This window comes from Ixodes scapularis, unplaced genomic scaffold (genome assembly GCF_016920785.2).
Source record: "Ixodes scapularis isolate PalLabHiFi unplaced genomic scaffold, ASM1692078v2 PGA_scaffold0__279_contigs__length_252992795, whole genome shotgun sequence".
In the NCBI taxonomy this organism is placed as follows: domain Eukaryota; kingdom Metazoa; phylum Arthropoda; class Arachnida; order Ixodida; family Ixodidae; genus Ixodes; species Ixodes scapularis.
The window spans coordinates 219,789,148-219,861,236 of NW_024609835.1; the positions used below are offsets into that span (position 1 = coordinate 219,789,148).

The 72,089-nt window shown below is 45.9% G+C and overlaps 1 protein-coding gene across 1 annotated transcript; it reads right to left on the reverse strand.

The window, feature by feature from the left end:
* Positions 1-24,435: 24,435 nt before the first annotated feature.
* Positions 24,436-39,986, reverse strand: LOC120845306. The gene is made up of 11 exons (XM_040217147.3): positions 39,726-39,986; positions 39,525-39,650; positions 37,116-37,275; positions 36,122-36,285; positions 32,199-32,451; positions 31,615-31,697; positions 31,561-31,565; positions 31,092-31,461; positions 30,857-30,955; positions 26,819-26,898; positions 24,436-25,111 (listed from the first exon to the last, which is right to left on the reverse strand). The coding sequence occupies exons 1-11, from the start codon at positions 39,926-39,928 to the stop codon at positions 25,011-25,013; spliced, it is 1,644 nt and encodes a 547-aa protein (XP_040073081.1). The 5' UTR covers positions 39,929-39,986; the 3' UTR covers positions 24,436-25,010.
* Between the last annotated feature and the right edge of the window lie 32,103 nt (positions 39,987-72,089).

Consider the following 72,089-nt stretch of genomic DNA (forward strand, 5'->3'; position numbering starts at 1 on the left):
TTACTTTATTACGTAGTCCTCTAAACTCCCCTTTAATTATGAGATCCCGTGGTCTTGCTTCACAAATGTTTCACAACCTATCGGTTTAACGGCTTATGTCAATACTTCGCCGTTTATTCAGGCATTTTGTGAATTTCTTTGTCTTAGCTTTACTGTCTTCCAAAACGTTTCGTATATCGACCTCAAATTATTCCCAGGCATCTGGTAAGTAATAATATGATAAAAAGCAAGGAGGGAGGCCCAGTTATATTCTCGTATCATTTTGTCAATCTTATTGTTATCAAGAATGCGCCTGTATAATGTACGATCGGTTTCCTCAGGCCTTACCCCTATTATTGCCAGAGCTATAAAATAATGGTCAGCAACTTTTTGTCTAATTACACCCGAAAGCATTTTAAGATCGGCTCCTCTAACAATGATATGGTCAATGCACCACTCTGTTATGCGGAATTCCAAGTATTCCTTCCTAGTATAATCATTAAATATATATTTTAATCCAAAACCTGTAGTAAATTTAGATAATCAAACACACACTGCTAGGCAGCATTCATTACATTAATGTTCAGATCACCAGCAACAACCAACTATTTGTTGTTATTGAATTGTTCAAAGATTTTATTTAATTCATCAAGACAGCAAGGTATGTCTGCACTGGGCGATCTATATACTGCATATACTACAAATGATAACTCCCGATTAGACACACAAAATACCAAAACCTCCGCGTGGTTACAAGAAACTGCTAGTTGATCAGACATCCAGGAATGTTTTATAACGACTAATGTACCACCACCCTTTTCTCCTTCCCTGCACTTCGAAAACAATTGAAATCCGGTCAAATTGAAAGAACTCACCATCGTTGAGTTAATGTTTACTGCTGTAAAGATAATATATCCAAGCATGCTACTCTATTTGTAAATATACATTTAGTTGGCCTCAGCGCTTTTGTACACTTCTAACATTTATGTGCATCAAGTTAAGTTCCATCCTTCCACCGTCTATATCTGCCAACGTGCTCTGGGTACTAAATTCCCAGTCAACAAATGCTGAATATAAATTTGCCATGTTTATTTATTTATTTATTTATTTATTTATTTATTGTACCATCAGGACCCGAGGGCGTTAGAGTGGGGAGTGGGTTACAAAAGTAAAATCACTAAAAAACAAAATGACAACCTAAGAATAGAAACACGAACTTAAGAAATTTTAACTTAGAAAAGTGGTTAAACAACGCTTAAACATGATGGCATCTGTTACAGACACAACTGACGATGGAAGGTGGTTCCACGTGATTGTTGTTTTGGGGATGAATGAATTATAAAAAGTAGTGGTTTTACAAACAAGTAGACCGATTTTGTGTTGGTGATCGACGCGTGGCGAGGCATATGAGGAAGGAGTTAGTAATTTTTGATGCAAGGAAGAATTGTGATGATAAATTGTATGAAACAGACAAAGACGGGATAACTCACGACGTGAAGAAAGGTTAGGTAGGTTTAAAAACGTCTTCATGGATGTTACGCTTGCACTACGGTGATAGTTAGTAAGAATGAAGCGAACAGATCTATTTTGGATAGCTTCGACTGCTGTTGTAAGTAAGTCAGTACCGGGATCCCATATAGGGGAGGCGTATTCCAATTTGGAGCGGACAAGGGTTTTGTATAGTAGTAGCTTGAGAGATACAGGGACAGATGGAAAATTACGTTTGAGAAAGCCAAGCATGCGGTTAGCATTGTTAGTTATGTAGCGAATACGAGGCTTCCAAGACAGGTTCGATGAAATATGGATCCCCAAGTACTTATACGATGATACACCTTCCAACGAAACACTGTTTAGATAGTAGGAAGTAGAGTGCGAGTTAAGACGAGAAACAGTCATTACTTTACATTTGTTAGTGTTGAGCTGCATGTTCCATTTGTTACACCAATTAGAAACACAATCAAGGTCAGACTGAAGGATAGCAACATCAGAGGTGTTAGTTATTTCTCGGTAAAGAACGCAATCATCTGCAAATAAGCTAATAGAGGACGAAACGCAGGAAGGTAAGTCGTTGATAAAAATAAGAAAGAGCAGGGGACCTAACACTGAGCCTTGAGGTACGCCTGATGGCACGGGAGCTGGACTTGAAGAGGTATTATTCACAGACACAAATTGAGATGGGTTATGAAGGAAAGCACGAATCCATGAAAGTACATCCTGATCATTATTAAGTTTGCTAAGCTTATGGAGTAGTAGATTATGTGACACCTTATCGAAAGCTTTGGCGAAATCAAGGAAAATACAATCCACCTGGGAACCATGATGAAGAATAAGGTGAAGGTCATTAGTGAATGTGAGTAGCTAAGTTTCACACGAAAATGATTTACGGAAGCCATGTGGTGCAGGAGCGAAGAATGAATTGGATTTTAGGTGTTGAACAAGATGAGAAAAAATAATATGCTCAAGAATTTTACACGGAATGCTTGTTATGGAAATGGGACGGTAATTGAGAGGAGAATGATGATCACCGGTTTTATGCACGGGCACCACTTTACCCACCTTCCAATCGTCAGGTAAACAGCCTAGAGTAAGTGATTGCACAAATAATTTAGACAGTATTATAGAAGAATACACTTTTGTTCTTAGCAAAAATTTAGAATTAATTCCGTCAACTCCCGCGGAGCAAGATATTTTTAGCTGTTCAATTATCTTTATAATTCCACTTGTTTGAATTAAGATGGGATACATGGGCAGAAAAGCGCGTTGTTGAAGTTGAGGTAAAGTTGAAGAAATACAGTTTGAAAATGATTCAACAAAAGTAGAATTGAAAACATTTGCACAGTCATCGGTGGAAACAGGTTCACCTGATAAAGTAAACAGAGACAGTGTGGTGTTTTTATTGCCGTTAATCGCCTTCCAAAACTGTTTGACGTTGTTGGCTAGTAGTGATGGCAGGGTGATAGAAAAATAAACTGACTTTGCATCCGCGATTGCACTTTTATAAGCATTGGCAGCCTCATGATACTTGAGCAATTTAAACTCCGAATTTGTTAACTTTGCTGCACAAAATTTGCGCTTCTTTTTATTGGAAAGTCTTTTTAGGGTGTTATTGAACCAAGGGGAATTCGAAACAATTGGGATGTTACGTAGCGGTATATGTTTATAGGTTAGCAGCTCAACCTGCGTCTTAAACAATGTCGAATTTAATTCTAAAGAACGGTCAGAAAAGTGGTCTAAGTAATCGTTAAGAAAAAGGCCAAGGGCACCGTTAATAGAGTCATAGTCACCTCTACCATTGTCTCGTATTTTTTTAAGAGTTCGCAGTGCTGTTTTGGCTGGCACATCAAGTGAAAAATGTAGTAGCGAATGGTCGCTGAGAGCCGGCATGAAAGTAACAGAAGAAATAAGTTCAGGTGAAGTTGACAAAATGAGATCTAATACGCTTGCAGTTGTAGCAGTGATTCGAGTAGGAAGAGACACCAGCTGCGAGAAACTGAAGTCATCACATAACTTTATAAAATCTTCCGCATCTGATGAGAAAGGGTTAGAGAAAATATGCGGGTGAGACCATTTTAGTTGAGGATAATTGAAATCACCAAGGAGGAGTATAGGAGATGAAGGAAAGTGCACTATTATTCAGTTCAAAACATCATGAAGATTCGAAACAAAAGAAGGATTAGCTGATGGCGGACGATAACACACGGCTAAGATAACTTTTTGGAAGTTCAAACACAAGCAACAACAAACTATTTCTAAATCACTATTCAAACGCACACAGAAAGAATCAATGTGATCGGCAACTGCCAATAAAACGCCACCTCCATTTCGTGCACCCCTATCACAACGGTAGACACTAAAACGCTTATCACAACTAAATAATTCACAATTCCGAACATTCGAGGACAGCCACGTTTCGGTTAAAGCTACTACGTCAGCGCTACAAGAATCAATAACTGAACACAATTCATCACGATGACGTAAAATACTCCTTATATTGCTAAAAAGTGCTAACACATTTTTGGATAAAGGAATAGCACCCACGTCCCTTGCCACATGTTATGGTGAAGAAGACGTTTGATGTGTGTTACGAAGCATGTTAACGTTATCTCCTTCGCGCCTATCAGATGAGGGCGTTTGATGCAAGTTAAGGGGAGGCCTGTTGACGTTATCACCTTCACTCCTATCAGGACCAGCACCGAGATCAAACACTTCGTCAGACACTGAGTTATACATATAACACCTCTTGTTAATAAACACTTTATTGTAGCGTAGTTGAAACACATTGTTAGAGGCTTTTCCAAACTCAGTTAGTTTTTTCCTAGCCTGGCGGGTTGCTGGCGAGAAATCTTCACAGATGTAAATTTCACTACCTTTCAACTTAAAACGCGACGAAAATACATAATTCTTGACTTTATTGGAGGAGAAAATCACTATTGTTGGGCGACAGCGATTGGCACTAAAAGCACCGATGCGCTGTGAGCACTCAATGCAGTCTGGGGGCACCTGTAGCTCAAGAGAGCCAGAAGCAAGCTCGAGAACTTTTCTTTCAGTAACGGACCAAGTTTCGGACGGAGAATCCGCCAAACCATAAATAATTAGATTATTCCTACGTGATCGATCTTCAAGGTCATTTAGACTGTCATTCAAGGTGGCGTTGTCATAATTCAATTTTTCAGCGAGACATTTCACTGTGTTGAAATCTTGGTCAACCAACTCAAACGCAGATACTTTATTCTCGACAAGCGTAAGTCGATTATCGATGGCGTTAATTTTTCTTTCGATTGAACTCTGACTTTCTCTTATTTCTTTCACACTGTCTAGTAAACTGTTTCGCCCAACTTCAGATTTCAAAGATCGTTCATTCATATCCCTCACCAGCTGCATCAAATCCGCGAAGTTTAGACAAGTCATGTTCATTTTCTAAATGAATCACAACCGATCTTTCTTTTTCATGTACAAAACGTTTTCCATTACTAGCCAAAACTAACCTGAATAGCATCAGGACGCAAGATGGTAGATTTCATTTAATTTCTAATCCATCTTTGTGAATTTAGAAGTATATTTTTCTCTTGGTTTGTGTTAATATTTCAGGCAACCACCGAAGTTCCTTGCACAAAGGATGCGGCAACATCACAATGAGAAACTTCAGCTTCACCAGCTACATACCGTTCCACTATGAAGAGCGGAGGGAGAAAAAATGCCCTCCCCCTTTCACCCCGCGCGTCGTCCGCTCTGCCAAGTGGGCTGTACCTAACATCCGGCTGGCGTTTAAACTCCGGTTAATATCGCGTCATTTTGGAAATTTCAACCGAAGATTGGCAGATTTTGATATGCAAGTTATCGTGTAATGCTATGCTTGATAAAAAACAGGGAGTCGAAGCGGAACCGAACCGAACCGAAAACCGGAACCGAACCAGTATTTTTTCCGGAACTGAACCCGAACCCGAACTGTTATATTGTTATCGCGATGAACCCGAACCGGAACTGAACCGTAAAAAAAATAACGGTTACCGGCTCATGTCAAAACGGTTCGGCCACGCGCTGTTGACAGGGAATGTGCCATCAATGCCATTTGTTTTTTAAGTGCCGTCAACTGACACACACCTCGCTTATATATTTTTCTTCTCCACTCAGTCTTAGGAATATAAACGCTGCATCCATGAATCTTGACATAGGAACCAGTATTGCACTGGTCGCGGCTTGCACGGAAGAAGAAGTTTAGAAAGCTGTGAAAAAAAATCGCGTCACGGGATTTTATTTTTCTACAATCTCGTAAATCCTAAATGCTGCTGTGTGCTCATTTCATAACACGTTTCTAGAACGCGCGAGTTCTTGAAGCTTGCTTCCATCGGAATGAGAAAAGAAAAGGCTGTGGAGTTTGATAAAGTTTGAGGGAGAGAAATAAATTTTATTTACAGTTGAAATGAGCATTCATGAATTATATTTGCTCTTCGCTGCCCCAACCACCGGTCAGAGTATTTCGAGCTATGAAGTGTCAAGATGTACGTGCCGTATTTTTTCGTACCGGAAACTCGATAAATGCGGGGGGGGGGGGGGGGGGGGGGGGGTAAAAAACAGGGATACAAACCCTAGTCGCTCGCGGAGAAGCGAAGCTGCGCGCACTTTCGAATTTGACAAAGGATCTGCCGAGCTTCTGTTGCTTCCGTCGCCTGCCCAGCGTAGTCATGGGACTCAACCAACGCTCAGCAGACGCTGGAGTTAGCGCCCGTGACAGACAGCCCTGTCATCAGACAGTCGTTGTTTGCCGCTTGCATTGGCTACAGGCTTTTATAAACGTTATGCACTACTAGTTTTGACTACTTTTCATTTGTTTTCATCGGTGTCCGTATTATACATGAATAAACGCGCCAAAGCGAATCGAATTCTACGTACGTTTGCCGTGACCCGTACACATTTGGGATGTGCACCCTCCTCTTTTTTTTTTTCCTCTCACAAACACGCCGTTTGTCTGTACTTATTTCGCGCTGGCTTTACGACGATGTTTTATTTGTAATTTATTTTGATGTTGCAATTTGTCATTTATAATTTCCGAACCGGTTCGCGAACCAGTTCAGCGCCCCGAACCGGTTCGCGAACCGGTTCGCGGTTGGAATTAATCGAACGGGAACTGAACCGGAACAAAATAAATTTACCTGAACCTGAACCGTAACCGAACCCGTATTTTTTTCGGTGCGACACACTGATAAAAATACTAACCGGGTTCAATTGCGCTGTTACCTGTGTGCAATTAAAAAAAGGAAAAAGTGTGGCAGAGTTGCCGGTCTCTTCGGCGCAAAGTAAATCCGGTTGCTGTAGCTTTTCTACTATAAAAAAGTTCAAAAGTTCCTACTGGTGTAGGCCTTTAGCAACAATGAGTGGAAGTCTGGAACCATAAATAATAACGTGCTCTCTTGACGCAATAGACGGAGTGGTCGAGGGCGGTACTCTCGGCTGACTCCCCTGCTATTGAAGTAATGGAACAAAGATGCGCTATTTGATTACAATTTTAGAATAGGCATAAATATTCTAAGAACGCGAACCACTTCGCAACGGCAGCCACGAGCGAGAGTTCGATGTTCCGTACAGCCCGCTGGTACAGCCCAGAGATGGAGAACTGCAACCTCCCGGTTTGTCGTCTGCTAGCGGAATCGGGAGGGTGCCCTCTCTCTCGTTTTACTCTGCCGAACCGGCTGAACTTCCCGGATGTGTGGAGAGGGCGCTGCGGTCAGACAAAATGGTGCCGTCCAGAGAGCGCTAAATGGAATTGTCTATGTATATGTACATGCATGTGTGACACAACAGAAGCATGCATATACCTTCACAAAAGGGTATACCTTTCAGAGCTGGACTTACAAAACCTGACCCATAATACAGCGTGTGCCCTATGAATATTTACAGTTTTTCTTCAGCACAAAAATAAACTATGCATTGCCTAAGCTCAGCCCCTGCTCATATGTAGCGCAACCTGACCGGACCAGACGCCCATCTTTCAGAACTCGCGATCTTATTCGAAAGTTATAACTGATATTTGGAAAGGTTTAGTGGGAACGCGAGGCCCGTTCCTCAAAGTTGATGTCTTTCATCTTCATGAATACAAGGCAGCTATTTCTCTATATAAAAGGCCGCAGTGGGGGCAGCACATTATAGCTCCACGCTTGGCCCGACCTCTCCATCCGTGAGGCTCGAGACGGTAGATCCGGAAGAGAATTCCGAACTCGACAGGTAGGCGAGGAAGGCCTACCTCACGGGTCTCCTACCACAACAAGAAAACGACATACCAGCAGGCTACAGCCGATGGGCTGCCGCCCGGGTCTGTCGTATCAGGGACAAGACGGTGTGCACTCCAGCGAAAGTGGCAAGCTCTTGCCAGTTTCGCTGGAGCCAGCCCGTTTCGCTGGCTGGCTTTTGCACTTTGCTTCTTCTGGTTCCAGCAAGCCAAAGCTTGTCAGCCAAACTGGCAAGCTTTGGCTTGCTGGAACCAGAAGCAGCAAAAATGCAAGACCTGCACGGGGAACAATATGGCGACACTCCAACACATTCTTTGGAACTGCAAGGGTCTAGATAGACACAGACAAGAAGCCCTCGAAATCCGCCGTGAGGAAGACCGACCGAGAGAATCGCCACAACCCCGCAAAGCTCTCCTCGACTTCCTGATAGATTCATCAGAAACTCGGGGACACATAACCTCATATAACCACACCGTATTCACCTCCATACCCCCCCCCCCCCCCCAACCCAAATAACCATACCGCTCCTGCTTAAGACTTACTCGACCAAGGCACGTGATCCTCCTTTGCATATTAAAGTCATGTTTCACTCACTCACTCACTCCATATAAAAATATGACAAACTCATTCATAACGTTTGAATGAAATAACGACAACCTCAGAAACTTTGTCATTCGGTACAACCTGCTTGCGCTAAATTTGGTTACAAACTGAGAGTTCTACTATGCATAGTTATTTCTACGCTTAGAAAGCAAACCAATTGTTGAGTTACACCTTGTACATATTGGTTAGTGTGCAGCAACTTGTAAAAATAAAACATGTCATGGCATCGTTTCCAATAGAACGTTTGCCGTTTTTAACATGATGGCGCGCTTCCCGTAGCTAGCAGCGAACAACAGTTTTACCATCATACCCGTGTACGGGGAACATACATGCTAAAAATGTTGCCACAACGTATCCCGTATTAAGAAATTGTGGTACACGTTCCTTAACTCAGTCATATGGAACATGTCTGGCAAAAAGGTTTGCAGAGGTATGTCTCGTATCTTAGTGATATTTCTTCGAACAGCGTACTTCTAAACGTTTTTGTAAGTCGGTCACTTTTGTAAATATTGTAGGTGATAATAATTGTTGACTGTAGGAACCTACTCTCAAGAAGCTGGGGTGAGAGCTCTCTCAAATTTTTTGTTTTCTTTTTCCAGATTCAGTCGCCTGCTAAATGCGGCTACACCAAAACCATAATGACGTTCTTTCGCCATTAAGTTTATGCATCACTTTTTGTCCAGCCATCTCAATAATTGCACAAGCTCGGCAGAAATACTACTTGAGATGGTCAAAAACACCATATAACTAATTAATTGTTAAGAGACAGCAGACTCGTAATCTGAAGAATGAATGAATATCAGCCATCGACTATATTTGCAATTACCTCGCGTGCGACTCGGCCATTCTAAATGTATTCAGAACCAGCCCTGTACTCATTGCTCAAGGCCAACCAACGTGCAAGTGCAGAGGAAACTATACTTCTGGCATTTGTTTTTCTTGCTCGTATAACCATCATTAGAGGTTTAGTTCGTTAATGTTTCATTCAAATTGATGCATTTCAGATCTTCAGGTGCCCAGTACTCTACGACAAGCGTGCTTCTCAACAACTTCATAAAAAAGGTAGCTACCTGAATACGATCGATGTTCTCCGGATGACGAAAGGCCATCCTTTATGCATTTAGAGAAATCGGTACTTGACGACCGAACGTAATTAAAGCACCAGCCCAGCAGAAAGTATAGGGGGAACAATACAGTTTAATATGTACATCAAAATTTGTTTAGATTCAACCAGATTATTATCCCGAAAACACAGGAACTGCAAGTATCGACTAAATCTGCGAAGATCTTGTATTCTACGAGGGCTCTTTAAATCGGCAGTGAATTTTTTAGTCGTAACCAGATCCAGACCATTTTCTGCTTGCAAAGCACACTACATTTCTACCGTTTTCTTTACTTCGTTCTTATAATAGTTCTTGAAATATCATTTACAATACTTCTCCCCATATTGTGCGCTTTACTTTAGTAGGTCACTAATGCCCTCGATTTAACGTGGGCTGTAAAACATAATTAAACTCTTATTCTCCTACTATGTTTGATGTTCCCAGTGTGCCAGGCTGACAGAAATATTTTTCGAGCCCCGTGTTCGATAAGCGCTTTCTATAGATGTACACACTTAATGGCAATGGTAACCATGTTAGTACAAACGATAATGTAAACTAAAAATGGCTACATGCCTCCTGCATGCGTCTGAAAAAAATATAAATATCGCAGTTATTGACCAAGTCTGCAAAAACGTTGTGTTTGAGTTGAACTCTTTGAATCAATCGACTGTGAAGCCCCTGGTCAGGACCTAACCAGACCATTATGCCGTTGGAAGTAAAACCCTATTGCAGCCGATCTTTTCTTATTGCTCCTTTCATTGTTGGCATCTCTTTCACTGATATTTGTTCCAATAGATCGAAGGTTATTCCTGTTCGCGTCCAGTTTTCATATCTGGCTTGTTTTTTAACAGCAGTATAAGATACTGTTCACACCGTACAACTACGTTTATACTCTTTTTCATACTTAGCGTGCAACACTGTCAAAGCTACTGGCGCGAGCGCGTGGCTTCATCTATGGTTTTGCTTACACGAAAACGCGTGCAAATGATCAACGAGATCAATCCCCGCGCTAGTGCCAGTAGCTTTGACAGCGTTGCACACTATGACAGCGTTGCACATTAAGTATAAAACAGTGTATCGTGATCCACACGTGCTAATTAGCTGATTCGTGTGAGAATATTTAGCAAAATACGCATTCAAGCCTCAATATGAACTTGTTTAATAATTTAAACAAAAAAGTGTCGTCAATCCTTCTTTCTTGTACCATCTGAAATTTGTTTGTACTTGAAACAAATCAAGTTAAATAGGTCAGAATGAAGAAAACATTAGTGCCACCAAAACAAGTCAAGTTAACACTTAACACTTTACATCTTAGACGTTAAAACATGTGTTAGAATCTTGTAGGTATATAATGTTCACGTTATTCGGAAAAAGTGATCGATTTCAATTTTAGTTACTCCTGAATAAAAAGTATTCATTAAAGAATAATTGATTACTTAAGAAGAAATGTAATTCGCCGTTAATTGGAAAAATAACCGTTATTTTTCAAATTCCTTCAGGTTTTCAATACGACATATTTTCCTGTCCGTCTGGAAGCTGCTCTTTCGCACTTTTTAAGATTGGATTAAACTCTCAGTGTTATAAACTAGTTATATTCCTAATACCTGCAGTTTATTAAATCATCCCCCTTTTCGGTAATTGGTTAGAGCAGGGGTCGACAACGTTTCGCTGCAGCCGGCCAAATCGCCGCGAAGTGGACCGGAGCGAGCCCGACGGATAAATGGGGAAGGGGAGAGGGGGGGGGGGCATTTTATAGAAATGCAGAATAAAAAAAAAAAGAGAAGAAAACTGTCACATATACTACAACAGATATTCAGAGATTTCATCTAGATTCAGGCACACGTAACATACGGTTGCTTGTCTCTCTAGTATTGCGGGTGTTCATTATTTCTTGCCCAGATGGAAACATTCACATTTAAACTCTTAACCGTGAGTCGCAAAACATTTTGGAGGTGCTTATATGTCATTCGCAAGTAACTCGTTTTAATTCACATCCTTTATCTTGAAAAAAAAAAGCTATGGTTGCAGATATATTTGTGCTTTAGCGAACACTGCGATCGAGGCCGCTGTAAGATTTCGTAGATTTGAAAAGTTTAATTCAGAGTGGCCAGCGGATAACTTTGCAAAGTAGTTCAGTAAAGTTGACATTTGGGCTAGTTGGTAGTCTAACATATTCAGGTATTTAGCGCACAAGGTAGAGAGAAGAAGGTAGGTGCACCAGTCCACGGAGGATTATTTTTTTTTCTTTTCCTTTCTTGTTAGGGTGACCATATTCCTCAAGGTAGAAAACGGGACATCCCAGCCGCGGCAGCGGGAAGAGGGGAGGGGGGGGGGGGGGGGGTAGGGAGGGAGCGTATTAAAGCTTGAGTTAGGAAGAAAAATTTAATGAAATAACTTGTCGTATTTAATAACGTTAGCAAATTGCACTAAGACCTAGGAAAGAGCCACGCTCACACTTCAGTTGCTTGCACTCATTTGGAAGTTACAGCTTGGGGTCCTTTGTTGGTGTGGGCGTAATTTGCCGACGACGGAAGTTTTCTAAGCAGGACTTTATCCTGCAAGACGTGGTCGTAAAAGTCGGCACAATTCTGTAGGAAGTTCAACCGCACAAGTATAGCATTGCTCGCAATGTTGAGACAAGAAGGCGAAACTTCTCGCACGTCCACGTGGAGTTCATAATTGAAAAGACGCGCTCCACTGGAAACGTGCTTCCAGAGTAGCACAGAGCCAGTTCCACGACCCGTAAAATCTCGGCGCTGCATACATTCTGCTTTTGTCTCTTTAAAGACTTGCACCAATCTCTCAGAGACCTGAAGAGTTCCTCTTCTAGTTTCTTTTCAATGCTTTTCTTGACAAGGGTCCTCCATTGGTGAACACACACGTACGTTTCTTCGGCATTTCCGAAAAAGAGTGCAGTGTCGCCAACCGAGATTCTACATGCGTGCTATATCCAGTAACTAATATGTATGTATATATAACTATATATATTTACACACGCGTCTTCGCGAGCGAAAAAGTGTTTGTGGGCAAGAACAGTCCAACATTTTCCTCTCCGGGTAAATATTTTAAAGTACCTACGCAGGCACGTAGCCAGCGGTGAGCCCCATGGGGCCCGGGACCCCCCCCCCCCCCCCCCTCCCCGAAATCTTTCATTTTGCAAGGACCTCCTCTCGCCCCTCCCCTCATACAGCATTTTGTCATGGGCGGGCCCGCCCCCGAAACCTAAATCCTGGCTACGTGCCTGTAACCTGCGGTTATTTTTGTAATATATACTTGTAACGAGTAGGCATATTTTTGGTTTGCTTCAGCTCACTTAGTGTCAATTTTGAAACTATGCGCTTGCACGGAAACGGGACATGATTCATTATTGGGACAAAATACGGGACGGCAAAAGCGGTTCTCAAAAACGGGACTGTCCCGGCCAAAACGGGACGTCTGGTCACCCTATTTCTTGTCAGTAAAAGTAGTTGTGGGTAGCGCTCTTTTCTGTCCTGTCTTCTCTGCTTTGTGCTCTAAATACCTCAATATATAAGCAAAGTAGTTCGCTACAAATACACTCTTCGTCTTATTCCCCGCTTGGGGACGAGCTGGTTAGCGTATTCTATCCGGCAAATATCTTGAACATGTTCAGTAAACACGGGCGGTTAAACGTGTTTGCAACCATGAATACGTTTTGCAGAGGTCGGCATTTTAGAGCTCAGCTCTTAGGCGCCCGTTTCCGCGTTTCGCGGCGTGCGCGTCTCCGTCAGCGTAATCGCCTCGCTAAATTTAGTGGGAAATTGAATTGGTGTTGAGGTCACGGGACGTCAATTTTCCCGCTAAATATAGCGGAGAAAGTGAATTTGTTCATGGGTTATGTGACACAAAGTTAAAATGATGCCCCATGACTCCGTGTCACGTCGACCATGAACAAATTCAGCGGGAGTAGGAGAGGAGGAGAAGGGGAAAGAGGAGAAGATGGAGGAGGAAAAGAGGAAGAGGGGAGAGGAGGAGGAGGGGTGAAGGATGAAGAGGAAAGAGAGGGTAGGAGGAGGAGCAGACGATAAGGGGAAGGTACGGAGGAGGAGGAGGGGCATACCCTTCCCTCCTCCATCTCAAGAGCTGCGCCCTAGTTTTGCATTACAGAGATTTGTAAACATCTTTCATTTTTTGGTTGAACTCACTGACAGCTAGCTCAGTAAAAAAAAAAGAAAACCCACTCACCTCCCCCTCACGGCCGTCCTCACCTTCAAGTCCTCACTTAAGACCTAATGAACTCATTAACTCATCGAACTCATCAACTCCCGCCCCTCACCGAGCTTATGAATTTACTAAACTCACGCCCCTCACTTAGCTCATGAAGTCATCGAACACATACTCATGAACTCACCCAACTCATGAACTCACGAACTCGCGCCCCTCACCGGACTCACTGAACTCACAAACTCACAACCCTCATCAAACTCATAAACTCACTCGCCAACCGACCTTGCACACTCAGAAGTACTTTTCGCCAGTGTCGCGTAGTTCCCAAGCAGCACAGAGTTGGCCAGTCATCGGCCAAAGGCTGGCAGTGGTCCTTGGCCAAGTGGCCAGACAGTGGCCAGAGACTGGACGGTGACTGGCCTTTATCTGGCCATTGGCCAATGGCCACTGGCCATCAGCCATCGGTCAAGCATAGGATTACTGGGCCAAAATCCGTGCTGCTTGGGTTGCCACTCCGGAATTGGAATGATTCCGGAATCATTCCGCACTTTCTCGACCTCGGGATGGAATGGCGGCAGGGCTGGGGGGATGGAATGGGAATGGAATTAAATGCCTTTTGATCGGAAAGAAGTGGGAATGGAATGGGCTCGATTCTTATGCAAGTTGTGTTGATTTTCATTTAGGGCCTAAGTGCTAGTGGCGCAATTTGTTACGGCACGGTAAGTGGCTCTTAAAACAACATCATTGCACGGGAGGTGTATAACAGCTTGATTGTCTTACTGGTGTATGCTCCATCGAGGATGAAAGTGGCGCGCCCTTAGTGAAGCAATTAAAAGTGAATAGTTGTTGACGGCAAGGTGTCTTCCCTGGCGCCGTGAGACGCGACAGAGCGGCTGTTGTAATTATGCGCGATAAGCATGTAGCTGTTACCCAAGGTGTCAAAGCAAACCGGAATCCGGAAAAACGCCGTTATTTTTAGCTGAACTGAAACTGGACTTTAACCGAAATCAAATATTAGACATTGAACCCGAACCGGAATGTAACAGTAATCTTATTGGGTTGTTACCGAATCATTGGAAACGGTTCCGCGTAATGAAATGCGAGCCGTGCCTACTTACGGGTGGCGGCGAGAAGGCAAGTAAGTATTCGCGAGTGAGGCGTCAGCGGCTCAGTCTTTACTTCACAAACGGCAGTGATGACATAGAGACAGCTCAATAATAATGCAAAAAATAAGTATATTTCACGTCTATGTACAGTACGAATTGGCGTCGGGAAGTCGGTGTGGAGGCGTACACTTGTATACTGGTTTCACCTTGCGATGAACCGCAAAGGAGCCAATTTATAGCTCGGTGGGCATCACGTGTTCTGCCGGTTGGGCAGAGGTAGGCGGATAGCACGAAGTTACGAGGCAAGCTACGAACTACAGATTGGCTTGTTTAGCTCGTAGCGTCCATCGCGGTACATCATAAGGTGAGAAACGGAGTATATCTGACTACTCCGAGAGCACGGTGGCCTATAGGCTAAAGACACTTTTTGTGTCTGTGTGTCTATGTTACTTTCTTCTAAGCGATATTCCTGAAGGAAGCATGAAGCAAACATAAACGTGAAAATAAAAAAAAAATAAAAAAAACAGTTGACGGCTGTCGGCGCGTTTGTTCGCTATGGCGAAATCCGTGGGCGCGAAGATGCGAAGCCGCGACGAGCGCGACACTGCGGCGTCGTTCGCCGAGACGCCGGTAGCCCAGAGCCCTGGACGCTGCTTGAAGTAATTTTTTGCGTGTGAGTGCGCGTTTTCTTGAAACAGCAGGGGCCTTCGCTGTCTTTCTCCTCTTTAACTCAGTCGGTCGCGCAAGTCGTTTGGGCGTGCGGTATGGGTCGTTGCCGTTTCGATCTGAATGAGCTTTGTACCGGAGTGCTGTCGTGTATCAGTACTGCATGATTTTCGTCAAAACTCCACAATAGCAGTCGTACTGCACTGGATAAATTTATCATCTACAGTGGGTAACAATTTCACCATACTTTTGCAGACTAAACTACTGCTATCTAAACAACTAGGGACTAATCCTTTTTTTTGTGGGTAGTGGCGAGTATGGTGCGTGCTACCGACACGCTGTCGCTGTGCGTGATGGCTGATTGACTTCACATGTGAGTGCTGTACTTTGTTACGGTTTCCAAGCGCCTGTATAACCACGTAATATTCATTGGATGGTATTCGCGTTAAAAATTCAAGATGAAATGAAATTAGGCATGTATATATGTTTCGCTGTCCTCGTTTCCGCAGCACGTCTTCTGATGATCTAATTTTTTTTGAATGCACACTCAATAAGTCACTTTTTCTTTATTTTAATGACTAGGAGTTGGGGGCTTTTCTTTTCTACCGGTTTAAACTGGTTTGCGGTTGATGAAACCGGGAACCAAACCGTTATTTCAAACACATCAGTGAACCAGATCCGGACCGGAACAAAACTCAATGCAACTGAACCTGAACCCAACCGGTGATAATGACCAGTTCGACTCCCTGCTTTTACCCCACGTAATATGTTTACGTTTTAAGGCAGGTTTCCATAAAATGCTGCCACACTCCCTTGTGCTGCCGCCGTATATCGATTGCATTTTGTCAGCGGTGTTTTGCCCTTGCCGCGGTGCGTGCAGATTTGGGGCAGGTATAAGCGGCGTCGCTTCTAACAGCGCACTAGCGGTGCTTTTGTACAAACATTCCAAGCAGAAAGCAAGGTAGCTTCTTCTTGCGCGACGCACGAACTAGAAGACATTTTGAAGGTCTTATCAAACAAACAACACGCCAACCATGTTTCTGTTGTGGATATACGGTACGTTTGCGAAGAAAATCTGTGGCTTTAATTCTTGACCTGAGTCGCGACTCGCGAGCATTTTACGTTTGATATCGCGATCGATGTCTGCAGCGAAACCAAGTGCCAGAAAGCGCTTTGTGGGGACACCCTTCGGCTTAGTGAAATGATTGATTTGAGGAAGCTTTTGGAAACTTTTTCACTCGTCTCCGCGTTCGATGACGCCAGCAGCTTTATGCTGCTTTTTCCAGCAGCATAGTGTGGATGGCGATTGGCATTTATTTCACGTTTAGGAAGTAAAAGAATGAAAGGGTGGAGTTTAGCCATAACCAGGAGTAGGAATAGGCCCAATGTTTTCATTCTAAGGAGTTGATCGGATTGGAATTGCAACAAGCTTTAATTTCCCGGAATGGAATTGGGATACCCGTTCCGCATCACTGGATCAAGCCCTCGCCGCAGTCGCGGCGCTGGCGCTCGTATTGCGCGTGAGTTGCGCGGCTTTTGCAACCCCGCCACAGTCGCTGCCGTCTGGCGCCGCTCCGGTGCCAGCCGTCGCGTTGCCAGGTAAAGAATTTTTTTTTTTTTTATCTTTCTGCTTGTTTTGCTTCGACTCCTTCCGCGAATCGGCCGAGCGCTTGAGGAAGGAGCGCTTTGTTGGGACACAAGGGCGCATCATCGCGAGTCTCGTGAAGAAGTATTCTTTACGGTGTGTACTGTTAGTTTCAAGCAATCGAGACAACTTCATGCAAGTATAAAGTGAGCGTCCGCATCGTTGTTTATTCAGGCGGAATAATTATTGTTTAAAAATGCATCGCCGTGGGTGCGTATTTAGTTTCTGTATAAAATACTGCGAACTCATATTTAATGATGGGATGGTTTTCTCTACAATTTTTTGTTGAGTAGATCTATTTTGAAACGCTTTGTCTTTACAGTTACCGTAGTTCGTACAAATTATTTCTACTTATATAACTGCCCGGAATATATTTTGTTTTGAAGAGGGAATTTTATCAACCAAATAAAATATGTTCGGTGACTTTGGCGGAGGATCCAGGCACGGTATACATCCGAAAGCAAACTTCTGAACCATATTTTGCAAAGTGACAATCATCGTCTGTCGTCGCCAGTCACTAGAGGTGACCCGACACATGTCTGCATACCAAACTCGGCACAAGCAAAGTCGTACCGAAAAAGCAACGTGCCTTCACAATTAATAATAGTAATAGTAATAGTAATAGTAATCTTTAATAACTAATTCTTAGAGTCAGGATCAAGTTCCAGGTCTTGTCAAAGCCTCAAGGGCTTGTGGGACTAGACCCAGCTGTTGCAGCAAGCTTATTGAAAATGTTCAGATTGTCACGTACACACACTCACACACACACACGTACAAACACGAATCACACACCAATGACATATTCTGCTCCAGGCGCAAGTTCACATTTCTGTCGGTCTTGAAAAAGTGCAGGAAAACACGTAGTCTCATCAGAAAATAAACGCACACATAGGCAAATACAGTAGCCCGAGAATATAATGAAGACCATAGTCGTATAGGAAACAGGAGCGAACTGCCAAGGCTCAACTTACTTCCTCAAAAAAAAAAAAAGGACGCGCGCGTTTTTTTGCAGTATTGCTTTTCTTAATGAAAAAATAAGCTTTTTAAACTTTCCAAAACGAAAAGAATGAAATATATGCGCCAGTCACAGTTACTTTGAAAACTTACTTACACGATTACTTTCATAAAAAAAAGTTGTTCGTGTATTTTTTTCATATTTTCATCAAGAAAAAAAGAAAAAAAATCCTAGTGAGGTACCAAATATTTCTTACAATCACGTTTTTAATGATAGCTCAAAACGCGTAAACAAAAAAGTGAACTGAAAAGATTACCTTATAAAACTAAGGTAGAAAAAAAGAAAATGGATGGTCACTGTTTTCGCACATCCGAGAACATGCTTCTCAGACATTTTTTTCAACATTTTGTTTGAGTTAATGGAAAGCAGAGATTCTGGAAGACCATTAAAAATTTTCGGGACATAAAATGTGCGCAGACTTTCACCATAGTGTCACGGGTGGTGACAAATAAAACAGGAAATAAAAAGAAATAAACGTTTAATGTGGCGAACTTGTGCCAAAAATAAAAGGAAATAGAAAGATAACAACAGAGCGTCGCGGGCGTCGAAGGCGGCGAAGCAGCAAGATCGAACGCTGAGGCGAAACTGACTCGACAAGGTTGCGGGTGGCCTCTTATCTAGAATGAGGCACTATCTCGAAGATTCGGCGGAGAAGGTTCGAGCGTAGCGCGCTCGGGGCGAGAATGAACACGCACTTTCTAGAACAACGTAAGCAGGGATAAACGACAGAAGTTATGTCCGGAGCAAGAATAAACGAGAAAGTTCTAGAAGTCCCTGACCCTGCGCGCGGCATTATTCCCCCCCCCCCCCCCTTTAAAAGCGCATCGTCCCGATGCAGCACAAAACAAAAAACAAAAAAAACAACAAAAAGAATCCAAAACAAAACGACAGCAGAATCGCGAGCCATAGTTCACAGTTCAGAGTTCACAGTTCACTCGTCGACAAGAGTAAAAAGTTTTATCGTTCGTAATACGGCTTCAGCCGGACGACGTGCACCACCTCGGGTCGCGGCTGACGTCTTGCAGATGGGCGCGTTCCGTCGGGAAGGACTTCGTAGTTTAAGTCCCCGAGACGGCGAAGCACCTTGCAGGGTCCAAAGTAGCGCTTGAGAAGCTTCTCGCTGAGACCGCGGCGGCGTATTGGTGTCCACACCCATACCCGGTCTCCGGGTTGATAGTGGGCGTCACGCCGGCGAAGATTGTATCGGCCGGCGTCGACATCTTGCTGGTCTTGAATTCGTAGTCTTGCCAGTTGGCGGATCTCTTCTGCCCGTTGAGCAACCACCTGGGCGTCATCGCTTCCGTCGTCGACTGGATCGTGCGGCAACATAGAGTCTAGCATAGTCGTCACCTTCCGGCCATACACCAGCTGGAAGGGCGTCACTCTTGTGGTCTCTTGTACGGCCGTATTGTAGGCAAATGTGACGTATGGCAATACCTCGTCCCATGTCTTGTGCTCCACGTCGACGTACATGGAGATCATGTCGGCGATGGTTTTGTTGAGCCGCTCCGTCAACCCGTTTGTCTGCGGATGGTATGCAGTTGTCCGACGGTGGTCCGTCTGGCTTAAGGCACGACCACATTGGCGTTTCGGAGGCCTGCGGCGCGACGGTCGGCGTTGCCGTTTGCCGGCGGAAACCAGTTTTCGGCTTCAACGTCGCGACGTGCGGCGCCGCACACCCAACCGCTCTTTGCGCGGTTCAGAGGTCAGTGCCGCACGCCGCAGAAGAGAAGAGCCAATGGGAGGTGGCGTCGTTAGTGACGTTGCGATGCCATGGCAACGCGGAAGCCGGTTCAGCCGCTTCCACGCGCGTCGGCGCGTCTTTCACGTTGTAAATTTGGCACGTAGCGTTGTTTAGTTTTCGCTCCCTACTTCCCATTTCCCCAATGCCGTTCCCGACGGAGCGCTTCCTCGAGACTGTAGGAATGTTTCCTTTTCTGTACGACAAGACTCAACCAGACTATTTGGATAAAGACGCGAAAAACAACCGATGGGAGATTATAGGAGCAGAATTTGGCATTACAGGTGAGTTTCTCCGTGGCACTTGTTGCATGTCGCCTGTGTTGTGACGGATGTCGTGTCGATTTGGTGACAGTATTTGACTCCATGTGTGACGGAATATCTTCTGCAGGAGTCGGAGCAATGGGAAAATTCCGAAACGCACGTGATCGGTGGTTGAAAATTTTGGCGAAAGTAGACAATGCGTGCCGAAGCGGAGCAGGGGGAACGCCGGGAAAGGCCTGAAGTCGTGGCCCCTTTTCGACGTCGTAGACGGTATGCTTAGAGGCACCCCTCACTACGCCGAGAAGTAAGTTGTCGAGCTCCTACACGCTCAACTCAACTTTTTGTGAGGGATCCCAAATACTAACTGCCCGCTTGCAAGCAAATTTTATCGAGGGAGGCCTTTACACTATGTTGCCCATTGACAAACTGCCCTTCTCTTCCTTTTTAAAAGAATATATTACATGCATATATTTTTTCATGTTTCAGGATAATTACTAACATACCAGCAGACGAGCAAAGGTATGTCTTGTGCATGTGTTTATTTTCTCCCATACGCTGCTTGTTTTTCTTTCGACCTTGCAAAACTTCTGTCAACTCACAGACTATCTCTGCAGTGTTATTGCAAATGTTTTGGCTGCCGTTTTTAGAAACACACCACAACCGTCCAGCAGTGGGGGCACCACACTGACATGCAGCCCAGGGCTGCAGGAAAGGTACACTGTATTTTTTTTACATAAGTTGAGAGGAAAACTAGAGTAACAAACTTTTCCTCTGCTTTCTATAGCGGTGACCGGGGCTGCCATGGCTTAAACATCACATGTGCTCAAGATGTACTTGCTGCAATGTAAGTATGTTTCGTTGTGTTGGTTTGTGGTACCACGGTTCTATTCTACAGCGGAGCTGTTAAGGGCTAGGTTCCCCAGGATCCTGTCCGTGTATGTCGACACAAACCTGCCTGGACAGCTACCGCCATCTATAAGCGACGGCGGCAAGCACACAACCAGTACGGTTTCTGCCGTCGCTCGTAGGTGGCGCCGACCTTTCCAGCTATGATAGAAGAATGGATAGTTTTGCGGCGCGTTGGTGGGAATTCATCGTAGGAAACAGCGCGAAAAACAGACGACGACGACGAAGAAGCACACAGTATATCGAGTACAGCTCCGCTGGTCTTCCTTCTTCAAGAGAGCGGAAAGCCTGAACATTTTTGGTAAGCTGTCCACCGCCATGGTGGTAAGTGCCCCTCTGCCATTTTCCCTATACACCTTCCCAACGCTTGCTACCCAGACGAGAAATGCCAAATCACGGAGCTGGATGCATTCGTGGCGTACAATACTTCTTGGCAGAGAGCAGTTGCGCATGTTCTGCAGCGTCCCAGTGTATAGTCAACAAATACGGCAGTTTGAAGCAGCTTTTTATTTGAAAGGTCCACGTGTTTGAATGTAAGTAAATCTTCATTAGGCATTGTTCATAATATTAGGGAGTCTTCAGAAGCATGGCAAGTACCCCCGCCAATGACGGAACACGAAAAGCACGATTGGTATCATAATCCACATGCGTAAACCCCCCTTTATTTTGTTGTTGTCCCCTTCATTGCTGCCCTAGATGCATTTGCTATAACAATCTTGGTCACTGTATAGCAGGTAGCGAGCGAGTATGTTGAAAATTTGAGTGCTGGGTGATTTTTCTTGATGCGCCGACGGCTAGTGATAGGTATTCAAGCAAAAACTAACTTTAGCGTGCCAAAAACTGCCTCCATCCATTGCGAAGCATAGGGTTAATTTTCACCACAATAGGTTCCAGCACGAGTTGGAGCTTTATGTAAAATGAAGCAGCCCTATGCTGTACCGTAACTGATCTGCTGCACGCCAGTTCCAACATACAATAAGAGACGGGGGTGCCCACCCTACTTTCACTGAAAACTGGGTTTACCTAGACATGGGTGCTTGTACAGTTAAATGGGGTAATTAACATGTAATTTAGAGACTTGCCAAGTTTGGGAAATGATAATAGTGGGTGCTTGGGGGGAACTAATTGGGCGCTTTCGCAGCATTTTACAAATTCCTCGCAGTAATGTCTTTCTCATTTGCTTTGTCGTTCATAGTCTAATACACTGTCTTCCACAAAAGGTATACCGACAGAGAGGATGACGATGACGACGATGGGAGGTGGGTGCTGTTTGTATTTTTGCTAGTACTGTTCGCCTACATGCTGATAAGTTCTTTATATGTTGGTTTGTGATATGCAGATACACGTGAATCAGTAAATACTGAATATCAAGCAAAAATACTTATTACAGTGCAGTAACTCTGGAATGAATAAAAGTATCAATGTGCCAAAGTGGCACATTGATACTTTAGACCCATGTTACGGATGAAAAAAACAAGACGCGGGATGGCCAAAAAAATATGCTTTTCGTATAAGGCTCATCACATTATGAGGCGCTGGAGAAATGCAGCCTTCTCCGTTAAGTCCTTATTTCAAACTCTTTTTGTTCGCCTTCCGCCCATTGAAAAGCATGCGGGAGGGGCCTTAAAACGCACCTGGTGTTGCTGCGCCGCGGCGTTTTCCCGCACGTCTGCTTTCCTCGCCGTCACCATGGCAACGAACGCCGAATGAATAGAAACACGCACGGTACCGCCACGCGCGTGAAGCCAGCCACAGCTGACGCCATTTTGCAAACGGCCGCGTGAAGCCAGCAACAGCTGACGCCATTTTGCCAAGGGTGTTCAGCCATCGAACACACGTACAGCAGCGCAAAAACACATAGAAGCCGGAAATTAGACTTTGTGCACTTCCATGCACACAGTGATACCACAACTGACCATCCCAGGACCGCACTGAATGGTGACATCATGGAACAAGTACTTGCTCCCTATACATAATATTTCATCCCAAGCACCACACTTCCTCGGCACAGGCTTTACTCAGAATGGCAGGAGCAAGAGCCAACTTCGCACAAGTTTGGCACAAGCTTGCACTAAAGTGGCTCAAGTGTGAGCCGGAGAAATGCGCTGGTCATGGTGGAAAACACTTTTTTTCTTTTAAATTTTATATTTGAATGTCGGCACTCCAATGTCGCAACTTTATAGCCGCTCAAGCAAAGCCAGAAAAGCGTATGTAGGTTGTGGCAACATCAACGGTATCTGACAAAATTTTCTAACCAAACCTAGGGAGTTTGCCATGTCCCTACTCATAATTATCTACAAAGAAATCCCAGGAACGATATAGACCAACACGCGGCCCTGACGTCAGGCAGCTGCGGTGGCGCTGTCGACGGCAGTGCGCATGCGTACGCGCTTCCCGCCTCCCTAATTCGGTTTCTGCGCACGCGCAGTGCCCACACCTGGTGTGGGCAAACGCGGGCTTGTTTGTAAACATCGTGTCGGCCTATACAGATATTGTTAACTGTACACAGACCAGCACTTGCCTGGCCATGTAGAGTTATCTTTCATATGGTTCTTTAGATTCTTGTGAATAGCACTTGAGTTCTCTCTTGTGTCTTTTGTGTTGGCAGTTTTCATCATGGTAATAAATGTTTACCAAATAGCCCATCAAGCTGTTTTACAATGCATTTTTTCTTCTTTACGAGCATACTGCGTCTTTTTGTTTTGCAGCAGGGACATTCAAGACATTGATGATGACCAGGAACCAGAGTGGTTAGTGGGATATTTTTTATTTGTCTAACCTAACAATCTGACATTTATAATTAAATTCACAGTACTGTCAGCAGGTACAGAGAAAGTCCATTGTATTTAAGCAGGAATGTGGGTTCTCACTTTGTTCTGCTACACTGTAGCTATCCATGCCTCCAAGTGCGGGCTTTTGACCCTCACTCCAGAGCTTTGGGCTTTCTCCACCTTGCAAACGAGTCTTTGTGCTCAAGAATGAGTTACTGCGAGACCCTCACAGGGCAGGTTCGAATTCAAAACTTTTTGTGCCTTTCGCTTAGCTAGGGTAATTAAAAGCAAAACAAGGAGGCACACCTGGCATCGAGCACTCCAATGTTTCCATATGAAACCTTAACCTCAAAAATGTTTGATATAGTCCGACCTCAAGCACATGTAACGTAGCATAAAGCAGTCTGCATGGATTTAATTGACATACAATTACACATTGAGATCTGCAACAAATAAACATCTCCATGGGCTGTGATAGCGGGTGCGCACCTGCACTACGTTCGACTGTGGCGAGCCTTTTAGGGACGATAAAAAACAGGCAAATACGCGACTGTCTCAATTTCAGCTTCTAGTTTATTTTTCAGTTGCTATTATATAACCGACAGTGAAAAATTAACTAGAAGTTGAGTTTGAGATTTTCGTGTTTTGCCCGTCCTTGTTTTATTATGAAAGTTATTTACCCACTCACCTGCATTTTTATCTTACCTTAAATGTTCTGTTGTGTAGAATTGAATATTCATGTGCTCCCTTCGATTTCATATCACTGCAACGCAATGCACAACATTGCCAGCTGACACGGACAATTTATTTCACATATTGTGTCAAAGTCGCAATGTAGGATTTCATGGTATGATGAAATGTAAACCGCGCACCAAATAGGGTAAAGACGAGGGAAGGAGCGGTCGTCCCGTTTGCTTCTTATCTCGTATTCGTCCTATTTTGTGCTCTGTTTGCAATTTTTCATAGATATCATGGCATAAATTCTAATTATGCATTTCGTATGTAGCTCTTCTTATGGACAGACTATGCAGACAAACCTGCCATCAGGCTCTTCTGCAGCTCCACCAAGGTAGGAGAAAACAGTCCCATGCTACACTTTTATTCATGCTTGTGCTTCCTTTGGGTCGATATTGTTTGTAGGCCAATGCACAATAGTGTCAACTGGCCTGGGGGTTACTATGACATGAATGTAAATTGTCTGTGATGCGGCATTTTCTGTAGGCAGAGCGCACAGGCTAATGCAGCATCCGGCACTTCGACAGCCACTCCAAGGTTAGAAAATGAAAGGTTTTTATGTACAGTATTATTGCACAGCCTTATGTGCTTCCAATATCTTTCCGAAGGCCAGCCAAGAAATCAGCCCATGGAGCACCGCCTTCTCGGTACTGGCATGTTTCACAGTTCCTGTAAAATTAAATCATACAAATCAAACCGTCAGTATATAACAGCATATTTTTCCGATATGCCGCAGTAGGAAGAAGCAACGGTGCGAGGAGAACTTTGATCAAGCCATCCGGGATGTACTTGGGACCTGCTCTTCAACGCTCAACAACATCCGGAAGAAGAGCGAACAGGAACAAGTGCCACCTGGCGACGACTGCGTGGAGGGTGCAAATTGGATTGTAGCAAAGCTGAGGGTGCTCACACCGCAGAAACGGTGTGAGGTGATGTATCAAATTAACACACTTCTCTATAACGCTGAAATGGAAAGCTTTGAATAATTCAATACAATGAATCTTACTTGTTTCTCACATTTATATGGATTCTTGTTTTAAAGGAACTTGGTGTCGTAATTACATTTTCGTGTGCTGCCTCGTATTACCAGAGGCTCAAGTATGTTTCGCATTCTATTCAAGTGAAATGATCACCACTGGTGCAAAGGGAAATGCTGATATTTTTTTCATATTTTTCTCTTGTTTAACTGAAAGCTTGGTGTATACATTTTTAGTCTCTGATCCTCCTACATTTTTCTATGCAAGAAGTTATTGTTCTGAATTCTGTAGTAGTATTTTGTTATTCACTTGATAGGGGTCACCCCACTGCAACCACTTGGTTCCAGAACATGAAAAACAAAAAGCATTATTTATATTGTTATAAAGTTGAAAGGGGCAATATGAAGCTAGTTTCAAAACCTAATGGTGGTCTGTATGGAACAAATAGCTTTAAAGGAGTATGTGCAATAATGTGGTACCTTTAGTATTTATATAAACAGCATAGGGAATTCTATTCATTTTCGTGAGAAGCTAAAATGGTGCAATTGAAATATGTGTAAAATAAAACTTTGGCTTCTTTTTATATTTCTGTGATTTGTTTGATTAAAATAATAAAGTTAGACGTAAATTACAAAAGTATACACCGACACGCTGTTTACAAACAAGCCCGTGTTTGCCCACGCCAGGTGTGGGCACTGCGCGTGTGCAGAAACCAAATTCGCGTGAAGTGAAGCCCCTGCACATGCGCAGTGCCATCGACGGCGCCACCGCAGCTGCGTGACGGCAGGGCCGCGTGTTGGTCTATACTGTTTGCTCAATTTTGGCTTGCTTTTCGGAACCAACTCAAATGTTACTTCAGCCATACTGGTTTTTATAATGGCTAGATATGTGTTGATCGAGTTGTTAAAATAAAGTTGTTATCTCTCTCCCAACTTCTTGATGTCTTGCAAGGGTTTACAGTTCTTCCTGCAATAGAACCCATCGTAAAGTATGCTGCCAACCACTACACACAACCAAAGCGGTGCGGCACTACAGCATTCTACATTATAAAATACCAAGCAAGTGCCCAGCTGCTAAAAGAAAAATGCAGAAGGAGCACAACATAAGGCCAGCTTCACTGCTCTGGAGTGGTGTGCTCGCAGAAACAGCTGATGCGGACCACCATCTTGGTTAGCTTGGTGGATTTTTATTTCTGGGTTGCATGCTTGATATGTCCTTTGGTTATTTCACGAATGTAAAAGTTACTGGGTACGTGCTACCTGTGACATGGGGGTAATGTACAATCTGTGCACATGCAGAAAATGGAGGTCATATGGGCTTCACATCGTTTTGAAATGGAAATCGAGGTTCATTTACCCAAAAGTAGCCAGCTTTCTTCTACAAGTCATTATAAAATTACCTTGCAAAGTGACACCCAGGCCATCTATGTCTCCAAGTCCTCGTTTGGTTCTGAGTTTCTTTCCTGAAAGGGCACAATAACTTATGGCAGCAACTATTTCGATGTCCACCGTCAAAATACCTGAAATTGTTTCAACATCTGTAACTTCACTTCCATAAAACGGCAAGCTATAATCAGTGACAGGTCGAGAACGCAGTGGAAGCTCCTCCCACCCCTCTCCACTTTAATAGAGGGAACGCTGAAAAAGAGGCGATCCTCTCCGCCGTTCGCTCTACTAAAGTGGAAAGAGGTGGGAGGAGCTTCCACTGCGTTCTTGACCTGTCACCGACTATTAGCCCCGAGAGCGAACACAAGCGTCGCTGCGGTCGCCGCGCCCTGATTGGGTGAGGTGTTCCGTGACGTCAGGGAGGGGACTCCGCTCCGCGATCTCGCATCGGCTCGCTTCCCAGCACCGGTTTCCTGGTTTGGCGTTGTGTACCGCAAGCTCTTCGAGGAGCTGGACTTCGTTTACTCGGCGTACAAGACGTTGAGTTAGGCCGCTATTGACGTGCTTCCGTACGTTTTATAAACCTGCTTCTCCCTTTTACCTTTAAAATTAGGTTAAAAATCCCGAAAGCTATCGGTGGTGGCAATTCCGCCGATGAACTTTCCCGTCCGTCCACACGACACAAGGCAATTTCGCGAGGGATCGGTGAAGCGGTGGCGCAAGTGTTTCAGACGCTGGAATTCTGTTCCTTGCATGTTCATGATTTAGGACGATAATACATCACGCTTTCAAGGCATTTGAAGTGGCATTTATATCATGGGCCTTTGGGTGGTCGGAAAATTAGCTCGCGACCCCGACTCTGCGCTGCCACTCTACATGCTCTGGTTCGCAGACTTTTGAAGGCCCTGTTAAATATCGTTAAGAGGAGGAATAAAAAGGTTTATGTACAATATTTACATTGGTGAGAGACGTTGTGATCTGTTGAGGCGTTCGGTATGCATTACGTCGTTCTGTATTCGTTTAGGCGATCTCGTTCCAGACTTCGTTCTCCTGCTCTTAACGATATTTAACCAAACCATGGTGTCGAAACCCAGGACCTGGGGTGATCGGGCGCCATCCACCTCGAACGCTTTCATGTGAAGTATTTCTTGATGTAACCGATTTAAATGAGCATTTACCGTCATTATTTCAACTAGTAAACACTGGCGTTAACTATATAATTAATTAACTATATAATACTATAATACTATATAATTACTATATAACTATATAATTAATTCACGAAGAAGCTACATTTTACGTAAATGTAGCTTCTTCGTGAATTAATTATATAGTTTATACACGTATGCAGGCATATTTCTTAGAAGATGCACCATTACTGGAAATTAGTTTGTATGGTAGCAACAAAAACGGCCGAATTGCCCCCAGTTGCCTGTATGATATGTATTAAACTGCCCAAAATATGCACAGCAATATTGCCGTAATTTGGAATGTTTATACTTTTTCCGGACATTCCTTATTCCAGATTTGGGTATTCGGAAAATACACGGTTTTGTCTCAATTGTCATTTCCAATTAAAAGAGACACTGCTGCAGGTCCCCAAAAGCTTCCCCAGCCTCCAAACTCCCTACAGCTGGACTCTCTGACAACAGAGGAAAACAGGAGTAAAAGCGAGCATTTGAACGTCTGTCCAGATGTAGATGCAGCACTATACCCGTTTTCACCTCACGAACCGCAGTAAAACAAGTCCGGCTCCTCGCGGAGCATTACTAAGTTCCCCCTTTATGTTGATAATTAAGATATGTATACAGGTGATAAGATAACATAAGAATGTTATCTTATCAAGACGTAAACATTTCAAGCGCCAAAAGCAACGCTTTTTTCTTCCATGACCAAAAATCGTAAAAACTACTTCGCGGCGGCGCGTATGAACAACGCTCAAAAATTGCTTTTTTCTTGAGGTGAAAACGGGTACAGTACCAGAAAATGTGGAACCCGTGAAGGGTGACAGTCTGCGTGAGAAAAGCTTCTGGTATTTTAGCTTCAGGACAATTCGATTTAAATAAAATCTCAATTTTAGCGCTTAAGGGACTAATAACGAGCTAGACACCTTCGCTTACCTTTGTTATACATTACTCGACGGTTGATATAAACAAGTCCACAGATACCACCCGTGTAGTCCTTTGAAATACGATCCGAATCCAGCAAAGGTCAAATGCGAGCAATGTATATAATCAATGTTCCTTGTTTTTTTACTTTGCCCCCGTACTTGGGCTGTCTTACTTGTGATTCTCTCCCCATGGCCCAGACTGTATTTAGCACGTTGCTCGAGCAGCATGCAACCTTTCTGCTTCGGCGATCTTGTTTAAAAACAGAGATACAAAAAAAAAATAGTATACATAACCTGCCGATTCATTCAGACCATCAGCAGCATCTATTGTGCGAGATGTAAATCTGTAGTGATGCTCCTGCAATTGTGACCATATTTTGTTTATTTTCATATACCAGCTGTGGTTCATGCGCTGCCTGCCCTGTCAACCATGCTTAAAATGTTGGTTGAAGTTTCGCCTGTAGCTACAGGCCATACCTCAATACAGACAAATATAAAAATTTACACTTCCTACGAAAAACACGCCGAAAAAAAAAATAGATAAAAATAGAAACAAGTGCGCCGTCAGCTAGCGTCGTCACAGCCTCCACCAGGCGAGCGGGGCGAGTCGGGGAAAAATTCTCTCCTCGCCGTGACGTCACCCCGGTTCGCCGTAAGGGGGCGCCACGCGAACTTCTCGGGGCTAATAGTGGCTTTATTATTTCGAAGTGCACATTCAATGCCGCCATCACAATGGTAGGGTGGAAGCTGTTTCGTGGTTTCGTTCTGTTTAGTTCCTCATTGTCTTGTGTAGACGTTTTGACGGATTAATAAGTTTCGTGCCTAAAAAGTTTCGGTCCTAGTCGGCAGTGGAAATGTCTTATTGAGCGTCTGTGTGGGACTGGCTCGACAGTTGATCCTTGCAGACCTGTCACAACCAGCGGCAATGTTCCGAGCTTGCATCTTATTTCGGCACACGTCTCACCTAAATTTTTGATTCTACAACAAAGGCGAGCTGGATATCCCTCTGTCTTCCCCGTACGTAAGTATTGTTGCCTGTGACCTGCCAGGGCCTGAGAAAAGCCTGCAGTATTTTCAAATAAATAAATAAATAAATGTAAGTGCATACACTACGTAACACTGAGAAATTTGGCACGCTCTTTGTTCCTCCATATCGTGCGAGCGCGTCTTCATATGGTTGTCTCACTTTGCATCTGGCTTCCGCCCTGTTCTAACCGTGTTCCCCGAGTTTGTTGTTTAGTTTAGATTTTCTGTTTGGTTTGTGTAAACTGAGCCGGTGATCTAGGTTAACTATGAAACGATCCGGATGTTAAATAAAAGGCTGTGCATGCAAACATGGCCTCCTTGACATTTCTTGACCAGTGCAAACGAATAAATATTCTGGCTCGGTTGCACGAGATGCACATATTCTTCAATAACTGCAAATTTTATGACGCTGCGTGCAGCTCCTTCGTCTATACAAAACTTGTAAAATAAATCATGAAAAGCAGCAATGCTGCATCTTGTAATGTTGGGCACAACCAAGCAAACGCTACGTGCAGCCTGATAGCTGATGTACTTTAGGATTTTTTTTTACATTCCACACCGCTTAAAAGTTCAGAAAAAAAAAAAAAGAACAGCAGCCAACTGCATGACATTTGTTTTTTTGGAAAAGATGTGTCGAATCGCGGCACTGCGTGCAGGCAAGATTATATATATATTTTTTTATCACCATTATCGATCGCTCCTCAGTCCGGATTCTGATGTTCTAAGTTCGAGTCATGACAATAATAAAAGTATTTTGACGGGGAATGTCGAAAGGTTTTTAAAAATATTTTCACATCTTCAAGAAGTGGCGACATGGACGTCAAAATAATACCTTGAATTATTTTGAGAGTGGACGTCCAAATAGTTACTACCCTAACTTATACTCATCTGGCCATATTTATACTGGGTAAAATACCTGTTAGCATCCCCACGAGTCACAATTTTGTCTTGCCATTCAACTTTCCCATCGTTCATGAAGTATGAAGCCAGCTGGTCCCGCACAGCCAAAGCAGTTCTGAAACAACATCGTACAATATCTAAGCATGTATAGAATCTTAGCTCTGAGCAGTTTCAAGTATGGTAATTAGAAAATTTCAAATCCCAATATTGCAAACTTCTTTTCTTCGGTCTATTTTGATGCAAAATATTACCTTGCGGGGCGAAGTCCCACGCCAGCTAGGTCTCTCAGCCCTGGCTGCCCACTCCTGTCATTCCTCCACTGTCCATCTATGAGTTTTCCTTCCCAGTCTTCATGATCTGTATAGCCTGGAGGGCTGTATGCTGCTCTCGAGTGCGCAGAGTCTTTCAGAAGAAAGTTGTGCAGTGTGACACATGCCTTCACGACGCTTTCTGTAATCTCTTCGGACGCCTTAAATGCTCGCCTCAAAATTCTCCACCTGTTGGCCATGATCCCGAAGGAATTTTCAATGAGGCGTCTGGTACGACTGAGGCGGTAGTTGAAAGTGGCCCTCTTCAGGTACTCCTGATACTGTGCAGGGTCACTCCTGTACTTATGTAGATCTAAAGAAAGCCCATAAGATTAATATTAAAATGAGGAGAAAAATAAAATGACAACGACAATGAAGTGAGGTAATAGTTGTGTACATCCTTTCCTCTTACCGTCCCTATTGAACAGGTATCCTTTCAACTCTGTCGTCCTTCTAAAGCCATTACCTCATTATAATTAGCACTGCGGTATTATTTAATAGATAAATGTATAGCAAGTGCAGTTGCACATCTTTCACATCTCTCAGAAACTGTAAAAGAGCTGACTTTGGTCAGTTAACGCTTTGGGCGAACGGCTCGTTCAACCATGGTGCGTTGGATTCCTTGTTCAAAAAACAAATTTAGGACAAAGGTGTCTTGCCGGTGCTTAGTTCCCAGCATTGAAGTGAACTGTTCTGCGTTACATTCAGAATTCACCAATAGATCTACAAACAGAGTGAGATAATGACACTGCAGAAAACAATGTAGGGGTAGGCAAATAGTGGTTTGAATCGAAGAGTGCTGCATCATTCACCACCTTCACGGTGCAAAGGAGAATCACAATAGGTGGTTCTCTTAACACAGTTGATGCTACGGATGACACTGCTATTCGATTCGAACCACTATTTGCACACCCCTAAAAAAATACAGTATTGTTAAAAATTGGACTCATTTGCTATGTGCACAGCGCAGATTATGGGTGACTTTATTGGGGATGAAAGTGCCCCTAACAATAAATCATGATTATATTCTATTGTCTCCTGGACACTAACGTCAGGCTGCTTAGTTAGTTTATAGATGGCAATGCATGACTTACCGCGGCGGGGATATGGCCTCATGAGGAATGTCTTCAGCGGAAATGCCTCGTCCCCCACCATAAGATAGGGGACTGCACCTGCTGAACCTACACTTGAAGGGGGTGGGATGCCGCAATGACTTTCGGTAAGAACTGTTCGAAGTGGTGATCTCAAAAAAATGCCCCCATCACTTTCACCACCGTAGTGGCACAGGTCAACATATGTGAATCTGAAATGAAGCAGGCAAGGAATGAATGAACACACTAGGCCAACTGTAAAGTTTTGAAAGTAAACATTTGGCAGAAATCTGCCTGGTTCGGTACGAACAATTAGAAGAAGAGGAAGGAACGCCAACCAAAAATAAAAAAAAGCCCAACGTTGCGAAACCTGCTTGGTTTTCTTCTTCAGGGGCGACTGTGTGCGTGAGGAGCAAGTGGTCTTCTTTTACGGCAGTGGACGTGATGTTTTCGCGATCGTAATGTGGCTGAGCCCGCTGACGTAGGTGGACGGTAAAGCGCCAAGCGACCGATTGATGTTTTGCGGTGTGGTTTGGATGTGCCATGACTCGACGAAGAGCCTTGGCCGGGAATTGGTCTCAATGTCGAGGATGTGTGTGTTGTCGAAGTCAATGCGGTGGTCATTTGAGTCACTGTGTTCCGCAACCGCGCTGCGCTCATGATCGAATTTTCGATCATCGATTTTGTGCTGGCGAAGTCTTTCTTTAAAGTTTTTGGTTTCGCCGATGTATGTGGCGGGGCAATCCGCACAAGGAATCTGCTAAATAACGCCTTGCGCTCTTTCCTTGGGGGGACAATCTTTTGGCCGGGGCATCAGGTGTTCAAGCGTTGACACTGGTTTGTATGACATCTGGATGCCTTCTTTTGCCGGCACACGCGCGAGCGCTTCGCTGGTTTCCTTTATGTAAGGGACGCAGATGCGCGTGGTTGAGCGGGGATGTGTGATTTCTTGTCGTCGTCGTCAACAGCCTAACCTGCCACGAGAAGAGATAGCAGCTCTCCGGGAGCTTCGAGGAGACACAAACATCGTGATTCTACCCACGGACAAAGGAAACTCGACTGTGGTCCTTGACCGGGATGTCTACGAGAACAAGATTCGGGACCTTCTTGACAGCTCTGCCTATGAAAAGCTCAGGAAAGACCCGACATCACAAGTTCAGACAAAACTGAACAATATCCTTTCTGAAATTTTTAAGAAGCACCCTGACGCGCGGAGCCTTCATCTGCGGCTTCTGTGCAGGAATGGGTTTGCGCCCGGTTTCTACAGCCTTCCTAAGGTTCATAAGCCTAACGTCCCTCTCCGGCCGATCGTGGATTTCACAACCTCACCACTTCGGGGATTGTCAAACTACCTCCACAGCACTCTCTCTCCTCTCGTTGGAAACACAGCGACATGTGCGGAACACCGGGCACTTTGTGGAACAGGTTGCGCAACTAAAGGTAAACGATGACGACAGCCTGGTGTCGTTCGACGTCGTCTCACTCTTCACCAGCGTGCCGGTTCCCCTGGCAGTCGCCACAACCAGAGCTGCCCTCGAGGGAGACAAGAAGCTGAGCGAACGGACCAGCCTTACGGTGGACGAACTGTGCCGCCTGCTGGAGTTCTGCCTGGAGAGCACCTACTTCAGCTTTAAAGGAGAATTCTTCAAGCAGACCAACGGAATTGCAATGGGCGCATCCATCTCCGTCACCACGGCCAACCTGACAATGGAAGCCATTGAACAACGCCGCTGCAGTCTTTCACTGCACGCCCCAAAGTGTTTTTACGGTATGTCGACGATTGCTTCTGCATTATGAAGAAGTCAGAAGTGAACAACTTTTTGGCACACCTCAACTCCATCGAGCCGGCCATCCAGTTCACCGTTGAAACTGAAAAGAACGACGCCCTGCCGTTTCTCGACGTGCTGGTCGAAAGACAAAAAGATCAATTGGAATTCAGTGTACAGAAAACTGACACACACTGGGCGCTATCTCCAATTTGACTCAAACCACCCTGCGAGCCACAAGGCGTCGGTCGTCCAGGCACTCCTGTCCCGAGCAAAGACTACCCATATTTGCTCGTCGCAGGACTACAGAAAAAAGGAAGAAACCATCATCTCCGACCTGCTAAATAACGGCTACACACACAGTTTCATTCAGCGGATCGCTCTTCGTCAATGTAAGTCTGATCGACGCCTAAGACCAATCGGCGAAACACAAGAAATCGCACATCCCCGCTCAACCACGCGCATCTGCGTCCCTTACATAAAGGAAACCAGCGAAGCGCTCACGCGTGTGCTGGCAAAAGAAGGCATCCAGATGTCCCACAAACCAGTGTCAACGCTTGGACACCTGATGCCCCGGCCAAAAGATCGTCCCCCCAATGATAAAGAGCGCAAGGCGTTATTTACCAGATTCCTTGTGCGGATTGCCCTGCCACATACATCGGCGAAACCAAAAACTTTAAAGAAAGACTTCGCCAGCACAAAACCGACGTGCGAAAATTCGATCATGAGCGCAGCGCGGTTGTGGAACACAGTGACTCAAATGACCACCGCATTGACTTCGACAACACACGCATCCTCGATATTGAGACCAATTCCCGGCAAAGGCCTCGAGTCATGGCACATCCAAACCACACCGCAAAACATCAATCGGTCGCTTGGCGCTTTACAGTCCGCCTACGTCAGCGGGCTCAGCCACATTATGATCGCGAAAGCATCACCTCCACTGCCGTAAAAGAAGACCACTTGCTCCTCACGCACACAGTCGTCCCTGAAGAAGAAAACCAACAGGTTTCGAAACGTTGGGCTCCTTTTTATTTTTGGTTGGCGTTCCTTCCTCCTCTTCTGACTGTAAAGTTGCACCTTTTTTTTTTTTAATGTAATGCAGTGGAATGTTGATTATCCATTCCCGGTTTATGTGACGTCCTGCGTTTGACGACAAATGAGCGTAGTCCTGGCAAACTCTTCATAGAAAGAAGATATTAAAAGTTTGGATTACACAACCGAATACTGGGCACGTCCCATGTCATAAGCCGTCGCCAAGCCGCTTGCGTTTAGCCCCATCGCTCTGGTGGCTCGCCATCTCAGGAAGGCACTCTGATTGGATCCAGGGAAGCAAGCATACCCTCAGAGTTATGCCAGGTTAAGCCTAGCCGACCCTAGGGCACTTTCTTCCCGCTGCTCAATCCTTTTTTATGTGTAGTAGAGACAAAGGCCAGCACAAAACGTTCTAGGATTGTGATCGAAGACAATTCTTATGAGCTGAAAGAATTGCCCCGGCAGGTTAATTGTGGGGTAATTATGAAAAGTATGCATATTTGCCTCATTGTAATCCGGAAGGCACCCGAATGTTCTACTGCCATGCACGGCCGAGCACCCCACCACAAAGTCACGAGCAAGCGACCACTCAAAATTTGAAGATAAACATGTGAAACAAGTCTATATCGGCGCTTCTTAGGTCAGTGCGAGACATGATCAGTGCATGTTTTACAAATGTAAAATTCGGGGTTGGGGGTGGGGGGGGGGGGGCACTTAGTAGTAATGGGTGGATGCTCAGTATTTTATAATAGTTGTAATCATGTTTTATATTTATTATAGAAGAACTTTTTTGAGTCGTCTCGTGAAAGCCGTACTACAGGTAGGTGTTCCAATGTACTGTATTATAGCGAATTTGTTTCATTACACTCGCGCAGTGTGGTGAAAGACACTGTGAGGGCACAGGTGTAGTGAAACGAATTCACTATTGCAGTGTTGCATTCAGCAGCAAACTGCCTTAGTTTAGTCTGCTTTACAATGCACTGTTGACAAGGTATTGTGTTTTTTATGGGCACTCATGATAAACCACTGGTTGAACCTGAGCAATAACTCTTCCCAGTATGTCTGCAGAGAGAAACTTTACCTGTAGTGTGCGTCACATGAAGCAAGAAGAACACCACTGAATGTTTTTTTGTAGTTGAGATTCCTTGAGCCGGTGTTGTCTGGGCATTCTATGTTAATGTGCTTCCCATCAATACTTCCGATGCAGTTGGGGAAGTTCCAATACAGCTCCATGTCTGCTGCAATCTGAAATAGTTATATACAGTTCAATACAATTTTAGGATAAAGAAAAACTTGTTACCCAAACAGTGAACTCTGTGATGTTTGAAATAAAAAATTGTGCGATGATCACACAATGTAATGCGTTTAGACAGCGCCAGCAAGGTCGGGATGTGTTTTCCTGCCATAATTACCGGGGAAACTGAATTGCCGCATAGGTCACGTCACGTCAATTTTTCTGCTAAATTTAGTGGGGAACCTGTATTTGTCTAGGTCCCGTGACATGAGGTCATGTCACATCAATTTTCCCGCAAAATTTAGTGGGGAAACTGAATTTGTCCATAGGTCACATAACGTCAATTTTGTCGCTAAATCTAGCAGGGAAACTGAATAGCTACATAGGTCATGTGACATATTTTTCCAATAATTTTAGCAAGGAAGCTGAATTTGTGCGTGGGCATGGAAGGATTGCTCGCACAAGTGAATGAAAACACAGCCGACAAAAAGGACTGTCATTTATGAGCTTGGAGGCAGAACGTGCTCAACGATTTCGAAAATCAGTCTATGTCGCCCATTCTGTTGAACTTTGTAAATGGTATACATAAATATGTAGTGCCAAGTCTTTGGTTCCTACATATTTGATGACCCAGACGGATCACGTCTGGGTCACCAAATTGGTGCATAGGTCACAAGACGTCAATTTTGCCGCTAAATTTAGCGGGAAAATTTGTCATTCACACTCACGCTTTTGGAAAACAGGGGAACAAGCCACTAACAGCTGCCACTGTAAAATATTTTTGTGCTCAGTTTTTAGTTACTTTGAACTAACTTTGCTTTACAGAAACTAGTTTATTCACCTTCTTCCACTCCCTAGCGCACTGGGGAAATAGCAGGTAAAGAGGCTGTAGGCTTTCCCAAATCGCAGCAGTTGTTTGCCTGATGATCACAGCTGCAGTTGACCGACCGATGAGAAAATTGTACGAGAGGCTGCGGAAGGTGTCACCATTGGCAAGAAACCTGAAATGACAAACATACATGCCATACATATGGAATTACACTAAGAACATTCTCGGCTGCTAGTTATGTTCAACAGCATTGCTTTGGAAAATAAAAAAAACATCTCCCTACCTTGGTGGATAATGGATAACATACCTTGAGGAGCATTTATGGCAAGTCAAACTAAAAGGAGCTTTGATGTTAAGTGCAGCTCCAGTGAGCATGATAGACCCCTTTCAAAACTGCCCACAATTTTTATCATGTTTCAGTATAACTTGGCAAATAGCAGAAGCTAAGACCCTGGCGACCCAATCAGAGCGTGAAGTTGAGGCTTGTGACAGGATATCCGGAGTGTACTCGTCCCATGCAAAGTTGTCCAGTGCTCCACTCTGCCACTTTGATTGCCTAATGAGGGCTATTGCTTTCGTTCTTTGCTGAGTTGTGCTGGAACAGATTGTAGAAGCTGCTGCTTATATGTAGCAACATTTTGCAAACACGCCTTAAGGCCGCACATGGGAGCTGTTGTATATCTCCACCCCTCCTTTTTACAGCCATGCTTCTTGACTTCACTCCCTCTCGCCAACAGCTTTGGCAGGTCTACGAGAGCGCAATGCCTGTCAGCACCAACTGAGCTTCTGGGAAAGGCGTGTTGTCTCAAGTTGTCCGACTTCGGGCAACATTTTCAAGCAGACATTGGATACGAGTGCTCCATCAGCATTTGGCATGGATGTGTCCAAGCATGTTGTGGAGACGAGTGCTGCGTCAAGGTCAAACATGCTTCACAGCCAAAAATGCCGACCTTCAGTGTTCCCTCATATATTCATACAAAGACTCTACTTGGAGAGTGTTGTTTGCATTCTTATGAACACTGCAAAGAAGGTCCAATCGCCTTTTTCTGATGTTGAGGTGAAGCCAACTTTAGGGGTGGAATGTAACCATCAATGCACAAAACAATGTTTGCTCATATGTGCCGTAGTAAGCACTGCAGAGAAGATGAAACCTCAGGAAAGGGATATAACTTACGAATTGGGGTTCAATGTGTTTAGTTTATGCCAATGAATCCAAGCTGTCTTTTTTTTTTTTATTCAGGAGAATAGAAAAACCTTGACTGAAAGCTGCTGGTTAAATAGAAGTAAAAAAAAAAGCTTCATGGAATTTGTTTTTTGTTCTTTTGTAATGTACAGCTTTATTTTTGGTGATATATAGGACACCACCCACACTGAACTATTCATGAGGCTGCTTTGTGTGTGTGTGTGTGTGTGTGTGTGTGTGTGTGTGTGTGTGTGTGTGTGTGTGTGTGTGTGTGTGTGTGCGCACTCTTCTTATTTTCTCCTCTTTTTGGTAATGAGATGGTTTTATAATTATTCAGGTCATGCATATGTTCCCTAGAGAGTGGGGAATGAAACTGCTGTGTCGTTTTCTTAAACATAAGCCCCGATAAAGGCTGCAATTTTCCGAATGCCGAAAATAGTCCCCGAGAAACACAAATGTGAGACGAAGTAAATACCAATTGAAACAGATTTAAAATCAAAGAAAAAATTGGACCCGAAAACATGGAATTCGATTAATTGCACATGTCAAGCCCAATCGAGGGTATCTCAAGCAATCTCACTGTTCGTCAAAAACATTCTGCACCAGTGACGAGCGGATTGTGCAGACTTTATGGAAATTTGGTGGAAGATATCAGTTAAATCTGATAAAAAATTACCAAGGACTGTAAGCTAAGGCATAAGAGGAAATTACAGGTTTGTGAAGCTTGATATCTAACTTGATTATTACTGCATATATATCAAGATGATATTTCAAATGGGGTTGACGTCTTTTGCTTCGAGAGCTTTTTGTCATATCTGGGTGCTGTGCTCAAGCTCGGTTACGTACTCCGAATACTTTTAGTAAGTTGGGTGGAGAAAAACGAGACCAGTCACAAGGATATGCTAGAACGGATCTGGGACTACGGCGCATGTGGGTAGATTTCCCTCTAGGTATCAATAAAGGCATATTTTGGTAGCTAGCTACACGAAAGATGTTTTATGGTTATTGTGTTGCCATTTTGTTCTGTTCATTGGATTCTGCTAATAATCACATAACTGCTCCCAGCCCACTGCCGAATTTTTATTATTCTTTTTTCACTCGTGCTCATTCAGTTCGTCATTTAATCCACATAGCTTTAGCGTTATTTTCAATATTTCGATTTTCTCACTGAAGTTTTATCGAATTAGTACAATTAATTTATGAGTCAAAATTAACTACAAACTAATTATTGCTCTCACCTTAGCGTGATAGCCAGCCGATCGTGCGGCGAGATGGGTTCCCGAAACGGCGTCACTTTGCGCTCGATCTTAGGCCCCACAAGTCCGAGTAATGTGTCGAATGTGCTTGGCGGCATTCGAAGAAAGCTGCAAGAGAGGTAACAAACATCAGTTATTAAGTATACATGGTGAACACTTGTCGCAACCAATTCAATCACTCACTCTCGAAAGTAGCCTTCGTCTCTGGCGCGCAGCCGGGGCAGCAAAGCGCTGGCCTGTCCCTCGGTGTTTCGGAAGCGCCAACTAGGCCGGACCCAGAACCTGCGCCTCCTTGCCTTCCGAGCGCGGCGACGTCGCAAAATTAAAGAGCAGGCTAGGAGGATCACATTGATGCTGATCACCAGGTCATCATCGACACCCGCCATGTAGGCAGCGAGCGCAGTTTCGAGGCTGCTCTAAGCAAAAGACGGGAGCCGAAACGGAAGAAACTAACGAAGAGCAGACGACGAAAGCGCGGGAAATCCAGCGGAGGCAGCGGAGGCGCGAGCGCGATCTCGAGCAGTCGAGGAAACACGAGATCCAGTTCTGTCACGTGACTATGAAACGCCGGCAAAACCTAGCAAAACGGAGGCCAATGTGGACTCCTCGCGTTGGGACGCCGGACGGCGGTGCCGCCCGGCGGCGCCGCCCGGCGGCGCCGTTCACGCTAGTGTGGTCGGGCCTTTAGACGAAGGATCTCCTGGGTTAACTGCGCCATGAACGATGACCCTCGGTCTGTGATCAGGACTTCGGGGGCGCCATGCCGGAGGACGATGGACTCGATGAAGAACTTCGCGACTTCGACAGCAGTCCCCGAAGGAAGGGCTTTCGTCTCGGCGTAACGCGTAAGATAATCTGTGGCGACGATTATCCAGCGGTTTCCCAGGGTCGACGGTGGAAAAGGGCCCAGCAAATCCATTCCAATTTGCTGGAACGGTTTGGTTGGAGGGGGAATCGGCTGAAGGCGACCTGCTGGCTTTGACGGCGGTTTCTTGCGTCGCTGGCACTCACGGCACGATCGCGTGTAGAGATGGACGGTCTTCGGCAGCTTGGGCCAGTAGTATTTTTCACGTATTCGGGCTAGTGTTCGGCTGTAACCGAGGTGTCCTGAAGTTGGGTCGTCGCGGCAGGCTTGAAAAATCTCTTCTCGAAGGCTGGTGGGGACTACCAGAAGCCACGACGAATTACTGGTTCCAAAATTTTTCTTATAAAGTACACCTCTTCGAATAGCGAAGGTCGGCAGGACTCGTGAAAAGACACGAGAAACGGTACTTCCTCGTCCTTCTAGATGCTCAATCAGGGCGCGGAGCACCGGATCGTCTCGTTGAAGTCCTGCCATGTCGTTGGTGTCCACGGCACCTAGGAAACACTCGTCATCATCCACGTCGGTACAGTCTGGCGTTTCGACGGGGGCTCTGGACAAGCAGTCGGCGTCGCTATGTTTCCGTCCTGACTTGTAGACTACGGTCATGTCAAATTCTTGCAGTCGAAGACTCCATCGAGCCAGGCGTCCTAAAGGGTCTTTGAGGTTTGCAAGCCAACAGAGCGAGTGGTGGTCTGTGACCACCCGGAACGGGTTCCCGTATATGTACGGACGAAACTTTGTGATCGCCCATACAACCGCGAGACATTCTTTTTCCGTCGTGGAGTAATTTTTCTCCGCTTTTGACAGTGTCCGACTTGCGTAGGCAATAACTCGCTCCGTGCCTTCCTGTAGCTGTACCAATACCGCACCAAGTCCGGAGTTAACTTGCGTCCGTGTGAATTTCGGTTTCGGCGTGCTGGTCGAAATGTCCGAGGATCGGAGGTGTCTGAAGTCTTTGTTTCAGTTCGTCGAACGCCCGTTCTTGTTCTTCTGCCCAGTGAAACTTCACGGCGTCTTTCGTAAGATGTGTGAGGGGCGCCGAAATTTTTGCGAAATCTTGAACGAAGCGCCTGTAGTACGCGCACAGCCCCAGGAATCTGCGGATTGCCTTCTTGTCCGATGGTCGAGGGAATTCGGCTACGGCGGATGTCTTCGCGGGGTCAGGGCGTACTCCTTCGCTACTAACGACATGACCAAGGAACTTAAGTTCGGCGTAGGCGAAGCGGCACTTCGTTGGCTTGAGTGTGAGCCCTGCGGTCTTGATGGCTTGGAGCACGGCCCTAAGCCGTTTCAAGTGCTCGTCGAAGTCGTGCGAAAAAACGACGACGTCATCCAGGTAAACGAGGCAGCTCTGCCACTTCAGTCCCGTTAGTACAGTATCCATGACCCGCTGGAAAGTCGCCGGCGCCGTACAGGGTCCGAAGGGCATCACCTTGAACTCGTAAAGTCCATCGGGTGTGACAAAGGCAGTCTTCTCGCGGTCCCGTTCATCGACCTCAATCTGCCAGTAGCCACTCTTCAAGTCCATCGACGAAAAGTACCGGGTGTGGCGTAAACGGTCGAGGGTGTCATCTATGCGGGGAAGCGGATAGACATCTTTCTTTGTAACAGCGTTCAGCCGCCTGTAGTCCACGCAGAACCTAAGGGTTCCGTCTTTCTTCTTCACCAGCACGACTGGAGAGGCCCACGGACTGCTTGAAGGCTGAATAATATTGTCGTCAAGCATTTCTTGAACTTGTTTCTGGATGGTTTCCCTCTCCTTCACCGAAACTCGGTACGGCGACTGATGAATAGGGGGCACGTCATCGTCAGTAACAATTCGATGCTTCGCAACCGCTGTTTGGCGTAGCCTTGACGATGTGGCGAAGCACTCACTGAACTCAGCGAGAACGTCAGTCAGCTGTCGTCGTTGTGGGCCTGGGAGGGATGGGTGGATGTCGAGCTTTGACGGCGTGGTTCCCTTGTGGTGCGTCGGAGAGGCGTTTCTGAGATCACGGCGATGGCGGCCGAGTCCTGAATTTCCTCGACGTAGCCCACAGCTGTACCCTTTGTAAGGTGCTGCGACTCTTGCCGGAAGTTGGTGACAACGGCTACGGTACGCCCGTCCTGGAGCTCGGTTACGCCTCTTGCAATACCAATCCCTCGTCCAAGGAGAAGTTGGACGCTTCCTTCCAACAGTGCTATCCCGCAGGTGGCTTCGTCGGTCCCGACGGGGACAAAGACACTGGACAGCGGCGGCAGGTTTACGTGGCTGGTAAGGACTCGCACTGCAGCTAACGTCGCTTTGGAATCTTCCGCCGAGGGAACAGGTTTCCGAAGCGTCAGCTTGTTCTCCCCAAGGTCGATTATGGCGCCGTATTCACACAAAAAGTCCATTCCGAGAATGACGTCTCTCGAACAGTCTTGCAGAACGACGAACTTGACAGGGCAGGTTTCACCGTGGATCTCAACGCGAGCGGTGCACCTGCCGACAGGCGTGATGAGGTGTCCGCCGGCGGTTCGTATCTGTGGTCCATCCCACGACGTCGTAACTTTCCGAAGGCGACGAGAGAGTCTCCCACTCAAAACGGAGTAATCCGCTCCGGTGTCGACGAGTGCTGTCGCGTCGTGGCCGTCGATGATAACGTTGAGGTTATTCGACACTGTTACAGAAACGTCGTTTCGGGGCGTTGCGGTGTTAGAGTGGGAGAGCTCCGACGATCTTGGAGGATCTTGGCATCGTTCGTCTTCGGCAACACCACCTCCCGGCATTGCCGCGCCTAGTTTTCCCGACGGGACGCAATGGGTGACAGGCTGTCTCGGCGAGACCGGCGGAAGGGCGATGGCGAGCGTCGGGGAGATGGCGAACGGAATACTCGGCGGGGAGACGACTCAGGAGTTGAAGAGCGGCGGAGGTAGTCCTCGATGTCCCGAGGTCGCTCTCCAAGACGTGGTCGAGGGTCGTTGGGCGCGAACCCTCGTAGGCCGAGCTGGCGGTAGGGGCATCGTCGGTAGATATGGTCGGCTTCCCCGCAGTGGTAGCACAACGGGCGTCGATCAGCCGTCCTCCACACGTCGGTCTTCCTTGGCGCAACTTGTTCTGGGCGAACGTGCGCCCGATCTTTCTGGCGTCGGGAATGCTGCGGCTCTGGAAGCACACGTCGGGGAGGCGCCATGTACGGACGCGGTGCTGATGGTGCTCGGCGGAGCATTTCGGCGTAGCTTACGGCTGGCTCCTGCTGTGCTGCTGCGGTGACGGCAACCTCGGGATGGAAAGCTCGGTGAACTTCCTCTCGGACGACGTCGGCGAGTGAGAGTGAGGCTGGGCGATCTGCAGCAGGTAGAATCTTCCGGAGCTCTTCCCGGACGATATCCCGGACGATATCCCGAAGGTTGTCGACACCGGTGGTGCTCAGGTCCGGAAGGGTAGCTGCGACGGTTGGAGAAGTAGGCGCGCCGGTGAGTCGGTGGTAGTGGCTTGCTCGGGCCGTCAGTGCGCGCTCGATGTTCGTGGCTTCACTCACAAATGCATCGACGGTCGTCGGGGGATTGCGAACCAGGCCTCCAAAAATTTCTGCCTTGACGCCTCGCATGAGGATTCGAAGTTTCTTTTCCTCAGCGGCCTCCGGGTCTGCTCGGGCACTTAGACGCAGAACATCCTCTACAAAGCTGGTCAGGCTTTCATTGGGGCCCTGCACCCTTGTTTGAAGCAGGTCCTCTGCTCGCTGGCGAGGATGGTGGTTAATGAATGTTCGTTTAAGTTCGGCGACGCAGGACTCCCATGTGGGGAAGGAGGCTTCATGGTTTTCAAACCAGTGCCTCGCAGTGCCTTCAAGCGAGAAGTAAAGGTTGTGGAGGCACTGCTCAGTCGTCCATCCGTTGTGGCGGGCTACACGTTCGTAGTGTCGCAGCCAGTCTTCGATGTCTTCGTGGATCTCCCCGTGGAAAGGCGTCGGAGTCCGGGGTGCGACGGGCAGGACGACGACGCTGGCGGTGGACGGGTTCTGCGACGACTGGCTGTCCATCGTTGGTCTCGTTGGCTGCTTAGTCTTGGGCGGCAGAGGTCCGAATTCCGGGTGTAGGCCTTGGGTGCGACGACTGAACCGGATCTCGGAAGTGCTTGCGTTGGTTCTTCGTGGGCTAGGCGTCGGACTTGGACTGCTGGCCCTCGGAGGGGTACGCGGCAGGGGCATGCGTTACCCCGCACCTCCACCAAAATGTCACGGGTGGTGACAAATAAAACAGGAAATAAAAAGAAATAAACGTTTAATGTGGCGAACTTGTGCCAAAAATAAAAGGAAATAGAAAGATAACAACAGAGCGTCGCGGGCGTCGAAGGCGGCGAAGCAGCAAGATCGAACGCTGAGGCGAAACTGACTCGACAAGGTTGCGGGTGGCCTCTTATCTAGAATGAGGCACTATCTCGAAGATTCGGCGGAGAAGGTTCGAGCGTAGCGCGCTCGGGGCGAGAATGAACACGCACTTTCTAGAACAACGTAAGCAGGGATAAACGACAGAAGTTATGTCCGGAGCAAGAATAAACGAGAAAGTTCTAGAAGTCCGTGACCCTGCGCGCGGCAATAGTGAGTTCTCACCCTAGGAGTGACGAAACGTGGAACAGATCGGAGTTCACGAGATGGAGTAGACGCGAGTTTGAAATCACTTTCCCAGAAATGCCGCCAAACGACAGTTTGAAGGAAAAGCGAGTAAAAAGACGGCAACTCAAGTGAAATGAAGAGGTTAGCATTGGATGAAAAGTCGCTGTTGTATGCGACACTTTTTAGAATCCCTTTTAAAACTCGGTCAATTCTTAAATGCCAGGAGAGTGAACAATTGAAAAAGACAGTCATGCCGTACCTTAGTACGCTGTAAGCTAAGGCGTGCATTATGTTCCTTCTAACTGACAATGGTATAATACCTTTAATGTGGTACATCATGCACGACACGCTCCTCAACCGTTGACATACGTAAGACATATGAGTGTCCCATGTAAGATCACAATCAAAGTGAATACCTAAGTACTTTACTGAACTAACATATTCGACAGGTCTACAATTACAACATGGACAATTGGAGCTGTGAAGGAATAGTGGAAAAGTCAAACTGACATTTTTTAAAGGATTACGGAAGCAGATCAGTTTTGTTTTCGAAGCATTTACACGTAGCTTGTTTGCCGAAAACCAGTCAATAATTTTGGTTGCGTCTGCCTGAAGCATTTCCATTGCACGCTGGTAAACTAGGTGCCGAGAAAACAAAAGAGTGTCGTCCGCATATTGAAAAATTGTTGAATTTGTCGTTGCCGCAGAAATGTCATTTACGTGGAGGTTGAATAGTAAAGGAGAAAGAATGGAGCCCTGGGGAACTCCAGAAGTAAGGAAAACTTGAGAGCTGCGGCATTGTCTACTGAAACAACCTGTGTACGATTTGAAAGAAAACTCTTGAGCAATGTATGAAATGGTCCCCGAAAGCCGATTCTATAGAGTTTGTCAAGGAGGATGTTGTGGTTCACGGTGTCAAACGCTTTGGCTACATCAACGAAGAGGGCACACACATATATGTTATCGTCGAAGGAAAAGTGCACAATATCTGAGGATTTCTCAAGGAGATTAGTTGTACTACGACCAGCAACAAACCCGTATTGACTTGGCGAGATTAAATTGTATTTGTCGAGAAAACCGGACATAACAATAAAAATATGTTTTTCTAATATCTGTGAAATGCAAGATAGTATTGAGATTGGCCTGTAGGATGACACTTGGTTTTGTGCGCCACCTTTGAAAAGAGGAACAACTATGGCTTGTTTTAAGTCATCAGGCACATTACCAGTTTCTATAACATTATTTATAAGAACGAGGAGCACGCTTTTTAAGGAGTCATAATTCCGACACAAGCCTCTAACTGTAAGGCCGTCTACACCTGCCGACCTGAATCGCTTTAGTCCAAACAGGTACGACCGCAACTCAGCTTCTGACAGAGAAGGAAGGAAAGCAGATTCATAGTGAAACGGAGTTCCGGGTGTCGAATCCACCGCGCTATCAATTGGCACAGTATTAGAGTTAGCGAAAAAATTATTAAATGCGTTGACAGTAGTCGCCATATCAGTCCCAAAGTGTTTGCGTAATGTCTCAGTTACGTACTTTTTTAGATAGCCACGAAGCTCATTGACGACAGTCTAAGTTTTCCTGGAGTCCGAACGAGCGTCCGATATTTTTTTAGCGAAATAGGTTCTCTTCGTTGACCGAATGAGGGCATTGACTCGATTTCTTTGCATCTTACATTCTAGTTCGAGAGAGGCATTGTTGGGGGACCTCCGAAACTTCTTCCACAGTTTTTCTTTGTGACTTATAGCTTCAAGAATATCTGGGGTGAGCCAGGGCAGTGAGGGTTTGCGTTTTTTAACGCAAACCCTCACCTCACAGAATTATTATCATTATTATTAATAATAATAATAATAATGCGTCTATTTTTCATCGCTTAATGAAAGGCAGGCCGGGGAAAAAACTGTGAAGACAGCTTGACAGGTGCCCGGCCCCCTACATTGGCACAACCGAACAGCTGAAACAAACAAACAAAGGTAGCTGGTACAAAAATAGGTGACACAGGAAGCAGTCCTGGCAGAACACATCAGCACACAAACCTATTTACACTTTGCGGTTATTGTATGTACATAGTAATTTCGAAGCTCATTCATGGTAAGCGCATCCACTTGAATGTCGGGACGAATGAAGCTGTCAAGTACTTCTGGTAACGTATAGTTTAACATTTGCAGATTATACTTAGTTTTATGAAGAACCACCCTCCAGTATTCATTGTGCTGTTTTATATAGATTACAACGTTTGTAGTAAACATCGCGAGTGTCGCCAGGAATTTAGAATTTTTTTTTTGTCTCTTTTAAAACCAGAGGTCAACCTGTAACTGCACAAGTTATATATTGCCATAAAAGCGCATTTTTTAACAAACGAGCTGAGCGAGAGTCGCGCGGGGCGTTGCAGATAATCGTAACCATTTTCTTTTGAAGCAGGAATATCTTTTCTAAGTTTTCTGCTGTGGTCGTGCCACAGATAAGATGTCAATAGCTGGGGTAGGTGTAAAGAAGAGAGTAGCAAATAATCAGTTTGGTAGTTGGCAAGATAGAGCGGCTCATGTTTGCTAACCCGACAACACAAGATAATTTATATGATACATGGCAATCCCAGCGCATGTTTTCAGAAAAGCCAAATCCGAGTGTTTTAAAGCTGTCAACAGTTTCAATTGGCGTCGTGGTTAAGATGAGGCCAGTAGTGCATGATCCGTACTTATTCTTTTGTATGAAAAATAATTGTTTTTTACCGCAAAGTTGTATACCTCTACCAGCCAAGGAAATTTTTGTGTCGTCGTTATAAGGAAAAAACTCCCAGCGAACAATCGAAGGCAAAACAGCATATCTCCTTTGAAATGAGGCATACAGCATACAGCTCAGTATCCGTTTCAATAAGAAAACCACAGAACAAGCATCGAAATCGCATGATGCATGATAAGGCGCGTGTGACCAATAGGAAAACCCTCCCATGCGTTCCGGTAAAGGTTAGGTTTGAAGCTGCTTCGAAAGGGGTTGACGTCATTTGAAGCCCTCGTGTGAAGTATCAACCGCTTAATGGATGATAAGGGCGCCTGCTGCCGCGGCGACGGTTGCCTGCGACGTGGGGAGTGACGTCACTGGCCTTTCATATATAAATGAAGAACCCGCCTATACTCCGTTTCACCTTACGTCCGGACGCAGCGGCTGCTACGAGCTCTCTTAGCCAATCCCGTTCGGTGGACGTGGCTTGTGATACGCTTTCCGTGCGTCACTTCTTCTGCCCTTTGGGCAGCCACCTAGGCGTTGTCGCTTGCGGCGACTGCCGGTTCGTGGGGTAACATAGCGTCCAGCATTGTCGTTACCTTGCGCCCATGCACCAGTTGAAAGGGTGTCACTCCGGTGGTCTCTTGTACGGCCGTGTTTTAGGCAAATGTGACGTACGGCAACGCCTCGTCCCATGTCTTGTGCTCTACGTCAACGTACATGGCGATCATGTCGACGATGGTCTTGTTGAGTCTCTCCGTGAATCCGTTGGTCTGCGGATGGTACGCCGTGGTGCGACGATGGCTGGTGTGGCTGAGACGAAGGACTTCCTGCGTCAGCTGGGCCATGAATGATGATCCACGGTCTGAGATCAGTACTACGGGAGCGCCGTGCCGGAGGACGATGGACTCGATGAAAAACTTCGCGACTTCAACAGCCGTTCCTGATGGAAGGGCTTTTGTCTCGGCGTACCGCATTAGATAATCGGTTGCGTCGACGGTGGGAAAGGTCCGAGTAAATCCATACCGATTTGCTGGAATGGGGCAGATGGCGGCGCAATAGGCTGAAGAAGTCTCGCCGGTCTCGTCAGTGGCTTCTTCCGTCGTTGACATTCGTGGCAAGATCGGGTGTAGTGGTGCACTGTCTTCGCAAGCTTGGGCCAGTAGTACTTTTCGCGTATCCTGGCAAGAGTCCTGCTGTAACCAAAGTGTCCCGCCGTCAGGTCATCGTGGCAGGCTTGAACAATTTCTTCTTGAACACTGGAAGGGACCACCAACAGCCACGCCGTGCTGTTGTCGCTGAAGTTCTCCTTGTAGAGCACACCTTGTCGGATGGAGAAGGTTGGCAGTGTTCGTACAAAGCCGCGCGGAACGGCGCTTCCTTGTCCCTCTAGGTGCTCGATGAGTGCTTGCAGCTCAGGGTCGTCTCGCTGAAGTGCTGCCCTGTCGCTGACATCAAGAGCGCAGAGGAAACCCTCATCGTCGTCCTCTTTGGTGCAGGAAGGACCGGCCTCGACTGGGGCCCTCGACAGGCAGTCGGCATCATTGTGGTTCCGGCCAGACTTGTACACCACGGTCATGTCGAACTTCTGCAGTCGTAGGCTCCACCGAGCGAGGCGTCCGAAGGGGTCCTTCAGATTCGCCAGCCAGCAGAGCGAGTGGTGGTCTGTGACCAGGCAAAAAGGACTTCCATACAAATATGGGCGAAACTTTGTTATTGCCCAGACGACAGCGAGGCACTCCTTTTCAGTCGTTGAATAGTTCGTCTCCGCGTTAGACAGCGTCCGACTTGCGTATGCGATAACTCGCTCTGCACCGTCCTGCGCTTGGACTAGTACCGCACCCAGTCCGGTGTTACTGACGTCGGTGTGGATCTCGGTTTCAGCAAACTGGTCGAAATGGCCAAGAATCGGGGGCGTCTGGAGTCTTCGTTTGAGCTCGTCGAATGATCTTTGGTGTTCTTCTGTCCACTCGAACTTTACGACGTCCTTCGTGAGGTGTGTCAGCGGTGCGGATAGTTTGGCGAAGTCTCGAACAAGGCGCCTGTAATAGGCACAGAGTCCGAGAAATCTTCTTACTGCCTTTTTGCCAGACGGCGGCGCAAATGCAGCTACGGCGCGGGTCTTCTCGCGGTCACGTAGAGCACCTTTGTTGTTCACGACGTGGCCGAGGAACTTTAGTTCCCCATAGGCGAACCGACACTTTGTTGGCTTGAGTGACAGGCCGGCGGTCTTGATGGCTTGAAGCACGGCTCGAAGTCGTCTGGGGTGTTCGTCGAAATCTCGTGAGAATACCACGACATCGTCCAAATAGACGAGGCAGCTCTGCCATTTCAGACCTGGCAGCACGGTGTCCATGACGCGCTGGAAGGTGGCTGGTGCTGTACAAAGTCCGAACGGCATCACTTTGAATTCGTACAGTCCGTCGGGAGTGACGAAGGAAGTTTTCTCCCGGTCACGTTCGTCGACTTCAATCTGCCAGTAACCACTCTTCAGGTCCATCGACGAAAAATATCGGGAGTGGCGCAGCCGGTCTAACGTATCGTAGATGCAGGGGAGCGGATAGACGTCCTTCTTCGTCACAGCGTTCAGTCGACGATAGTCCACGCAGAACCGCAGGGTCCCGTCCTTCTTCTTTACAAGGACGACTGGGGACGCCCATGGACTTCTTGAGGGTTGAATGATGTCGTCGTCGAGCATCTCCTGGACTTGATCTTGAATCACTTCCCTTTCCTTTAAGGAGACTCGATACGGCGACTAGTGGACAGGGAGTACGTCGTCGTCAGTAATAATGCGATGTTTCGCCATTGGTGTTTGGCGAACTTTCGATGTCGTGGCAAAACAGTCACGGTATTCAGCGAGGAGGTCAACCAGTTGCCGGCGCTTCGGAGCTGGGAGCTCGGGGTCGATGTCGAGCGGCGGCGGCGTCGTGCTCTTCTGCTGTGGCGACGAGGTTTTCTCGGAGATTCCGGTGACCATGGCTGGCGCCTGAAGCTCCTCGATATGGCCCACGGTGGTACCCTTCGTTAGCTGCTGCGGCTCCTCTCAAAAGTTCGTCACAAGAACAGTTGTACGTCTTTCTTGGAGATCCGTCACGCCTCTTGCGACACCAATTCCTTTTTCGAAGAGCAGTTGGACGCTGCCTTCCAGAAGAGCTTCGCCGTGCATGGCTGCGTCGGTTATAACGGTGACGAAAACACTCGACCGCGGAGGTAGGTTCACATGGTCGGCGATAACTCGGATCGCGGTTGACGTCGTGTTGATCTCCACCGGCGGCACGACGGGCTTTTGAAGTGTCAACTGGTTTGCAGCGAGGTCGATGACGGCGCCATACTCGCAGAGAAAGTCCATTCCGAGGATAAGGTCCCTCGAACAGTCTTGCAGAACGACGAACTTCACAGGGCACGTCTCACCGTGGATCTTGACGCGAGCAGTGCACCTCCCGACTGGTGTGATGAGGTGCACTCCGGCGGTTCGTATTTGAGGTCCATCCCACGTCGTCGTGACTTTTCGAAGGAGGCGGGAGAGCCTCCCACTCAAGACTAAGTGGTCTGCTCCGGTGTCCACGAGTGCCGATGCGTCGTGGCCGTCGATGATGACGTTTAGGTTGTTGGACACCGTTTCAGGAGCGTCGTTTCGGTCTCCGGTAGCGTTCGAGTGGGGGCCCTCCGACGTTCGTGGAGGATCTTGGCGTCGGTCGTCTTTGGCAACTCCACCTCCAGGGGTTGCCGCGCCTAGTTTCCCCGGCGTAGAGCGAGGTGCGACAGGCTTTCACGTCAGGGTCGGTGCATCGGCGAAGCTGGACGTCGTGGTGAAGGCGATCGGAACTCTCGGCGGGACGCAGGCTCGGGGGACTGAGGTCGTTGCAGATACTCGTCGATCTCCCGAGGGCGTTCACCATACCGGGGACGTGGGTCGTTTGAGTGGAATCCACGCAGCCCGAGTCGTCGGTATGGGCATCGGCGGTACACATGGTCAGCTTCCCCGCAGTGGTAACACAGCGGGCGTCGGTCGGCCGTCCTCCAGACGTCTGTCTTCCTCGGCGCAGGTCGGTCTGGGTGAACGTGCGCCTGCTCTTCCTGTCGTCGGGGATACTGCGGCGTTGGGGCGTTTCTTCGGGTTGGCGCCGCAGCTTGGAGGGGAGCTTGCGGTGGTCGTCGGGCTATGGCAGCGTAGCTCAACGTCGGTTCCTCCGGTGCCACCGTGGTGACGGGAACCTCTGGTTGGAGCGCCCGTTGTACTTCCTCGCGCAGAGCCTCGGCAATGGAGAGTGTCGCTGGACGACTTGCGGCTGGCAGCAACTGGCGGAGTGCCTCCCGGACGACCTCCCGGATAATTTCGCGGATGTCCGTACCAGGAGCGTTCTCGCCGCCAAGCAGCGCGTTTGCAGCGACACTTGGATGTCGGTGGTAGTAGGAAGCGCGCGCTTGGAGGGCGCGCTCGATGTTTGTCGCCTCGGTGACGAAGGCTTCGACGGTGCCCGGCGGGTTGCGCACGAGGCCTCCGAAGATGTCGTCTCTCACCCCGCGCATGAGGACCCGCAGCTTCTTGTCTGTCGCTCCTGGGTCGGCACGGGCGCTCAGGCGGAGGACATCTTCTACGAAGCCTGTGACGCTTTCGTCGGGGTCCTGCGTTCGAATTCGGAGGAGATCTTCTGCTTTCTCCCGTCGGTGTAGGGTGGCGAACGTCCGCTGCAACTCGGCCACACAGATGTCCCACGACGTAAGCGAAGCCTCGTGATTCTCGAACCAATGCCTCGCAGTACCCTCCAGCGAAAAGTAGAGGTTCTGGAGGCACTGCTCCGCAGTCCATCCGTTGTGCCGCGCCACACGCTCGTAGTGCTTGATCCAGTCTTCGACATCCTCATGGATCTCGCCGTGGAAGGGGGACGGTGTACGGGGAGCGGCGGGCTGGTAGACGACGGCAGGAGCGGCGGGGGTCGGCGACTGGTTGGCCATCGTCGGGTTCGTTGGCTACTTGGTCCTGGGCGGCAGAAGTCCGAATTCCGCGTGTAGGCCTTGGGTGCGACGACTGAACCGGATATCGGTAGTGCCTTCGTTGGTTCTCCGTGGGCTTGGTGTCGGACTTGCACTGCGGGTCCTCGGAGGGGAACGCTGCACGGGCATGCGGTACCCCGCACCTCCACCAAAATGTCACGGGTGGTGACCAAAAAAACAATAAATAAACAGAAAGAAATAAACGTTTAATGTGGCAAACTTGTGCCAAAAAAATAAAAGGGGTACAAAGAATAATAACAGAGCGTCGCGGGCGTCGAAGTCGGCGAAACCGCAGGATCGAGCGCTGGGGCGAGACTGACTCTGCTCGCCTTGCGGAATCCATTATGTACCCTCGTGGGTTTCTGGATCGTTCGGCGTAGAAGGTTCGGCGCTTAGAACATTCTAACCTCAAATCAGCAAAACGGTTCTCAAATTCACCACAACATTACTTTACATAGTCAACAAAAATGTGCCTCCGCGTCCAGGAATCGAACCCTGGCTTTCAGCGTGGAAAGCAAGCGCGATATCCGTTAGGCCACGCGCGCGCTGCCTACTTGGCCAGCTGCGCGCGCGACAATATATATATTAACGACATCAGACAAGAAAAAATTGGTCACCTGAGTTCGTGGAATATCGCATTTTAAGCAGCGCCGCGCCAACAACCCGTATAGTTTTGTTGGTCGATCAATGCACGGCAGCATCAAAAGCGAACTGGTACGTTTTCATATTATCGATAGTATATTCTTTCCTGGATCGCTCTGCTGAACTACTCAGTGTCAGATTTGTTTCTGTTTTCAGGTTATCCGTTGGGTTTCTGTGAGTTCGTAGGTGATCGTAAGTTTAAGGCGTAGACTGGGGTTGATTTAAATTTAACAAGGCGTTTATGAACTGGGGTTACAATAGTTTACACAAGGTTTCATGATGTCGGAAGGAAGAGTGATCGTCCCATCCGTTTCGTACGGCGTCCCGGAGTCATCTCTCTTGCGAAGGGACTTCTCCTCGGTGAGACGTAACCCGATGCCTTTCTCCTCTTGTCTCGGAATCCCTCCCGGGTCACGTGAACCGGGGGGTCCGATTTTGGGGGCTCCATGGAGGTTCAATGGGAAATCCCAGGCTGGACGAATTTTTGGTCGACTGTCTGGGTCTCTATCTGGCAGGCTCGGTGGCCCTCCGCGCGGAAGGCGCGTGACGCTGACACGCCCTCCTCTAAATAAGATCTGTCCTCAGATCACCGGGTCCCTCGGCCGGGGTGAAAAGTTCTGCCGGATTGAGATCCCGTTCATTGTAGAGACAAATTTGTTCCACTTTGACCGCCTTCACATTTAGTTTTCCATGCGCTGGCGAAATTCGGCGAATCGTTACCAGGTTGTCTCTAAGGAGGTCGGTTACCTCACAGGGTCCGTCGAATCGCGCGTCCAGGGTGCCGCTTCTGGCTCCGATCTGGAAAAGAACGGTGCCTCCTGTTTTATTATCTGGAGTTCCTTTTTCTCCGCCGTACCGGAGCCTGGAGTACCCTTGGCTTGCCCGCAGGCTGACCCTGGTCTCGTCTCGGCCCTTGGCGAGCTCGTGAAGACTTTCGCTCTTGGATATATCTTCGTCGACTGAACCGATGTTCAGTTCTCCCGGAAGCTTCGGGTTGTATCCGTGCTTAAGCCAGAAGGGACTCCGGTCGCTGTGCTTGTGCTTGCTGACGTTTATGGCAAGCGCCGCGTCGTTCAGCAGTCTGCTCTAATCATGTCATTGTCCGACGATCTTCCGAAGCACCTGCCTCAGAGATATAACCATTCTCTCGACGAGACCGTTCGACTGTGGAGTGTTGACGTGTTCGATGCCAAGCCGACGATGGAGCGCTGTCGTGCGTTTGTTGACAAAACCTCGTGTTTGATCGATAATGATGACTTCCGGCACCCGAAATCGAGGAATCCATCGGTTCATCAGAAAAACCATGTAGTGCGTTGATGCGGTGCTTGGTACTGCCACTGCGTTCATGTATCTTGTGGCGTGGTCAACACATACGAAAATGTAGTTCTTGTCTTCGCTCGTGTCGATTGGACCGAGGTGGTTCAGCGAGATCACCACTTTGGGCTCGTTCAGGATGCCTCGATGACTCAAGCAGCCTTCGCTCCGTGTTGTGCACGCGTTAGGTGTCTGACACGTGTGGCAGGACTGTACGTAACGACGCACGGCTTTGAGCAAAGTCGGCCGCCAGTACTTTCGTAGGATGAGTTCCTTCGTCGTTTCCGTTCCCACGTGTTCTTAGTTGCCGTAAAAATCGTAAAAACAGACTCTTGGAGCGTGGCGGGAACGACAATTCTTTTTACGATGCGTTCTTTCTCCGTGGTTTCTTTCGTGATGACGTCGTTCTCGTTGTTGTACGGGCTGTTTCTGCCGCTCGCCAGTGACTTTAACTTCTGGCATTCTGCGTCCCTTGCCTCCAGGCTGCCGAGGTGACTGCGATCTCCTGCTATGATGACGTTGCATGCCAACCCTTGACTCGCCGGTGCCGTTTTGAGGATGCCTCCTGGCATACTCTCGCTTTCTCCCCTGTCGTGAGAGCGCGTCCGTTGCCGTGTTAATTCTTCCTGGCGGTAGCGGTTGGCGAACAGGAGGAACGAGTACAGCTTTTTGGCATTCACGTGTGGCTCAAACTTGTCGACTGCGGCGACTTGAGCTTGGTCAAGCATGCGCCCGTCCGATGATATTTCGTATCCGAGGAAGATGACGTTGTCGCGCACGAGTTGGCATTTCTTAATGTCCATTTTTCAGTCCGTTGGTAACTTTTCTGTCGAGAGCTCAGTCGAGAAGTTTTAGTGCTTCCTTGACCGTCGTTGCTCTTTGCGCTACGTCGTCCATGTAAGTGTAGGTTCGTGGCAATCCCTCGAATGTTCGTCGCATTACTTTCTGCATAGTCTGTGGAGCTTCGCGAAATCCAAATGCGATTCGGAGGTACTTGTGCTTGCCGTCAGGTGTTTCGAATGCCTTTTCTGTGGATGTCGTCCGGTTTCACGCGGTGAGAAAAGCTGTCTTTACATCCATTATGTTGAAGTACTTCGGCTGGTCACGCATAATATTGTCAATCACACCTTCCATGATGGGCATGGGATATGACGGATTCATCGTCTTCGCGTTTAGCTCCCTGTAGCCGTGAACCATCCTTAGCCGGAGTTGTTGGGTGGTGCCGTTGATCCACAACAATCGTCGGTGCGGCATACTCGCTCTCGCTTGGCTGCATGATTCCCTTCTGTATATAGTCGTTGACCTGATTGCGGATAAATTTTCTCTCCGCTGGGAGCACCTGTTTGCCCAGGGATACGACTGGTATGTCGTCCCGTAACTCGATGGAGTGTTTGGTGTTTGGGCCAAGTCACAGTGATTCTCCCTTTGTCACAAAGGCTTCGTTGAGCCGCGTGAGAATACACAGTATTTTGTCCGCTTTTTTGGATGTCGCATCTCTTGCCGTTTCTGACACCGCTTCTTCGATGTCCTGAAGGAACTTTTTGCTTTGGTGTCGCTTTTTTCGTATTGAGTCTTACGTATTGCGTCTCTTCGAAATCGGTCGGTGTAGTGGCTTCTCGTTTGCACAACGAAACGATTAGTGTCTCTGCGGTTCTGCCTTTTGGATGCGTGGGTGTCGTTGAATCGCGCATTTCGTCGTTCGGTATTTGCACGATCGTGACATCGTTCGATGTGTGGAACGTCACACCAACGTTGGCTTGTTGGAGCCAGTCAGATCCCACTATCACATCCAAAGGCGCTTGCAGTGAAGCGATAACTACGTTGAGAAGCTGCGTTCGTGTGGTACCATCAGTGATGTCCAGCTTTGTTGTGCTTTCGGTTCAAGCTTGCGATCGAGGACTTGGATGTGCTCTTATCCGTTCCATGGGCTCATTTTCGCGTCTACTTGAAGCGCGGATGGTGCGATGATCGAGACGTTAGCACCGCTGTCAATGCAGACTTTAACGGGCGTTTTATTGTGCACAAATCCGTGGATAATTGGAAGGCTGCCTCCAGCGGATCGTAGAACGCAGTTCGCTTGGCGATTCGTAACTGATCTCTCGACGTTTGAAATTGAGCCAGTGTTGCGTCGTTCTTCTGCACGGAGTGTTGGGGTGGTTTTGGGTTGGGTGCAATCGCGTGACAGGTGACCGGATTCACTATAATTGAAGCACTCTCGGGAGGGAGGTTTCTTGAATAGGCTGCTCGGTGCTGATTTTGATGTTTGACGTTGAGTGTTGGCCTTTCCTGACGGTCTAGATTGCTGTGCCTGCGTGCTTGGTTTTTCGGTGCGTCTTCGACAATCGAGCATGGCTGCGCGTTCGATCAGTTCTATAGCCGTTTTGCAGCAGTGCGCGACTAACAGTTTAGCCCACTTGTCGTCCTTTTTCCCGTTCAGAATGAGGAACCTGCGTTCTTCTGTAGCAAGTGTATATGGTGCCACTTCGAGCTTTGCGTTTTTAGAGTAAATGTATTGGACGATCGACTCACTTTCGACGAGTTGTCGTGTCTCTTGGAACTTGAGGAATTCCTGCATGGTCTTTTTTAGTTTGAACCACTCAGTTTTTTCGTTTTTTAAGGGTCGCAATCGTTGATTTTTGATCGCTATGATGATTGCCAATCTACCGCTGATCCGCGGAGCCGTGAAATGGCGTTCACGAGGGCAAGTTGAGGTATCCAATGAGCTAGGGCTGCGATACGTTCCACCTCGGCGATCCAGTGTTTGATGTTGGTCTCGATGGCACCGTCGGAGATGGAGATTGCCGTTGAGGTGTCGCTCGTTAAGTGCACCTGCAGTGGTTGTCCTTGTCGTGCCATGAACTCTGACATTCGGGCCTTCGTCTCGACGATCATCCCGAGGAAATGGGTGATATCGTGTCGTTCGTTTTTGTGTGGAGTCGACGTCCGCGGGCGAACTTCGGGAGTAATGACGTTGCTCAGCGTGGGCGTCGGTCGCGCTTGGATGTTTCTTGGCTCCAGCCGTTGCACTATCGGGCCGTTGCTGGGAGCCGTTGCTGCGTCGTTGGGAACGTCTGATGCCTTCGTCAAAGATACTGCTTGAATGGGGCATTGCATCTCGGCTTGTAGGCGTTCGACATCGGCTTGGAGCTTGTCGTTGGCTGTGGAAAGTTCCTCGATGCGAGCTTGCGGTTCGTTGCGAGTATCGCGGACGGACGTGAGGGTTTCCACCGTGCCTTCAGCTTGTCGTCGATTCGCGTTGTCGTCTAGAAGTCTGCGGATGAGTTGCTTTTCGGTCCGCTGCATGGCCGATGACGAGACCTCAGTTTTTCCATTAGCTCATATTTGGAAAAGAGGTGAAGATTATCAGCGTTCACTGCGTCTAAATTGTCGTTGACCGTAAAGCGTCGTTCCTTGGTTCCGCTTTCGTTGACGCTCGTTGGCGGGGTGTGGCCGCTCGTACACTTCGTTGATGTCGGCTGTGCCATGTCGGGTTATCCGTTGGGATTTTGGGAGTTCGTAGAGAATCGTAAGTTTAAGGCGTAGACTAGGGTTGATTTAAAATTAACAAGACGCTTATTAATTGGGGTTACAATAGTTTACAAAAGGTTACAAAGTGCTATCAAAATATTGAATTTGCGCTTAATAAGGTTTCAATGAACATGGTTTATTGAGAGGCTTTCAGTTTCGACTACGGAAGGACAAGGAAACTGAAATAGCTCTACATGAATAAAAGGAACTTATACTGCGAAAATTTGAAGATGGGCACCTAGTGCTCGGTGTATTTATAAAATTTCACTAAGGCGTTTCATTTTTCGGATTAAGATATTCTTCATCAAAACTAGATTATTAGGGGATAGAGGGAACCCTTTACCACTTTTGACATTTTACTTGAAGCATCGAAAGAATTACGTTAATATTGTCCGATTTTCTTCTGAAATTAACGCATCCGGGTTACCGCACGGTAGCTCACTCGGGTCTTTACTTTTCATCGTTTACGTGCACGACATTATCAAGATAAGCTTTGTGTCGAAATTTGGTATAGACGGGGATGACGTTAGTGTTTTCTCTTCAGGTTCAAGTGAGAATGCGTTAGTGGACAGCGCGAACTTGGCTTTAACGCAACTTGATACCTGGTCACAGTGCAATTGCTTGAAGATAAATACTGGCAAAGGTAAAGCCGCACTTTATCTGCAGACTAACAAAATGGTGGTTTGACCAAAGGCATTGTATTATTTCATGTCCAACAGAAATTGTCAATTCTATTAAGACTTTTGGCGCTATTTTTAGAACACATGTTATGGGATGGTCATATACATAATGTTGGCTTTAAGCCATCACGCGTTAGAAGATTAACATATCGACATGAAACTGTGCCCCCAATCACTTTTAAAGTATTATTTTCAACTCATTGTTTTATTTTCTTGCAAACTACTGCGATCTCGTTTGGAGCACTGCTATTTTCACAAATTTAGAAAAAAAATATATGTAATACTTAAAAATACATTAAAAATCATTTCAAATGTCCCATATTATTCTCATATTGAACAAGTATCTGAACACTTTCAAACGCTTGATAGAAAAAAACTATACAATTACAAGTTCATTCATTTTTTTTGTTAAATTTGAACATTTAAGAAAATAAAATTTAGTGACTCCTTACAGGATTCTGTGCGTGTTTATTCCACTTGTCATGCCGAATGCTGGAAGGTTACTAAATTAAAAAAAACGACGTCTATCAAATACTAAATTTTACGCTTTCTCAGTTTTCGGATGGCCTAGAGGAGAGATAAATAAATATAAAAACAATTTCATTTTCTGGAATTTGTCTTCTGCTTTTTTGTTCCTAAAACGATAGTGTGTATGTGTATGATGTTTGTGATTCTTATTGATTGTTTATGATAGGAGTGTATAATTTCTCTTTTTGCCTTTAGTACTTTCTGAATATATATATTTTTTTTGTGCCGGATAAAGGGGCAGAGGACTCCTCAAGCTGCCTATGAACTGCATATTTATTCAGCCTCCTCCATCGAGAATGTATTTTTGATGGAAATAAAATGATTATTATAATTATTATTCTCCATATTGATAATAAAAATATTATGAATATTAGTATTAATGTTATTAACAATTAAATAATTTAATGGGTACCACATCATTCTATATTACATTTTTATCGCGTCTCTCATTTTCTATTTCACCGCACATACAAATTAATACTAAAACGTACTAATCTACCAACTCTGTGTTTCGTCCATTGTTATACTTTATGGATAAGACAAAAACCTGTTATCGGTGTCAGATGCCTTCCGTATTCTTGCTGCTCATCCAATGTGTGCTTGTGCTCAAACTTGTCCGCATGTTGAATACAAATATTTACTAACTACATGTACACAGTTGTGTTTTCTAATAAAATCGCGTATTAGTTTTTGATGGATGGCATTTTTTAACATGTGTTCCTTCATTTCAATAAATGAACGGCCTACCGGTGTAAGCACAAGTCCTTTATCCTTCAATATTCAAATTACTTTACTTCTAACTATAGGTAGCCTAATTGAGTATCCACGTGATATTTGATGGGGGTGGGGGGTATGCGATTATGGATCTTAATTAAGAGGTCTACAATTCTTCAAGATTTGCTTTATTAGATAACAATATTGGGCCGCTAAGTTTTTTCGGGCAAGGAAGGTTGTTTTCGTAAACGCACGCGCATGTAGGCAGATAAATGGTTTTGCTTAATTTCTTAGGTTTAGTTCTTACCCCATCCCCCATTTTATTTACTTTTACAAACATAAATTTTGTTGCAAAAAAGACAAATAGCGCTCTTCGTAAATGACCGGGACATGCACTGGCGCGAGCTGTTCCGGTTGATAAATAGTAGTATATAGGAATCAAAACGTATATCGAAATGCTCTTGCAGCTCGTAATAACCACCTGTCTCCGGCAGTGACTAATGGGGTGTCGAATAGCGAGCAGGTCAGGAATGTCAATTTGTTATCACCAATTGCGAGTGAAACAAAAACGGTCGTTTCATATCTCTTTAAACATCATTTAGAAATGCATCGTCTGCAATTGTTCTACAACAATCCACAATCAAATCGACTTTAGTATGGTACCAAATAAATGTAGAAGCCTTTAAACCCGATTGCGAACAAGTCTGGCACTTCGGGCGTACTTGAGCACAAAGACGCGCATAAGTAAATTTTCGCAGTGTTACAATTTTTACAGGATTCAATTTGAACAAACAAGTATTCTGGCGAATCGCGACAATTCGCAGCCGAATTTCAGTTTATTATTAGTTTGAGGATTAGGGACCGTGCATATTACAAGCACAGTCGAAATAGCAACGTTCGCTTTCAGGCGTAGCAGCGTAGCGCCCCGTTTCTTCTATGAAACCAGAAAACGCGGCGCGAATATCGGCGCTTCGCAGACTACACGAGAGCGGCCGATGCGAACAGGAGAGCCCTGTCACCTCTCTCGTCACCCCGTCAAGAAGCAACGACCAGCGTCAAAGGACCACGCCAAGCCGCCGCAAAGACAGCCGGAACCGGAAAGTGCAGACAAATCAATAGGTACCTCTTCTGATTTCCCAGCACCCGTAGAGAACCAGCAGTATGAGGTAAGAGCGCCATTGCAAAGCGATGGTCTATTCCACTTTCATGAAAATGTACGAATAAGTGACGAAACCCGCCCTCCCTCGACGTCACCCGCAAAGCCTTATCAAATCCATGGGCCCTCAGGTACCTCATGCCTCGCCAAACTCATGAACTCACCTACCTCACAAACTCACGACTCTACCCGAACTCATGAAGTCACCGAAATATCGAACTCACGCTCCTTACGGAACTCATTAACACACCGAAGTCATGAATTCGCCAAAATTATGAATTCGCCAAAATCATGTGCTCACCGACCTCACAAACTCACGCCCCTCACGGAACGTATGAACTCACCGAACTTGAACTCAACGACCTCACAAACTCACGCCCCTCACAGAATTCATGAACACACGGAACTCATGAACTCACAGAACTCAAACTCACCGACCTCACAAACCCTCACGGAGCTCATGAATTGACGGAATTCATGTACTTAGGAAACTCATCAACTCACCGAACCTGAACTCATCGACCTCACAAACTCACGCCCCTTACGGAACTCAGGAACTCACGGAAATTGAACTCACCGACCTCACAAACTCACGAACCCCACGGAACTCATGAACTCACGGAACTCATGAACTCACCGAACTCGAACTCACCGACCTCACAAACTCACGCCCCTTGCCGAACTAATGAACTTATCGAACTCACGCCCCTCGCTCAATCTGAAACTTAGGAGTTTTGGATGCTCACAAAGCCAAATCGGTGACAGTGAGTGAGATGAGTGAGTGCACTCATGAGTGAGTCTTGCCAAGGTGTACCTTGTTGTCCTTGTGTTTGGGAAAGAGGGAGGGGGCGGGGATCATTTTTGGTGGCGTGCCGGGGGTCGTATATTATTGCTCCGCCTCTATTGAAAATTCTCATTGGTATGAGAACTTTCTGTGTCCAATAAACACATATGAATCATGCAAGATATATGAGAACATATAAGAACCGTATAATAACCATAAAAGAGCTATATAAGAACTATATAAGATATGTGCGAACATACAAGCACCATATAAGAAACTAGTGGGAAGTTTGTTACAAGTTTCTTATGGGGTTCTTATATATCTTATATAATTCCTATATAGTCCTCATTTAATTCTTATATGGTTCTTATATATTTTCATATGCTCTTATATATATTGTATGATTCATATGTGTTTATCGGACACAAGAAATTTCTCAAACAAATGATTTTTTTTTTACTAGGCGCGGGCCGGATGCAGCCCGCGGGCCACCGGTTGCCGACCCGTGTTAGAGGATTCCTTTGCACGAAATGTGTACAAACAAATGGTGCCATCGGAAAGGGGAGGGAAAAATAGTAATGGTTTCAAGTAATCTTCGAACTTCCAAAAAGTATAAGGCTCTTCTCATAATAGCTATAGGCTACAAAGTGTAATTAAATTATTACGTACTCAACCAATAACTAATCAATTACAAGTGTTTTGATTACTTTCGTGACTACCGTATAAGTTTGATTGTAGACCGAACAAAACTAAGGGAAGCAAAGCTAACAAGCGCGGTTTGCATGTCGCTGGTCATTATGTCTACCCTCTGGTTTTCAGCAATTTACATACTGCCGCTAGTATCCATAATTTTGAAAAGGGTACCGAGACAAGAGCTTTCTATTCTTAAGCTTGTGGCCAATATATACATGTTATTTGTACTTCGCGTATTTTTTTTTTTAATCATAACATTCACAAGTATGTCACTATTTTGGAGAGCTTTTAGGGATTCTGCTCGATTTGTGAAAGTACGGTTGAAGAAGAATATATGCATTTTTACTATATTAAAAAAAACGCGATGACTTTGCGCGATGATCATATTTAAAAAAAACGGTCGATATTTATTAGCTTATTAAAACGGCTTATTTTTATTTATTGGTTATCAACTTCAAAATTACTTGCATTGTGACTTCGAGCAGTTTCACATACCTAGAATAAAGCAAGAACTAAAACATAATAAAGAGTCTTTTATGCCTGATTATTTATTTGTTACGAGTAATATTCTCTTTATATTTGTTTAAAAGATAAGATATAATTTTTAATGAAAAGTAACTGAGGTTTCGAGAGTTTTTTTTAGTATTCTGACTCCGACTATTTGACTATTCAATAATTTAAAACAGCGTGCGATTTATTCTGCTTTGAATTTTCGCATGTGTTTCTTCATTGAATGGCGCAAAAGGAAATAGTCTAAGTGAAATGACTGTGTGAATACATGGGTTTCTTTTATACTGATTAACATAAACTAGAGGCGACTCTCTCGGCACACGTGCACGGCCGAGACTCAGTAAATAACACTATCCATTCCATCTTCGAAGATATTTTGGAGACAAATGTTTCACGGTTGGAATCCGCTCTCACAGTAGCTGCGACGCCAGATCAACACCTCATGAAGTGGTGACCACGAACCTTCTTATCTTAATGTGATCATAAAGGAAAACTAAGCTTATTGCAGAGGTGTGCACTTTTTGTTGCGTCAAAAAGACTCAACCCCGCAGTAGTGTAATTTTTACTGTGCGGAATAATTCTAACACTTGTATTTTGTTCACCAAGTAGTGTGATTTAGATAGAAGGACGGTAGTACGTATAACGGCTGTCTATGTCAAACGCAGTGGGACTGAGTATTGAGCGCGATATTTCACGCATTTGCCAATTATTTTACTCTGCTAGAGCCGTACGTAGGTACACTTGGGAATCTAAACGGCATATGGTGTGCACAAGGCGATATAAATACCGGAGCATTTAACTGATCTTCGATGCAAATTGCACACTTTTTAAAAGGGTGGCAACATTTTTTTTTTTCCTGTGGTGATATGCAGTTTATTTCTGCTGAGAGATACCCTGAAACTACGGGAAGAAGCGTCGCCGTGGCAAGCCATGATTGGCCAAACAAGTACCATAATATTTTTGAGAGATCGAAGTCCATTGGTCTTGTCATTTTACTTTCATCGACGGAGATATGAGTAGGATAATACTGTCAGGTTTGATCGTGTTCTTTTTATGAACAAAATGACTTCAAGCTTTCTCCGTGCGTGTTACTAATACAATCGGGGGTGTCATTCACTTTTTATAATCCTTTACTCCGTTTCATACTTAATATCAGCCCATTTTTGTTTGGCAACAAACTCAATGGCGCTACTGTTCGGTAGCCCTGGTACACTTCTGGTCAGGGAATATTTTCTGTGGCACCATGACAGAACAGCACACGACAAAACAGCACCCGACAAAACAGCATGGTCAAAAGAGCACGCGTCAAAACAGCACAGCGTCAAAACAGCACGGCGACAAAACAGGACGCGTCATCGCGCGACAAAACAGTACGGCGTCACAAAACCACATGCAGTGTCAAAACAGCGCAGCGACAAAACTGCACAGCGTCAAAAGGGCACAGTGACAGAAGAGAACGGCGTCAGAGCAGTACCGCGAAAAACAAGACAGCGTCAGAATAGGACATTGATAATATAGCTAGGGTTTGGCATTTTCGGTTTTTATTATGTTGAAATTCGGCGTACTTTCTTCGTTTCTGATTCCAAACAGAAGTTTTCGGTTTATTGTGATGTGTATTTGTAGACTCACAAACTTCTTGGTTATTTTCAGTTTATTGACGAAAACCAGCATACTGACGAAAATGCAATAGTTTTTAAAAGCGTTTGTTTAAAATGTGTAGTGAGTTAACCATGTACTGATTTTCTTATTTGCTGCAATCTGTGGCAGCCGACGGGGCCTGTTCTGCAAGACGCACTGGGGCCCTGTTGTGATCTGCCATTATGGTCGTGTGCTCGTATTTGTACACAGGACGAACATGATCTTCACTATACCACTTCGGTCGGAGAGAAAAATATCAAAATCGAGAAATTCGTAAGCATTGTACTTAGTGCGTTTTTTCCCCACTTTCACGACTGCAAGAGGTGATAAGTTCGCGCCGACCGCAGAAAGGACAATAAAAGAATCGTATTTATGCCCTGCTTTAGCAGACGGAAGCTAGAGCTGTTAAAAAATGTTCGGCATTTACGGACGCCCATGATCTTCATTGTTCAGTTCATGATTAAACTCTCTTATTTGAACAAAAAATTCTGCACACAAAAACCTATAAGGTGCAAAAACCCAGCTTTCGTCCAGAAGACACCTGCGCCCCTAAAGCTTTTTTTTTTTTTAAAGTTGAGCTGATCCCGAAGACAAGATGCGAACTGCAAAAGGAGGTGGTCATACGGTGAGTAATAAGTCACCCCCCCCCCCCCCCCCCCCCTTCAAACGCCCTCGAAAAAACTGACCGTTTTCAGTAAAAGCCAAATTCAGGGAAATGAATTCGGCGTACGTTTACCGGTTTTATTCGGCTTAAGCCGAAAGCGATGAACCGTAAATATAGCGTATGAAGTTAAAAAATGCATGTGTCAAAGTAGGCACTGAAAAGGAATGAAGGGTCAAGGCCTATTTATTTATTTATTTATTTATTTCAGTACCCTCAAGGCCGGAGGGCATTACAGAGGGGAGGGGCAGCTGACAAACCATAATACATAAATGAGAATAAATATTAAAAGAAATATTAACAAAACACGAAGCAGTCAGGGTGCCTGCTGACAAAAATGGCTGGTTAATGCACTTCTAAAAGAATCAATTGGTGATGTAGATACTAAAGATGCGATAAGAAGACTTTCGACGAGTTGTCTTTCGTCGAAAGCCAACTCGTCGATGGCCAATTTGTCGAATAGGTCAATTCGTCGAAGGGTGACTTGTGGAAGAGGCCAACTGGTCGCCGCTTTTTGAAAACCAAAATATATAATTTTTATCCTAAAAAGGCAAAGCAAATACTGCCCTACATAGTGTAATCCGTAAAATCGTCGCACAATAATTGACTTTCAGTGCTCTCTTTCTTGTCGAAGAGAACAACTTGTCACCACTTTCATGAGAGCCAAATTAGATGCCATATCGCAGTTAGGGTTGCGGAGTTTGGTAAGCACTAAAATACGAATTTGTTTTTATAACCTAGCTAGAGTAAATGAAATGGTCAAGGAGGTTCGAAAGTATTCGCGCAGAGAGAGGTAAAGAGCGCCCTCGAAGTTGCTCGATGCGTGCTGTTTTGACGCCGTGCTGTTTTGACGCGTGCTGCTATGACCGTGCAGTTTTGTCGCGTGCTGTTTTGTCGTGTGCTGTTCTGTCGCGTTCCCATTTTCTATATTTGTACGCATCATTTTTACATCATTAGAGTGAATTATGTGTAAGAGTGGCATAATCTACCATTTTCAGACAATGGCGCGTACATTCAATTTGAAAATACTGTGAAACCCGCCGTCTAGTTGAAAACCGCAAGAGTTTGAGGGCTGGCGTCGTCACACTGGCGTCGCCTCGCTTCAACTCATGCGAAAAAAAGCGAAAACGACGCTCTCAAAGCTACTGGCGCTAGCGCGCGGTTTCGTCTGTGGTTTCGTCTGTGCGAGAACGTGTGCAAATGATCAACGAGATAAGTCCCATGCTTGCGCCGGCAACTTTGGCAGCGTTTTATATTAAGCATGCAGAACAGAGGCGCTTCTAGCAGTACGCTTAAGCAGAGGGGACAAGAGACTGCATTTGCTTGTTGGTTTTCGATCAGAAAAATCGAAAATGACGATTCAAAGGTCACTCCTCGTGCAATTTAAGCACCGTTCAGAGCGAAGCGCTCGTGTCCAGACCGTTCTAGGTAAGGTGCAATTTTTTTATATTGCTGCTTTCCTAAACACCGGGCTGTGGAGAAAACAAACACAATGAAGCGCCCCAGTTCAATCTCCCACCCAATAGTCATTCCGAATGTCACTGAATCCTGGGAAAGCAGCGCCAAGCTCCACATATGGTCGCCATCTTGGTTCATGAAATTAGTAGTTTCTCTTTGATCTCTCTATTCTCGTTGAGCCAATCTAAAGTCGCGGGTGACGGGTAGCTTTATAGAGACGTTTCTTGCATACCGATATTTTATTGTCCACCAACCGGCAAAACAAGCGTACGTACATCTTCGCACCACAACCACATACGACGCCGCCGCGCTCGGCGGCATTGAAAAATATGTATTTTTATTTTAATACGCAAGGAAAAAAAAAAGCCGTTGTAAGAGGTCTGTAAAGATAAGCATGACTGATAAGTGCATTGCATGGACAGCTCCCAAGGCTCTTGTATAGGCGAGGAGCGCTTTGAGTACGATGAAGCTCCTTAGCGATATTGATGCCACTGGTACAGGAGGAGATATTTGAAGCTTCGAAGATTTGAATGAACCGAAATGGCAATTCCCATAGCAACTGATGCCGATCAGCCAATCACCTTACGAGATTTGGTTGTCTGTATGTTAGTATATGTTTGTTTCCGGCTATCAAGCAGGGAAAGCAATTGCGCTACTTTCCCAGGATCCAGGTATTTTAGTCATGCCTATCGCGAGTCGGAACCAAAAAAGCCGTACTCACGCCGTTCATAAAATACACACTATGCGCGGCATTCACCTCAGACACGATAAAGGATGTATCTGCAGGCACGCCTCAGACATCTTCAAAGCATATTTTTTTTTATATTTTTGTACGCTTTGAAGTTTTGGAGTATGACGAATGTTACGGGACCCTCAAACCAAAAAGCACAACCTATAAGGAGTATTCACTGGGCGCCATATTTGTGGGTGCTGTCTAGAGCGCACGCTCAGAACGAGTCCCCATTTATAGGCTGTTAAGACCAGCTATTTTGACGGTGTGGAATGCACGTTGCAAAAGAACCTTGGAAGCTAGCCATCAGAACGCGCTCAGCAGTCGCGCACACAGCTATGGCCGCCAGTGAATACTGCCTATAAATAGTGTGTCCAAACGGTCTTTCATGTGGTGTATTAGCAGCGGGAAAGCGGCCTAAGACTACGCCACTGGAACATTCCGTCGCCAATAACACAAAATGTAAGGGAAGGGCATGCACCGCCCCCCTCTCCCCCCCCCCCCCCCCCCGACCCCCTTGCACTAGTCTCTGGACGTAGATGGAGCGGACCTTTAATGGTCAAATACTGCGAGTTGTTGAGCTCCGATAGTCACAGTCATTTGCGTAGGTACGCGCCTGCCTGTAGAACTTGAATAATGTGTTTTAATGCGAAAGTATTAACGGTCCTGTGGAGCGAAGCCGGCGTTATTATTGTCTGCATTTGCGAAAAACGGTACCTATATTCTCACTGGCTGAGCGAAACGTCACCTCAATATGGGCTGAGCGAAGCGGCACTTAAATCTTTATTGGCTGTGACGCGTTATGTGACTTCATCGCAACGGCGGCATTGTTACTAAGGAGCCAGCCGAACTGCTGGCTTACCTGACGTTAGGCCTAACGTTAGGCCTGTCGTTACGCTTTGAGGTCTAACGTCGTCAACCTCTACCGGCAGCTCGGGCGATGATAATGATAAAAGGATACCCGATTTCAGCGGCGGGATGGTGAGATTCGCCATCCCGCCGCTGCCTCATCCACCGGCGCAGTAGTCACCAGTGAGGAGCGCTCAGCGGCGTTCATATGGACATTTATGTTGTCGCCTTCACAACTCATGAGAAGTGCTTATCTGCTCTCGGAATTTTTGCGTATTTCTTCAGTGCAAATATATTTACCTAAAAAAAACGTATTTACCATATCTTCACCCGATCCGTGGATGCAGCTGCAAGATCACTGTAAACGTTTCGCAGTTTTTAGGCTTTATATACCGGGTGCTTGATTAGAATTGCAACGGAGTTTTTTAAAGGTGTGATAGCTATACGTGTACCGTCGTCACCATGCGTTTACAAGGCAGGGCAGACATTATACAGGAGAATAACTGGCATGATGAGTAAGCAAATTAACTAAGGTCTGCTCAATAATTATCCAATTATTTGATATTTGAAATCGGGTTGCTAATGCAGCATTAATCAAAATTGCTATTAGAGTTTAGCTAGATCAATTTAAAAAATAATTAGCGAACAGGCTATAACTTTTTAGGCTTTAATCAAACATATTTTCTTCGTAAGCAGTGATAGAGTGGAGGCGAGCTGGTAATTAATCGACATCTTGTAAACTCTGCGATGGGGAGCGATAAAAAATCGATAAAAAAAAAACGGAGGAACACAACAAAATCTTAACTTTTGTTGTGTTCGTCCGTTTTTTTTTTTTTTTTATCGCTCCCCATCTCAGAGTTTACAAGATGTCGATATTTTGCGTTTTTTCACTCGATTTTAAAAGTGAGTGAAGGAGCGCCATAAGCCATGCCCATAACGTTGCTTAGAAGCGACGTAGTGGCTTCTTAGCAACATTAAGCAACAAGCAGCACGCAGCAGTGAGTTCCTCCAGTCCTGTCCATCGTGTCCTCGTTTTTTCGTATTTAGATGACCCGACTGCCAACAGACGTAGTCTTGTCAGTCACGCCGTAAACATTTCGACAGTGTGTCGTGAGTGCAAAGACCAAGAACGCACTGCCGCAATAGTGACGACGTGACTGAGGATCTAGTGTTTACTAGTAATTGCCATCAATACTTCAATTGTAATATTACCCATAAAAGCGATAAAAAATATAATTTGCAGAGTTCGGTAATTAGCCAAAAACTGTGCTGGTTACTTCCTCATCAAATGCAGGATGAGCTTCGTTAATATGTTAATATTTATGAAGGTCGTCCCTGCATCCTAGTTACTCGTTTGTTAATACCGAATATGTGTAAAAATTGCCATTTTTTAATCAATCTGATCCGATTGAAATCAAGCACCCCGCATGTATTCCCGACTTTTATTATACTGCATTAATTCTAGCAGCTCAATATATAGCTGCAATAAAATTTTAAATTCCTACTGGTTCTCTAAGATACATATGAACATCAATGATAGTGCTCTCTGTATCAGCACAGGCTGTAAAATAAGAAAAAAGCGCAGTCAAGTTAAACACTGAATTTAGTTCCAATGACCCAAACAAGAACAAGTCCGGTTCCAGGACAAAATTGGTGACTGAGGCTGTGGTTCTTAAATTTAGCGGTGGCAGAGGCCGTCCCGAGGACGTTGCCCTCAATTGACATCAGTACCGACGCTCCGATTTCTCAAGGGTTTTTCAATGGGTGGCTTCCCCAGCGGCACCTGTCAACAACCTTGGCTTTTGCAGCTCGTTAATCTCACAAGGCACAGAGCTTTGAGTGATTAATTTCGTTTGGATCAACGCTCTTCTCCACCTCTTCGAGCTACCGGCAACTAGGGAGACAGCAGTCTGGCTGCCACGCACAGTTGCTTAGACGTACTATCGGGGAAAAATGAAATGCGAACAGAGGAGAGCGTGGCTCGCGGTACAGGCTGCGCCGCCTGGAAGTGAGCCTAGGGGCGAGGGTGCATGGCCTACTCCGATGTGTTCACGCCCCTCGCTCAGCGCTCCCCAAGCTTCGGCAGTGCGCCCCTCAGTGCGCTGAAAGCTATCACCGCTATCTTTGCTCGCTCGGCGTGTGCGGCGAGCTTCTTCTCACCGCACGCGCTGAGCCAGCAAAGATAGCGGTGATGCTTGCAGCGCACTGAGAGGCGAGCTGCCGAAGCTTGGGGAGCGCTGAGCGAGGGGCGTGAACACATCGGAGTAGGCCAGGCACCCTCGCCCCTAGGCTCACTTCCAGGCGGCGCAGCCTGTACCGTGAGCCACGCGCTCCTCTGTTCGCATTTCATTTTTCCACGATAGTACATGCAGTTTCCAGATGTCTTGTCCAAAAGCAAAGGCAGAGTTGACTTTTCTTCAAAATGACCAACATCGTGAAAGCGTTCTCTTGAGCATAATTAATTTCTATACAATACAATACAATGCAATAAGCTTTATTTTTTTTTTTCAGAAGTACTGAAGGAGTGTCCAGACAAAAATGCTGCTTAAAGTGGCTTGGCTGCGTCTGGGCTCCCCTCAAACAAAGCATCAGCTAGGACAACAAACATATAAAACACTTTATCAGTAAGATAAGAAAAATAAAACAGTCACATAACACTGAAGTAGCAGAAAACCAAAATTAGTTATCGATAGTTAAAACAGTAGGTACGTAGTTCTTTTTTGTTTTTGCCAATTGTGTAAATGTTTATGTTATTTCTGAACCATTTGTTTAACAGGTACGGTACTTTGAAATGTAATGACTCTAGATTGTAATTTGATGGCTGCTTTTCTTGTAGAATGATTTAGTGAGGTGTGTCGTAGTCATTAAATTGACAAACTGAATATGACTTCTTTTATAAAAAAAACTGTCGTTTATATAGGTGTATATTTAAAAATAGTTCTTAGGACAGCTGAATTCATTTTGAACAAATGTCACAGTCAATTTTAACTGCATGTCGTTTAACGCGTCGTTCGTCTAGGCATCTAGTGCAAACTGACTATTTATTCCATTTTTTATCGGTATACATCATCATTTTGCGGTGTTTCTTCTCAATTAACTACGCGGCGAAATAATGCAGAAGCACGAATCACTGCTATCGAAGTGCACAAGTGCACAAGGTCTTGTGAAACTATTAGAAATGATAGTTCTGCAAGATATGTTGTAGCTTCTGATGTATAGAGCACCGACCGTCTGCAGGGGCACAATATACTGTGGCGTCCTTGTATTTAGAAGTCGTGCCAAACACGTTATAGATGACTAGAAATATATATTTCGTTCCTTTATACGATCTTAAGCTAATTGTAGGCTTTAGTGTTTACCAAACCAGATTGATAACTGCGAAAATATTTCTACCAGTGGCGTCCAACTTTTTCTAACTGTAGGTTCACATAACTCTGTAAATTTAGGTTTCCTCATGAATACCTTCGCCGGACATTTATCTCTCAAAGTAGGCCTCACGAC

What these genes read in the sequence shown, in the direction of transcription:
- LOC120845306 (XM_040217147.3), bottom strand. Translation starts at nt 39,928, where the DNA reads ATGGCGGGTGTCGATGATGACCTGGTGATCAGCATCAATGTGATCCTC. An exon ending in TCATGTGACGCACACTACAG is followed by an intron (nt 32,452 to 36,121) that starts GTAAAGTTTCTC and finishes GCTTCATTTCAG; the next exon opens with ATTCACATATGTTGACCTGT. An exon ending in AACTAACTAAGCAGCCTGAC is followed by an intron (nt 31,698 to 32,198) that starts GTTAGTGTCCAG and finishes GCTCTTTTACAG; the next exon opens with TTTCTGAGAGATGTGAAAGA.